This window comes from Euprymna scolopes, chromosome 22 (assembly GCF_053919585.1).
Source record: "Euprymna scolopes isolate OS-2025 chromosome 22, ASM5391958v1, whole genome shotgun sequence".
Taxonomy (NCBI): Eukaryota; Metazoa; Mollusca; class Cephalopoda; order Sepiida; family Sepiolidae; genus Euprymna; species Euprymna scolopes.
The window spans coordinates 110432230-110497069 of NC_136503.1; the positions used below are offsets into that span (position 1 = coordinate 110432230).

The 64840-nt window shown below is 34.9% G+C and overlaps 2 protein-coding genes and 1 pseudogene across 2 annotated transcripts; 1 reads left to right on the forward strand and 2 right to left on the reverse strand.

The window, feature by feature from the left end:
- Positions 1–2051: 2051 nt before the first annotated feature.
- On the forward strand, positions 2052–17395 carry LOC145243635 (transcription termination factor 3, mitochondrial-like). The gene is made up of 5 exons (XM_080106659.1): positions 2052–2952; positions 8511–8676; positions 11311–11378; positions 13859–13949; positions 17001–17395. The coding sequence occupies exons 1-5, from the start codon at positions 2101–2103 to the stop codon at positions 17276–17278; spliced, it is 1455 nt and encodes a 484-aa protein (XP_079962785.1). The 5' UTR covers positions 2052–2100; the 3' UTR covers positions 17279–17395.
- On the reverse strand, positions 11962–17966 carry LOC145243636 (histone-lysine N-methyltransferase SETMAR-like). The gene is made up of 2 exons (XM_080106660.1): positions 17870–17966; positions 11962–13270 (listed from the first exon to the last, which is right to left on the reverse strand). Exons 1-2 carry the CDS (start codon positions 17954–17956, stop codon positions 13046–13048), a joined length of 312 nt encoding a protein of 103 aa, XP_079962786.1. The 5' UTR covers positions 17957–17966; the 3' UTR covers positions 11962–13045.
- A 6232-nt stretch (positions 17967–24198) lies between these two features.
- On the reverse strand, positions 24199–24372 carry LOC145244103 (U2 spliceosomal RNA; annotated as a pseudogene).
- Between the last annotated feature and the right edge of the window lie 40468 nt (positions 24373–64840).

Here is a 64840-nt window from a genome sequence, read left to right on the forward strand (position 1 = left end):
ACAGTAGGCTTTTAATAAAAAGAAAACCCAACTTTAGACTAGCGAGTGTTTGGAGGTGTGTGTGTGTGTGGGTGGGGGGGGTGAATAAAGACAAAATGGAAAATAAAGAATAAGCGAAAGTAAAAAAAAAACGAACGTGTAAGCTAAAAAACTTCTTTAAAAAATCAGAAAAACAAAAAAAAGCAGTGAACCTGATGAAAAAAAAAAAAACGAACGTGTAAGCTAAAAAACTTCTTTAAAAAATCAGAAAAACAAAAAAAAGCAGTGAACCTGATGAAAAAAAAAAAAAACGAACGTGTAAGCGAACGATTTTAAAACTTCTTAAAAAAATCAGAAAAACAAAAACAAAAAAAACAGCGAACGTGATGAAAAAAAAAACCGAACATGTAAGCGAACGATTTTAAAACTTCTTAAAAAAATCAGAAAGACAAAAACAAAAAAAAAACCAGCTAACGTGATGGAAAAAAACACGAAAAAAATGATATAAATAACCCTGCTCCAATATTAAAATTTTAAAAATTAAAAAAAAAAAAAAAAAGATCTTACATCTCGGTTTGAACGTGTAATCTTAAAATAACGACGCTGCTCCTTAAGTGACTGAGCTATGAGCACGTCAGCAAAATTGGGTCGTTTTTTTAATAGTTAAAATAATTCAAGAAAGACCGTTTTTTGCACATGTGTATATGGCTAACTTGTCATGAAGGAACGATTTTTTGCTACCGCTCCCTGTGGAAATGTTCCCAGTTGAGAGTGAAGGAATTAATGTTTTTAGCCAATTTTTCGATATTTGTCGTTCGAAGGGTCGAGTTTCAAAATGATATGAATATCGTGAAAATCCGTCACCTGTGTCGAAAGTTTTTGTGAGACATACAAAAACACATACATTTTGCCTTTTATATATATACTAGCGAGGGGTACCCGGCGTTGCCCGGGTGTTTGCAGGTGTGTGTGAAAAAAACAGGTGCCCGTGAAAAAAAAAACAAAGCCTTGACAACGCGCAGTTGGAAAATAGTAAAATGTGAAAAAAAAAACAGGTGCGCGTTTTTGATTGACGTGACGGCGATAGGTATTCAGCAGTTAGCATTTTGTGCGGGACAGTTTTTAATGAGGTCAATAAATCGGTTTGTTTGTTTTTAAAAACTCGCTCCCCTGTCTGATATGACGAAGTCGACATTGACTGGAAAAAATAAAACGTGAAAGTCGGACAAATTGAATAGACAGGCGAACCCCATTCGTAACTCATATATGTTATCATTTAGATGTGATATAAAAAGTTTTAAGAAGGAATGAGCCGACCGAAAAGTCCAACGGAAAAAACCTTTTACAGACATACACAATAAGCGAACACACATACATACATACACACATTTTCGCTTTTATATATATAGATAATTTATTTTATATCTTCACTAGCGAGGGGTGGGGTACCCAGTGTTAAGAAAAAAAAAAGTTTTGGTAGGCAGTTAGGCTCGAACCCGAACCCTTGAGGTTAATAGGCTGATGGATTCCTACCACACTACGATGGCAGAGGATTAAGAATGTGTGAAATAAAATCATTAAAAAGTGATGTGCGTGTTTAATGAGGTCAAACGCACTTAATGTTTCCGCAGTAAATTTTAACTGCAAGGTAGTTGTTTTGGGTTTTTGTTTTTACCCAACTTTAAAACTAGCTCCCCCTTTATTAGGGGAGTATCCAAATGAAAGCAATTGTCTGATATGACGGTGAAAACTGACATTGACCAAACATTCCTAGTTTCACATCAGTTTCGATTTTATACGAAAAAGCCGAACCAACATGAGACGACCGAAATAGTGAGAATCGTGTAAAATTTCGATGTAAATAAATCTAGACGCGACGCGCGTTCGCAAATTGTAAATATTATTATCTAGGGTGTATATAAACACTTGTAAGTGATAGTGGACATACACAAAAAGTGCACACACACACACACACACACACAAGCACACACACACATTTTCGTTTTTATATATATAGATTTGTCTTAGCGTTTAATTCCCAAATTATTATATGAAATTCTTTATAAATTACTTACAAGTTTTCATGCTTATTTCATTTCTTATATTTCTAGGTCCGTCACAATGTCTTTGAGGTGTTTACTGGTTGTCCTTCGTCAAAAGCAAAGAACAGTGCTAACTGTTTACCAAAGCCTTTACAAATATGGTCTACGTCCCGTGTCTCTGTCGGCTTTTCAATGCCACAATAAAGAAGAATCCCCCTCTTTAGTAGAAGAAGCAGAAATTCCATCGGAGAATGAAAGCATTCTTCATAAAAGACGAGACCCTAAAGAACATTATGATTATTACAGGAAACTTGTCAGCACCATCAAACAATTTGATAAGACGACGGTGCCTGAATTAAAAACAGCTGAGCATGAAAATCGCTCCGATTTATTACCAGAGGCGATTAAAAGTGACAGCTGTACGACATTTCAAATAAAAGACCCCAGCCACAAAACAGAATATGCTGAGGCACAACCTGAAGCGTTCCAATCTAATGATGCTGAAACGTCTCATCGCAAGCTATCACTTAGTATTGATTCCAGCAGAGAACCAGCCAATTTCAAAGACACCCGAGAAATTTCCAGACCTTTTTTTGAAAGTGATAAAATATCTACCATTATTAGAGATTCAGAGGTCATGTCACCTTCGGAAGCTGAAGAAGCAACGATAGAATTGAATCGGAGCCGATATACCGACATGGCAACCTCCTCTAATCTAACCGTTTATGTTAGTGAATCCGAGACCCTCAAACAATTGATCAGCCTCGGTGTTGATTTGTCGCGCATCGAGAAGTTCAATGAAGCTGCTAATCTTATCCTCAAACTCGATTTTGAATCGGATGTCAAACCTTATTTGCTCTTCTTGAAGGACGTCGGAGTTCCGAGCGACCAGCTTGCTGTGGTCATCACAAAGAATCCTTTTATCTTTAAAGTATGTATGATTCTCATTAAATTCTTTTTGTTGTTTTTTGACTTTTTTTCACGCCAAAAAAGCCATATTGCTACTTGGACGTAAGTCGTTACTATTTAGGATTGTGTCTAATACAGGGTAACCAAAAAAAAAAACAAAAGCTGAATGGAGGCCATCTAGAACATATGCTGTAGAATGGAGAAAAAAAGGTCAAAGACCCTTAAGTTTTGATGTGATGTTTTGAATATAATAAACTAGTTAGAACTGGGGCCCTTTTTTTTTGGGGGGGGGGGGTCACCCCGTATATATATATTTATATAAGCAACAGTAGCAGCTGAATAACGCAATGGTTAGAAGCTCCGGCTTGTGTTTGGGCGGTTGGGTTTCGATCCTGGTTTGAGGTAGTTGCTTGTCAAGCCGCACTGATGAACTGTGAAACAGTGAAACAGTACTGAATGTGGGTTACTATAATGCTTCCTAACTTGGGTTGAGCATATTGGGAAGTGATATACAAATTATCATTAGCATATTAAGCGATGCTCTTTGTGTAATATATATATATATATATATATATATATATATATATAGGGTGACCCAAAAAATGCTCAATATTATAAGGATAGTTATATAAATTATATATTAAATCATATATAAATAATATATATATATATATGTATATATATATAGGGTGACCCAAAAAAAGAAAAGCTAAATGGAGGCCATCTAGAACATATGCTGTAGAATGGAGAAAAAAAGGCCAAAGACCCTAGTGTTTTGATGTGATGTTTTGAATATAATAAACTAGTTATGACCAAAGTTTCATTTCATGTGGACAAAACAATAAGAAACAGGGCCTAATTAGAGTTGGGCCCGTTTTTTGGGGGGGTCACCCTGTAGTAATTGGATCTAACAACAATGTCACGATGCATAAAGTATACGATGGAATTTTGTTTAAATGTTTTCAAGTCTAGATCCGTTAGGGTTTAAAGACCCCATCAGATATGCAAACCTATAGGAACAGCTTTGGGTCAACACTGGTTGACCTTGACCTTCACACGGCATTCTATAAACAAACATTAAAAAAAAACGAGTTGTTGGGAGGGGGGGGGGCAATGGTCCGGCAAGATTTTTTTTTTTATTAGGAAACATTATTTTTATTTAATCAACATTTTTTTAATAAAATTATTTTAACAACATTTTTTAATTAAACTATTTAAACAACATTTTGTAATAAAATTATTTAAATAAAAATTTATAATAAAATTATTAAAATAAAACTTTTTAATAAAATAATTTAAACAAAACTTTTTAATAAAATTTTTTAAACAAAACGTTTTGATAAAATTATTTGAACAAAACTTTTTAATAAAGCTATATTTATTTGAATGACTTACACCATTCGGTGTAGGTTGCAAAAGTTTAAAGATTCTGTTTACTCTTCATTAAAAACATTCAAATGACAGCACCACGGCACCAGCCAAGATGATAATGATGCTGAAAACTCTGTCTATTAAAATCAGCAACAAACCCAGAAAACCCAATGAAAGGCCCGTCAAGATGGATTGAAATTAAATCTTTAATTGAGAAGGATGTACCTAGTGGGAGTGAGGATGTTTCTAATTAGGAAACTGGTTGCCATGCCCAGAATATAACAGATGTTCCAGAAACTTCTCTCGTTGCAAACAAAGTTACGAGATTTGAAGAAATGTTATGGAAACTAAATATCTGAGAGTGAATGTCACCACGACCAAAGTTTGAGAGTGAATGTTACAAAGATTATTGTCTAAGAGTGAATATTAGAAAGACCAAGGTCTGAGAATGAATGCTTATATATATATATATATATATATATATATATATATATATATAAATTACAATAAGTTTACCAAGGTAATCAAAATGGTAAACTTAAAATATATTATAAATATTAAAGAGTTAATATTTACAAGTAAAGTAATCTCAACCAGATGTAAAAGCTCAATAAAACCGAAAAGGAAATAGAGCTTATAATATGAACAAATGATTAATAAAACATGTTAAAAAACATCTTGAAATACTCTCCTTCTCATCAGAGGGCAGGAATTAGCAAAATGCGGGATCGGATTTTGCATGTAAAAGTATTTAGTGAAACTACAGATAAGTCACAGATCTTACTTGGTTAAAAAAAGGGTGAGGTAAGGGGAGTAGGAGGTAAAAGAAAAATGATAAAAAGATTTCACATGAATGGATAGTCCTGTGAAGGGTAAAAAATCCAAGAATGGTAAAATCCAAACACGGTAGAATTAAAAATTTCCAATCCAACAGGTAAGTTCCAAAAGGGCCAAAATGATCCAAAAGGCAGAATTCCTTGGAAAAAATCACAAATGGAATGAGTATATAAATATATATATATATATAAATATATATATATATAAATATATATATATATATAAATATATGTATATATATGTATGTATGTATATATATATATATATAACTACTTCATTTACTCACATAAAATTAATATACGAAAGTATAGATTTATGCGTAAACTTTAAGTATTTACTTCAAAAGTGCTCAATACGTAGGTAGAGCTAGTTAGTAAGTTATAAAATGTATATGGCAATTAAGCTACACTGAATATTCCGCGTTTCATCCACTCTAGGACTCTTCAGGCTTATGCGCGAATTCTGTGGTTGTTTGTCGTTTTTATATGCGCATCTTCTATTGAGATTTTCGTTAGCCAATCAGCTTTCTAGTATCCTTATTATTATTGTTATTGTCAGTATTGTTTTGTTGTATCACAACTCATCAGTGCGGCTAGACATACACCTTTCCCCAGCCATGGATCGAACCTACAACTGTTGAGTTGACAGTCGGCTGTTCTAACTATCGGACCACAAATCAGTGCCGTAAGTATTTCTCCATGAGTGTGTATTAAATCCACACCCGCCCGTCGCTTACAGTGCTCAAACCATAAGTTTCTTTACAAACAAATTAATAGTGGACTTCGCTTAATTGCTTAAATACGCGTCGGGTGAAAATATATTTACAAAGTGCTCAACCCAAAGAGGGGGGGGGGCTTTAATTGTCATCCACATATAGTACTGTTTCGTTGTATCACAACTCATCAGGGCAGCTAAAACCACTTCTTGGAAAAGCAGAGTAACAAAATTTTCTCCCATCGTTTAATGCAGCTCTGGGGACCGTTTTGACATGACTTTGGAAATCAAGGTTGCATAATCTGGAAAACACTTTCCTTTCAAAAGCAACTTCATGGCTCGGAAAGCGTGAAATTTAGAGAGATGATTAGAGAGATGGGAAGGATTTCATAGCCAAACTAGTGCTGGGACGATTCTAATATTTTTCCCGGTTCCGATACAATTACCGATTCCGATTCTTTATAAATCTCAAAATATTTACAATAAAGGTGTTATTTTTATCCGATTACTGTAAAAACACATGTTCAGTGTGCAGATATTTTGCTCAAACGTGAAAATACACTTGTGAAGGGGGGGGGGTGATCTATAGATTTTAGTTTGACTGGTAATTTAGAATCAATAAATATTCATTATTTTATTATTACTACCAGCAGTGAAGATTTTGTTTCAAACAAAATCAAATAAAAAACAGAGATAATTAAAGGAATCGTTTTTGGCATCGGAAAATAAATACAAATTTTTCCGATTCTGATACTGATTCCAATATCGATTCCGATACCCCAAAAAGTTCGATTTTTCTGATTCCTGATTCTAATTCCGATTAATTGTCCCAACACTAATTGAAAGCCCAGTCAATGCAGTGAAAGTAGTTGGACTAACCACCTCCAAAGAACGCAAGAGTGCAGCCCTCCGCTGACAACGTCATGCCCACAGTTTTCTGGAACCAGGCTAAAGTAACTAACAAAATCAAGAAGCTGGGCAATATCAGCAAAGGTATCCTCCTCCTGCATGACAGCATTCCAATCCGCCAGATATATTGTATATTGTATTGTATCATATTGTATATATTGTATTAGGTTGTCCGGAAAATAATGGCCATTTCAGAAAGTCTGTTTTGAAATTGGATTTTATCATAGGATTTTTATTATATTTCAGGTAAACATCAACATGATTACTGATTTATATGTGCTCTTTAATAATTTCTTACTTTTTTCTTTCAGAAAACGTTTTATGAGCGAATGAGCCCATAATTTGGAATATGAGAAAAGAAGACTTACGATTACTTTTCCTGCATGAGTTTAAGCTTGGTAACAATGCTTCTCAAACAACTGCAAATATCAATTGGGCATGGGGAGAAGGCATCGCAAGTGATAGAACAGTACGAAGGTGGTTTCAGAAATTTCGTAGTGGTGATGAGAGCCTTAAAGATGGAGAAGGTAGAGGACGGCCATCTAATCTTGACAATGAAAATTTGAGAGCCATTGTTGAGCAAAACCCACGGCAGAGTGTCAGGGAAATGTCTCGGGAACTTGGTGTCAGCAGTTCAACAGTGTCGGACCATCTGAAGCAAATTGGCAAGGTGAAAAAGTTCGACAAATGGGTCCCACATGAGCTCAATGAAAATCAACAAGCTCGACGTTTTGAAGTGTGTTCGATGCTCTTTTTGCGAAACATTAATGATCAATTTCTTGACCGAATGGTCACCTGTGACGAAAAGTGGATCCTTTATGATAATTGGAAACGATCAGATCAATGGCTTGATTGTGATGAATCACCCAAACATTTTCCAAAGCCAAATTTTCACCAACAGAAGATTATGCTGACTGTTTGGTGGTGTGCAATTGGTGCTATTCATTACAGCTTTCTGGATGCTAATCAGAGCATCACGGCAGAGGTTTACTGCAATCAACTCGAAGAAATGCATCATCATTTACAAAAATTGAGATCTGCATTAGTGAATAGGCGTGGTTCAATCCTGCTCCACAATAATGCGTGGCCTAATGTTGCGAGAATGACACTGCAGAAACTCACAGACTTGGGATATGAAACTTTACCACATCCTCCTTATTCTCCAGATCTTTCGCCCACAGACTACCATTTTTTCAAGCATTTAGCCGCTTTTTTAAGCAACAAAACTTTCAGATCTAATGCAGAGGTTGAATCTTTTTTCAAAGATTTCTTAGCATCTAAGCCAAAGAATTTTTATCAACAAGGCATAAATGATCTAGTTGATAGATGGCAAAAATGCATGGCTGTTCAAGGATCATACTTTGACTAATTTCTATGTCTAGTGTCACCTATTTGATTAATAATTACTTTTTCTCTAAAATTGGTCATTATTTTCCGGACAACCTAATATCATATTGTATATTGTATTGTATCATATTGTATATTGTATTTAAGCATATTGTATTGCTTTAGCGATTTTAAGTCCTTCATCAAATACAGAGTGTCCTTAAACCCAACCATCTATTTTAATTTCTATTTATAAAACAATTCTCATAAAAACAGAGTAACAAAATTTGGCACTGTCTTTTCTCCCATCTATTTTGATTACTAGTTCAAAATAGGCGCTTAATTTTGGGACACTTTGTATGAATCAAAATGTTCCTAAGCGTTTTTCTTAATTTTGCTATTCTTTCCTTTCTTTAATGACAGGCTAATATTGAAGACTTAGAAGCCATTATTGAATATTTTAAATCCAAAAATTTCCCAAAGACGGACATCCCGCAAATTCTGATCCGAGCACCACGTTTATTGTCAATGTCTGTTCCAAATATTGATGAAAAACTCGGGTTTTATCAGAAACTCTTCAAACTCACAGGTAAATCATTTTTCTTTTGTGTTTGGGTTCGTAGAAAGAATGTTTATACAGGATGTTCTCAGCATCCGAGGGACATCAGACATTTTACAAAAATAATGAAAAATTACAAATATATCCCTATCTCTACTTATATATAAAGGCATTTTGCATGTGTGTTTGTGTGTGTCTTTGTGCATGTGTTTATGTGTGTATTTGTGTGCGTGTGTGTACACGTGTTAGTGTTTTTTTGTGTGTGTGCGTGTGTATGTTTGTGTGTGGGTGTGTATGTGTATGTACATGTGTATCAGGGTTGGCAGTTTGGTTTCTGTTGAAATTTCTTGGAAGGTATGAAGCTCTTTATAACAGGGGTCAACAACCTTTTAAATCCAGCCCTTGAGTGAATTTTGTTTGTTCTGCCATCTTACTCACGATGCATTTGAATTTCTTTTTTTTTGTTTCGATATTTTTTTTTTTTTTTTACATAGGCATCACCACTTATCAAGGCCGAGAGGCCACTCGAGGCTAAGGGTTAAAGAGTGTATAGTAGAAATTGGACAATATAGTAATCGTTAGTAATGGAAATTCGGTAAATTTGTTAACTTATATGGAACGGCTCATCAAGAACTTGTTTACGTTAGACTTGAAGACAGCCATATTGTAGTCAGCTGGAAAGCAGGAAAACGGAAGACAATTCCATAGACGTGCATTTCTAAGAAAGAAGCTTTGTTCATGGAATTTAGGTTTAGGCACAGATAAAGAGTGGGGGGAATTATTGATAGTATTTTCTGCTAGACAGGTGAAAGTTTGGCAAGGGGAGGCCATAGATTGGAGCTCAGTCAAGCACTTGCCATGAAAATAACGATAAAGCAGAGACAAACTCGCAACATCTCTTCTGTGAGAAAGAGGTTGCAGGGAAGAGAAAAGGACATCTCCTACAAGGCTATATTTCTATAGTAAAATAAATTATATCATTGTAATATAGGATATAATTGTATTTATTACTTGATTTCTTGAAATGCTCAAAAGATTTATTTACAATAAATGGATTTTTGGGATGTGGATTGATTATTTATATTATTTGGATTCTTTGGACTACTGTTCTCATCTTGAGCGTGATTTTCACAACATTTCAATCAATGTAACCTCCAACCTTCTTCAGGTGTATCTTATCGAACTTGGGAATGTTTCTGTCAAACTCAGGAATTTGGACGGAATTTCGAATGAGACCCTTTATTTATTTCATGGCGGTAGTATGCTCTCGTTTCATTAGCCCTGACTGCATAGAGGTCCTAAGTAATTCGCAATTGTATTTTTTGGTCGGCCACACTGAGGATCAAACCTTCAACCTTCTATCACATTTTACAATTGATTTTTTCCAAGTATTCTAACCGCTGCACGATGGACCTTGAAGAAGGTCAGAAGTTACATCGGCTGAAACGTTGTGAAAATGACAAATAGGAGTCTTAAGAATCTAAATAATTTAATAACATTGTTGTCCTCCATGACAATTTAGCCAAAGCTGTTTGGCCCTCCTCCTTTTAATCAGTATAACTTTTTAGACCTCACGCTCAAAAAGGTTGCAAACCTCTGCTCTATGCCAATGGTTAACCAATCATTTAATGTCAGATGCAGTAGAGGACAACGCATCCTTTTTAAACATGCAATGCAAGAGTATAACTAATATGAACAATCTGAGGTGTTCCCAGTTAGCCATTAAGTATTGATAGGCTGCGATAGAGAGGGACATTTTGTTTTGATTTTAATGCCGGTATTTGAGTGATTGGAAGATCCTATTGGAGACAGAATGGCAGATGAGCACAGTTGATTTTTTACAAAGGGGTCACCACTTATCAAGGCCTGGGGGCCACTTGAGGATAAGAGTTAATGAGTGTGGAAATTTGGTAAATTGGATTACATCAGGGGATGTTTCATCAAGAATTTTTTCACGTTGTACTTGAAGGCGACCATATTGTAGTCAGTTGGAAAGCAAAGAAACGGAAGAAAATTCCACAGGCGGGCAGTTCATGTTATCTCCCTTTGTTTCTTCACTTTTTTTTTAAAATGGCAGGTGAGACAGTCACTTCTCCGATATTCATAAAATTTGACTCTCTTATCTAAAAACAAAACTACTTGATCAATCTACATGACTTTAAGAACATGATGTTTTCGTTTCATCATGGGGATATACATTATGCAGATTTTGTTTTTTAATATAAGGGGGGGGGTCTGGACAAGTCCCCCCCCCCCAAAAAAAAATAAACATGAATCTATTTTTCCTGTCTATGTAATGCATAGTTGTAAAAAAATAGAAAGATTAAAAAGTGAAATAACAAATTAGAATATTTAGAGAGTTGGAGAAACGTACAAGATTATAAGTTATTAAGACCTTCCATAACTAAAAATTCCGATTTTAATTAAAAAAAAAAAATAAATAACAAGTATTTTTCGGGCTTTGAAAGATTTATAATTTATGTGGTCGAAAGCTGTAATTTAGACAATTAATTTTTTTTTTTTTTTTTTTTTTTTTGAGTGGGATAACAAATTAATTGTCCGTCAGGAGGATTTTTTTTTTTTTTTTTTTTTGAGGAGGGGGTAATTTATAAATGTATTCCTTACATTTTGTTTTGCTCATTTTTCCTGTTTCATTGATTTCAGGCAGCCAAGTACGTGAAGTTGTTTGTCATCTTCCGAAATTGGTCAGTTACAATGCAAAATCAATCAAGGTTAGTATATACTAGTGTTGCCCGGGATACAATGAATTAATTTTAATTTTATTTTTTTCCATATTTGTTACATCATATATCTATTATAATAAAGTTGTATCTTGTTTGTTCACGATTTGGTTAATATATACAAAAGGTACACTGTTTAACAGACTTGCACATACTTTTTTATTTCTGCATGATTTCTTTATATACTATTTATTCAAAAGGAATCACCATTCAAAAGGTTATCTAATTTGCATATTACATTAAATAAAATCTGTTTTAATAATTAGCTTTCAATTTTTATTACAAATTAGTAATAGAATTGTTTTAAGTATTCTATTTAGAAATATTATATAAAGCTGATTTATTTTATTGATTTATTTACTTTACATTTAATTTAATTTATTTTTAATTATTATGATCGACATCATCTGCATTTAAAAACAGAAGTTTTCATTTAACTTATGAGTTATTTCTATTTAAGCTATGCGATTTTATTTCTCAATTTGAAGGATGAAGATAGCTATGTTTTATGGCTTTATTAGGTTAGTGCAAAAATAATGTAGCTTTTTGACATTCATCTTCAAAAAATCATAACTCCTTTCATAATAAACTTTATTAATCGAAATAAGAACCATTAGAATCGACACATTTTTTTTGCCAAAGAGAAACAAGTTTATTTATCTCATTAGCATAGAAATCCGGAGTTCTGGAAGCGATGAAGTCATTAAAGGCCGATTCGGCATCATCTCGGCTTTTGAAACATTTTTTGCACAGGAAGTTGTCGAGATACTTCAAAAAGTGATAATCGGTGGGAGAAAGGACCGGTGAATATGGCGGACGAGGCAGAATCTCGGAGCCCAATTCGTTCAGCTTTTGCATGGTCAGTTGCGCAACATGTGAGCGAGCGTTGTCATGGAGGAGAATTGGTCCCTTCATATTGACCCATCTCGGGCACATACATTGGAACTTCTGATGGTTGGTTGGTTGTTTTTGTTTTACGGCATATCAATCCTTTTCAGGTTATTTAATGCCGAATCCAAAGATTTTGAAGAAAAGTTTTTTTAATAGAACATATTTGTTGTTTTCAAGTCTGTTTCTATTTAACCCATAGTTGGTACCCTGAGCGAGAGACCTGGTGAATATGCCGCATGAGCCCAATTAGTTCTGCAGGGTTAGTTGAGCAACATGCGGGTGAATGTTGTCATGGAGGAGAATTGGTCCCTTTATATTGACCAATCTCGGGCACATACATTCTGGCGCATTTTGTCAATTTGTCAGCAGTACTTCTTCACCATATTTTTTTCGCCTGGATTCAAGAAGCTGTGATGGATGAGACCAGCTGCAGACCACCAAACAGTCACCATAACCTTTTTGTGATGCAATTTCAGCTTCGGGAAGTGTTGTGAAGCTTTTCTGGCATCCAACCACTGTGCCAAATGTTGCCGGTTGTCATAGAGGATCCACTAAATAGGTCGTTTTTGTTGTACAGAAGGAGCATAGAAGACACCTCAAAACAATGATTTTTTTTTGATTATCGTTCAATTCATGCAGCACCCATTTATCCAACTTTTTTGACTTCCCAATTTGCTTTAAATAATGAACGACTGTTGAGTGGTCGAGCTTGAGTTCAACAGCAACTTCTCATGTGGTTTTGCGAGGATCGGCTTCAATTTAGGCTTTCAAATGTTATCAACTTCAGTCGGCTGGCTGTGACCGTTTTCAACTTCGAGGCTCTTGTCACCATTGCGAAATTTCTTGAACCACTGTTGTTCTACACGTTCATTAGTGGTTCCTGTGCCAAACACATCATTGATATCATGAACTGTCTTAGCAGTTTTTCGGCCTAGTTTGAACTGGAATAAGAAAACGTGTAGATTTAAATTTTGTCGATGCTGTTGAAAAGCCTGCAAAGAAAAAAAAAAGTAAAAAGATTGAGAATGGTAACGAATATCACAATTTGATAGAGCAAAAAACGCACTTCAAAATGATATTTTGGGGTATTTATTCGTTGTAAGCAAGGAATTTTTTTTAATTCAATATTTAAGAACTTGCCTTTATTAATTTGAAATTGTCCCAGAAAACTAATTGTTATTTTTCAAGAGATTTTTACAATGAATTTACCTTCAAAATTTAGTTTACTTGTTGGTTTCCGAATATCGCCATGAAAACATTTTTCATTATAAACTTTTTTTCACATGTAAAAATATTATTTCCTTTTAGGAATTAACTTTAGGCTTTAATCTTTCAAATACAATAAAAAAAGTAATCGAAAACCTAAAAAAAATATGATAAATCCACTTTCAAAATCGTTTCCCTCTATCAGTTTTCCCCATGGTGGGGCCATGTGATGTCACACGGGTCTGAAAAATAGTTATGCAGGGAGAGGCTACCAATAAAAAACTCCTCAAACTTTCTTTTAATGTTTCTTTGTCTTTTTTAATTCTTGTAAAAAAAAAAATCATCATTTTAATTTCCACCTTTTATTTTTTCAGGAGATCCACTTCCAGATGAAGGAGTTCCTTGGATTTACTAATTTTGATCTCCAAAAGATTTTCCTGATCACTCCACGGGTTTTTCTTTCCAGTTAGTATAAATCAGTATTTTATTTTGTGGGCGAAGAAGGAAGAAAAATATGTACTTCCCACTGCAGGGGTTTAAACTACAACCTTTAGTTAATCAAAGGAAATTAGCAACAACTCCCAAGATATCTTATTCTTAGGCAGAACTTCCCTTTGTGCGGATCTTTAGGGATGTGCCAGTTTTGGGAGTCACCAGTTTGGGGATCCCTACTTTGGGGAGTCATCACTTTTTCTGAGGGTTACATTTTGCAGTTTGGATTTGGGTGAAGTATTTTCGGTTTAGAGAAATGATTTTATTGAAAAAGTTTCACAAGGTTTATAATCAAATGTGAGAAAAACGGGAAACGTTATATGATAAAACAAAACAAAATAAATAAATATTTTATGTGTTTAAAAATAGAAGATCACAGCAATTGAATTATTACAGAATTATACAAATTATATTTAATAAGAGTCAATGTTCATTGTTTTTCATATTAGAAATATAGTTCAACGAGAAAGGTTGGGAATATTTCAAGATCAGCAGATGATAAAGAAGGTTTAAATATTGTGTATGTTTGTGTGTTCACTAATGTAGGTGTGAGTTGAGGCATAGCAGCATTCTCCAGGGCCCAACAGAGGTGGCGCCGGTTCAAGGGCTCTGGTCAACTTGTTCACTGAAGAAAAATCTGACTTTCTATATCCACCCGCTAGATTGAGTGAATTTTCATAATTTTTGGATATATTACTATTTTCGACATGACAATTAAGTAAGTAATATTGTTTTTGCTTAAAATGATATAGTTTGAAAAAAATTGATTTGTCAACTCTATCTTAACAAGCACCATATTATCTGTTATCTATAATTAACTAGCTAACTTTTCTCAATAACTACGCCTTGGAATTTTTTGAAATTTTGCACAAACATTAAACATGGTATGAGTAAAAAAGTAACAGAACGGATTTTCCAGGAAAACTCTGGTGCCTTTCGGGTTAAAATGGCTAAAATTGACACTTTTGTGCTTATTAAAAAAAAATTGATGCCTTGGATTTTTATAAAACTTTCTGAATAGTTGTAACTAACTGATTTCTATATAATTTTGTTTGTCTATACTTCGCGATAACTCTTTGGTGTGAAGAGGCGCCTGGCATTGCCATTGTCTATACTTCGCGATAACTCTTTGGGGAAGGGGCGCCTGGCATTGCCCGGTTGTAAAATATGGTTAAACAAATAAAAGAAAAACGAGACTTGGGTGCCATCTTATCATGTAATTAAAAGAAAAAAAATGTCATGTTGTGGACGCCCGTAAAAAAGCAGAGAATTTTAAATGATAGGAGAAGAAAAAATTGAAAAAAAAATGCTGCATGCTGGGCACGAACTTGCAAAACTTGCGTTCGTAAGCGAACACGTTATCGATCGGACCACGACGACCTAATCTAATCTAATGACATTGCAAGTTTAGCTTTTTAAAATGAAACAACAAATGAACTGTTTGCATATACAAATTAACATTTCTACATGGAATAAGTGATGATTTTTTATAATTTTTCGATATTATGTGTTCAAGAGATCGCTCTTTTTACGGAACCACGTTCATGCTGCTTCGATGCAGATGACAAGTTTTTTACGGACATACAAACATGCACATAAACACACACACAGACAGCTAAAATTTATATTATAGACTATCATGACTACCTGGCATTGCCCGAGTGGAGAGAAGTGGTATACTACGGCTATTAAGCAACCAACACCCAGAAAAAAAAATCAAAATAACTTTTGTTTCAATCAAAATTGTAACAAGTACCCATGCGAGCACAAAAAAAAAAATTAGCCGCAGTTGGCAGGCCCGAACATGTAACGTGAAAGAGGAAAAGGAGGTGAAAAAAAGCTGTCACAGTCACGGCCACGGTGACTTATGACGTCACGGGCTTTCAAAATAACATTTTATAGACCTACGCTGAGATTGGTAGGTGTATGATTTGCAAAAATGTCGACACAAAAAGTGACCCGTCCTTGCAAAAAATAGCCCAGTTGACCAGCACAGAATTGATCTTTTTGGCCAATTTATAGATATTTTTCATCCAAGAGATTGATCTTTCTAACGATACCAATTTTTATCATGGTCCGATGCGTCTGTCAAAAGTTTTTGGCAGACATACAAATACAACAACTATAGAAGGCAGTAATTGCCGAGAATGCAGTTGGAAGATTCGGAGTTCCTATCCCGTCGCAGATACCACCTGACGAAGGCCAGAGGAATAGTTGGTCGAAACGTTGTGAGACAACAACTAAAAAAAGATGAGGATAACGGTCCGTAATAAAATAAAATTAATAAGTAATACTCATCTCAATAACTCTTATCCCCGAGTGGCCCTTGGGCCTTGATAAGTGGTGAATTCCATGTAAAAAAAAAAAAAAAAAAAAAAACACAGACATACACAAACTAACATACATTTTCCTTTTTATATATTAGATGGTTCCCATATCATGTTAAATTCTGTACTAAGTCTACTAAATAATCGATTGTCACTCAGTATATATGTTGCCTCTTTGTTGAGTCATCTTTGTCTATAATTTTTTGGTTGGTTGGTTTTGTTTTACGACATATCAACCTTTTTCAGGTTATTTAATGCCGAATCTAGTTATTTTGAGGAACGATTTTTAATGGAGTATATTTTTTTTTTTAAGTCAGATTCTATTCAACCCATAGTTGGGACCCTAACAGGTACTACCACTCCGGGTCAGAGTGGACCTGGGAGCAATGGCAATTAAAGAGTAACTCCACACTCCCCAAGGCCCACAAGGTGGGGCTTCACCATCGGATATAGTTTCAGGTCATATCCAGGACCTATCATTTTTTGCTTTGTTTCATAACAATAGATGGTTTTATAACAATAGATGGTTTCATAACAATAGATGGTTTCCCTTTTCCTTCCATATATGGTCAGCCATACCTGACTTTTCAATCTGTCCACGTATTACGAAAAACAGTATCATTTGTTGTTTTCATTTTTATTTTTTCTGTTACCATGTTGAAACGCCATTTTTATGCATATTTTTATTCTTTTGCAGATAAATATAATTTGACGAACGTATTTGTCTACGTCCACAACGAGATGGGCCTGACTCATGCCCAGTTGATAAAGTGGCCGAAGATCTTCCGAACGCGACTGCATCGAATTAAAGAACGCCATGAATTCTTGAAGCACATGAAACGTGATCAGTACGATGCCACTAAGGAGAACTATGTATCACTTAAAGCTCTCGTCTCTCAGGATGATAAAACCTTTTGTTTTGATATTGCAAAATCTTCAACAGCAGAATTCAACCAATTTCTGAAAACCTTGTAATTTTTTTTTTTTTATATTTGAAAGAAAAAAAGTCTGTTTAATGACTTTTTATATTAATCTTTGTCTTAATTTTCTAAATAAACAAGAAAAAAATTAACCGTTGAGTCAGCCATTGAACTCTGATTAGATTGTTTGAATTTTTAAAGTGAGATTTTTCACCACTTATCAAGGTCTGAAGGCCACTCGAGGATAGAAGTTAATGAATGTCAGGTGGTAGTGTAGTAAACGTTAATGGTGTGAGGTTAGTACAATTTGATTATTTAAGCGGACAGTTTAAAAAGAACTTGTTTACATTGGACTTGAAGGTTTCAATATTGTAGTTGGTTGGGAAGCAAACCAGCAGAACAGTGTTCCACATGCGGGCAGTTCTAGGAAAGAAGCTTTGTTAACGGCTTATGCATTTAGATCTAGGCATAGATAGACAGTGGAGGAAATGGTTGCTAATGGTTGTAACTAGTCGAGTTATTTTTTGTGAAATTCCAGCTAGGAGGGACCATAGATTGAAGCTCAGACGAGCACTTGCCATGAAAATAATGATAGGCTTGCAACGTGGAAAACAGGTTGCAGGGAAGAGAAAAGAGCATCACTTACTAGGTTTTGAAGCTGGTTTTGAACTCTATTAAGGCAGGATAGAGTGCACCGAGCAGCTCCTACTGAGATGTGACAACAGTACTCCATTTGAGATATAGCGTTGTGGTCATTCTTTTCCTACTCCTATTGTGAACATGTAGGGTGAACCTGGGTAATTCCACCCCCAACTTTACAAAAATGGCTGCCAAAGACAAAATAATAGATTTTACTAAAAGAAAACTTAACACACACATATATAGGTCAAAACAGTTTAAGATGTAAAAAAAAATGAACTCATGTAACAGGGTCAGTGAAAAAAACATGTTTTAAATCAATTTCAATATTTACGAAAAAAGGGGGCAAAGCCACCCCCATCTTCTTTCCATTCCCTTTGCCTCCTTTGAGCATCAAAAGTAACAATATAACTTGCTTACAGTGTCTTTTTAAAGGCACCTAACATGATCAAAGCCAGCTTTTTTTTTTTTTACAAGGTGGTCACCACTTATCAAGGGTCCGGAAGCCACTCAGGGATAAGGGTTATTGTAAGTACAGTACGTTAGTGTGGATATTTAAAGTGTCTACTTAAGGGGGCGGTTCATCAGAAATTTGTTTACATTGGACTTGAACACATCCAAGTTGTAGTCAGGAGGGAAGCAGGCAGACGGAACAGAGTTCCACAGGCATGCAGTTCTAAGAAAGAAGCTTTGTTCATGGAATCTACGTTTTGATTTAGGCATAGATAAAGAGTGGGGAAAGATTTTGACAGTGAATTCAGCTAGACGGGTGTTTTTTGTAAAAGATTGGCGAGGGGGGACCAGAGATTGGAGTTCAGACGAGCACCTGCCATGGAAATAACGATAAAACAAAGATGTGGGAGAGAGGTTGCAGGGAAGAGAAAAGCCACAAAGTCTATTTTCATCTTCATCGTTGTTGCCAACTCGGGCTGACCGTTTTGGCTGCCAATCTTCATCACTTTCGGTGTCACAATTGAACTCCAGCTCGGACCCGTCATCAGCAGATATTTCCACTCTTGATTTCTTCCTTTTTCCCTTCCCTCTTCACTTTTTCTCCCTCTTTTTAGCTGGCCCGAGTTTTGCTCTTTTAGGCTGCCTTTCTTTCTCTTCTTGTGCCATCCTCTGAATAAATTCAGCAGATGTCAGACTCTCCCCATATAAACTGGCAACTGTTTTTACTAGCATAATCCTTCAGGGCTCCACAGAATGACTAGGACTCCACAAAATGCTAGGGGGTGGATTTCCACCAAGAGGCATAAATGATAAAACCCACCTGTTGACTGTACTAGGCCTGAAATAATAAAATCGAGAATTAAGAACAGTCCACTTAATTTGTGTTTCCATTTTTGAAAATTAGAATTTTTTTAACTCTTCTTAAAGTGTTTTTAACATGTTTTATTAATTATTTGTTCTTATTATAAGCTCTATGTCTTATTTGGTTCTATTGAGCTTTTACATCTGATTAGGATTAATTAAAGTCTTAATATTTATAATATACTTTAAGTTTGCTGTTTTGGATTATCTTTGTAAACTTAATTGTAATTCTTATTTCATTTATATTTATGTGTGTGTGTGTCTGTGTAGAATTCATACTAGAATTGTCCGCAAGTACCCGTGCTACGGAACATTTCAGTTGTAGAAATGATGTTCTTCTGTTCAATCCTCAGTGTGGCCGGCTGAAAAACACAATCTCGAATTATTTAGGAATTCTGTTCAGTCATGGCTGACGGAACGAGAGCATACTACCCCGTGAAGCATTAGAGGATTCCATTTGAAATTCAGTGCAGATTTCCGAGTTTAGCAAGATACACTTGAAGACCGAAACATTATGAAAATGGCACTCCAGATGAGACCAGTAGCACGAAGAATCCAAATAATATGAAAAGCTTTCTTCTAAACGAAGACGCCATAAAAGAATCTAAGTTCAATGTTATTTCTGAAATAAAATTTTTTTTAAAAGTCATCATCGTCGTCATCATGCAGTCCGTCAATCTTGACGATGACTAGTTGGGGCCTCGGTGTTGGCGTAGTCTCACTCCGTCACCAGAGGACTTTCCACCTTGGCTCCAAACTTGCTTGTGCAGTTTAGGTGCAGTATCTGTTGCGTATCAGATAGACACCCTCTGAACCTCTAATGTTCATATCCAGTGGAGTGGAGCGAACCCATGACAACTGGCAGCAGAGGAGGTGCGCAGCTTCTGGCCGAAAGTAATCTCAGTGAGGCAAACAGTCGCCCTATCGTGTCTGCTACTACGCCTTTTTTTCCTGAATGAGGTTCCATAGCCTTTTAAGGAAAACTGCAAGGCAGCAGTAGGATTTGAAGTCAGAGTTCCCATCTCTTGTCCTTTTGCTGTGATAAGGCCCACAAGGCAGTGGTGTTTGATTAAACAAAAAGAAATGGATGTTGCACAGATTTATTTACAAACGAAATGAAATAAAATAAAATAAAATGAATTTTAAAAAATATAAAACTTTACTTACAAAACTTTTTTTATAAATAAACAAACAAAAAACATTGCAGAGATCGTGTCCCTATCTACTTGCTCTCCACACACACACACTTATACAACCGATATATAATAAATTTATCAAAATTTGCTCCAATTTTGTACCTCATCTTATCTGACGGTTGCCTTATATGCCGAAATATACGGTGTTCATATTATTTAGATTCTGTGGATTATTGTTTTTATCTTGCATGTTATTTTCATAACGTTTTAGTTCACATGAAGAAGATCGTAGGTTACATCGATCAAAACGTTTTGAAAATAAAACTCAGGATGAGAACAGTAGTTCAAATAATCCGTATAATAAACCGTTTACGAATTAACATTAATATATTTCATGAATATTTTTAAGAGTGGTATGGGGGATATTAAGTCAGTCCTGGAAATGACAGAAACCGTTTACGAATTAACATTACTATATTTTAAAGAGTGGGGTGGGGGATATTAAGTCAGTCCCGGAAATATACAGTATTTCTGTATCAAAACAGCACGCAGAAAATACTTTTCTCAAAATTGTGCTTGACGTTTTGAATAGAAGTGAATATGAAGCATCTGTTTGATGCTACACTTCAACTTTCTTGTCCTCAGTCAGTGAAGGAGATATCCTTCTAGACTGAGGCAATTTAAATTTATGCCCCAATCCAGGCTGCCCCTTTTTAAAGAGCTGGATTTTCCCTACATTAAAAAACCCGAGTCAGGTGAACAGGTAGATTACGATAAAGTACGAATGAAGATTCCAAATCGTAAAGAAAAATAAATATGAAAAGTTGAAAAACAATTGGTTGGGAATTCAAAAGGGATTTTGTAGTGCCATTTTTTTTTTTTTTTTAATGTCAGTCAATGGACAATGCACAATGGGAATTTGGTAATCAGCCTGCTTTCTCACTGATGATGAGTGACCATCACTCATCAAGACACGCCAACAAAAAAATCTGCCTTCAACCCCCCCCCCCTCCATACACACACTACACACACCTTAGCTAACATGACAAAAAGATGAAGAAACAAAATAATTAAATCAACAAAAGTTTTATTTTACGTTTCAGGACAAGATTTTTTTTAATTTTTACAATTCACAATTTACACATTGTCAGGGACTTTTTACATTTTTTTTGTTAAGAAATAACATAGGATTAAATTAAAATTTTAATTTTACATTTTCAATAAAAATAGTGAAACAATATTTTTTACAAAGTGTTTATTTTAATAATTTGTTTGTTTTGTTTTAGTTTTTTTATATACGTATACTGAGCCATTAGACATTTAGAGAATGCAAAAAAAGAAACAATATAACCAGACAAACAATTTTATAAATTTCAAACAAGATGCAAACAAATTTCAAACAAAAAGATGGTTGAAAATGAGTGACTATCCTCTGCCGAATAAACATTTTAGCTAATAAAGACGATCACACAAACACACAATGTTGTATGAGAACAGTGTTGTGGAGTTAAAAGTTATAAGATCTGACTCAACCTCCCAATGTTCCAAAGTGTACAAACTCTAACATGCTAAAACGTACAAACTCAGACATGTTATTTTAAAGCCTTCCAATATTCAAATTGTCTGTTGGTTCTTTTGAGATTAAAAAATTTTGACTCTGACTCCTAATATTTTTATTAGTTTGCCTCAGACTCCTTCCAAAACCTTCAACCGTACAACCCTGATAAAAAAAGAAACTTTATTCCTTATAACTTTTGTTAAATGGTAAAAAATGAATAGCCTTTTGCTGTAAACACTTTGTCTAAAACAGAGATTAGCAACCTTTCAAGAAAGGGGACCAATTGGCTATGCAGTGTCTTGGTAAAGAACCATCATGGTATTGAATTAAATTTTCACAGACTCAAACTGATCCATCTAAAAAGTTTCCTTTTTAACGTTTAAAAAAAAAAAAAAATTAATCTGATTTTATTGAAATAATTTATCTTATGTTACGACAAAAATAATAGAAAAACAATTACTGATCTCCATCTGGCATCAATTGGGATGAATGGCTCTCGTCTTGGGGAGGCTCCATGTTTTGACAAACTTCTGGGCTTGACCTTTACTCCTGATATGAAATGGAACACATGCATCAAATCTGTTGCCAAGGTCGCTGGAAAAATGGTGGGATCCTTCTATCGATCCAGCCGATATCTACCTGCTGATGGAATTCTCTACCTATATAAGAGCCAGGTACGTCCAAGGATGGAGTATTGCTGTCACATCTGGGTAGGAGCTGCTAGGAAGGACTTATCCTTCCTGGACAGTTCTTCAGAATAGACTTTGTAGCCTCATAGGAGATGCCCTTTTCTCTTCCCTACAACCTCTTTCTCACAGAAGAGACGTTGCTAGCCTGTCTCTGCTTTATCATTTTCATGGAAATTAGTCTGAACTGGGAGATTTTTTTCTTTTAATGGAAATCGCTCCAGACAAGGCATGAAGCCACTTAATGTATGTGTTTAAAACAGAAACATTCATTTTGAACGTGTCCCTGTCATAGCAAAGAACCTACAGTTGATTTTATATGTCATGCCTTTCAGCTTGTGTGGTTATCAAACTTCTCAAATGCACTTGTGGTGTTAGGCTGTGTAAGGTGTTAACTTTGGTCAAAATCATCTGTGCCTTCTTTCATCGGATTATTTTGATTATCGATTTGTATCGAAGACATTCTGATACAAAACCTATGTAAGAACACTGCCAGGCACATAAAGTACTGGCCCAACTGCTTTCGAGTTCATAGAGAACGAAATCACACGCACACCAAGTTCCTTTTATATAATAGTAGAAACAGTTTTGTCGATATTAATAATATCAAAGTGATTTAATAAACAAAAACTATAAATTATTAAACATTTCTTAAAATATTTGCGGATTAATTTTTAGGGAACATAATTTTAAACTAAACGAGGAAAAGATACAAAGCATAAGAAAGATACTGAGTAATTCTTCTGTCTCTTTCCCCCTCTCTAAAAATTGTAATTAAAAACAAATGTGTACACACAATAACTCGGGCAAAATGATCTCCTTTCTTGGCAGTTAATTAAATTGTCATCAAAATTAATCGTGGTAGTCCAGATTTCCCCCATATTAAAAAAAACAAAAATACAGAAAAATCTTTGTGATGTATGTATCTGGGACAGAATTAGAGATCATATTCCGAAAACCACATAAATTGATCAAACAGTTTTATTTTTATATAGAAAATAATTGTTAAACAATTTTAAGCAATTAATGAGAACTCATAGGTATTACAAGGCTGATCTCGCAAATTTGAATTATAGTTGAATTAGCTAGCTTTGCTTCTTCAAGATGGTAACATGAGACAGTTTCTTCTTGCTTACTCATAAAAGTTGATTTTCTAAGTTAAAAAGAAAACTACTTAATCAATTTACATGGTTTTTGGAATTTGACATTTTTGTTCAGTCATGAGTATGTATATCATAGATTTTTCTTTATTTTTGTTTTTAATATAGGGTGAATTCTGGACAAGAAACTACCAAAATATTAATATTTATCTATATGAATATATGCAAAAGTTTTTTGTATTGTGTTTACAACTTATGAGTGATATGTTTGAGATTTAAAATTTTGGTTTGAAGTTTTTCACGTAGCACACTTTGAGAAGTAATAGCAAACTGGCAAAGCCAGCTAGTTAATTGTAAGTTAATTATAACAAGTTAATTATAATAAGTTATTATAATAAGTTAATTATAAAGACTAGCGAAACCTGTTTCATATGTAATACATTGCTCCTGAGCATTCTGAGGACATTCTGCATGAATGGAGACCCTGCGATAGCCCTTTTGTTAAAACTGTAAAAGTATTTATCTAAGTAATCTGGTTAATGTAGTGTCAGAATATATCTGGTTATCACAGATTATCTCCAATATCCTTATAGGAGTCTGTGATATATTCCATTGTATGGACACCCAGTGCAAAAAGAAACCCCATAATATCTTTATACCATATTTAGAAAGAACAGACACTACCCTTGATCTTAGCCAGAAGACCAAGAAGGTATATTTTAGATTCAAGTACAGTCCAAAAGCGACATCATTTTTTTTTTTTGCATTGCAAGTCATCTCAGCGTGTATTCAATTGAAAATTTCTAAATCCAAACAAGAGAGGATGTAGGTATAGCTAGATGACAATCCTATAGACCAAGTCATCTCAGCGTGTATTCAATTAACAATTTCTAAATCCAAACAAGAGGGGATGTAGGTATAGGTAGATGACAATCCTATAGACCAAGTCATCTCAGCGTGTATTCAATTGACAATTTCTAAGTCAAAACAAGATGGGACGAAGGTATAGGTAGATGAGAATCCTATAGACCAAGCCGTCTCAGATTGTATTCAATTGAAAAATTTCTAAGTCCAAACAAGAGGGGACGTACGCATAGGTAGATCAGAATCCTATAGACCAAGGCATCTCAGATTGTATTCAATTGAAAATTTCTAAGTCCAAACAAGAGGGGACGTAGGTATAGGTAAATGAGAATCCTATAGACCAAATCATCTCAGATTGTATTCAATTGAAAATTTCTAAGTCCAAACAAGAGGGGACGTAGGTATAGGTAGATGAGAATCCTTTAGACCAAGTCATCTCAGCGTTTATTCAATTGAAAATTTCAAAGTCCAAACAAGAGGGGACGAAGGTATAGGAAGATTAGAATCCTTTAGACCAAGTCATGTCAACGTGTATTCAATTGAAAATTTCTAACTCCAAACAAGAGGGGACGTAGGTATAGGTAAATGAGAATCCTATAGACCAAGTCATCTCAGATTGTATTCAATTGAAAATTTCTAAGTCCAAACAAGAGGGGACGTACGTATAGGTAAATGAGAATTCTATAGACCAAGTCAACGTGTATTCAATTGAAAATTTCTAAGTCCAAACAAGAGGGGACGTACGTATAGGTAGATAAGAATCCTATAGATCAAGTCATCTCAGCGTGTATTCAATTGAAAATTTCTAAGTCCAAACAAGAGGGTACGTACGTATAGGTAAATGAGAATTCTATAGACCAAGTCAACGTGTATTCAATTGAAAATTTCTAAGTCCAAACAAGAGGGGACGTACGTATAGGTAGATAAGAATCCTATAGATCAAGTCATCTCAGTGTGTATTCAATTGAAAATTTCTAAGTCCAAACAAGAGGGGACGTAGATATAGGTAGATGAGAATCCTATAGATCAAGTCATCTCAGATTGTATTCAATTGAAAATTTCTAAGTCCAAACAAGAGGTGACCTAGGTATAGGTAAATGAGAATCCTATAGACCAAGTCAAGTCAACGTGTATTCAATTGAAAATTTCTAAGTCCAAACAAGAGGGGACGTAGGTATAGGTAGATGAGAATCCTGTAGACCAAGTCATCTCAGATTGTATTCAATTGAAAATTTCTAAGTCCAAACAAGAGGGGACGTACGTATAGGTAAATGAGAATTCTATAGACCAAGTCAACGTGTATTCAATTGAAAATTTCTAAGTCCAAACAAGAGGGGACGTACGTATAGGTAGATGAGAATCCTATAGATCAAGTCATCTCAGCGTGTATTCAATTGAAAATTTCTAAGTCCAAACAAGAGGGGACGTAGATATAGGTAGATGAGATTCCTATAGACCAAGTCATCTCAGATTGTATTCAATTGAAAATTTCTAAGTCCAAACAAGAGGGGTCGTACCTATAGGTAAATGAGAATCCTATAGACCAAGTCAAGTCAACGTGTATTTAATTGAACATTTCTAAGTCCAAACAAGAGGGGACGTAGGTATAGGTAGATGAGAATCCTATAGACCAAGCATCTCAGATTGTATTCAATTGAAAATTTCTAAGTCCAAACAAGAGGGGACGTACGTATAGGAAGATTAGAATCCTATAGACCAAGTCATTTCAACATTTATTCAATTGAAAATTTCTAAGTCCAAACAAGAGGGGACGTAGGTATAGGTAGATGAGAATCCTATAGACCAAGTCATTTCAACGTTTATTCAATTGAAAATTTCTAAGTCCAAACAAGAGGGGACGTAGATATAGGTAGATGAGAATCCTTTAGACCAAATCATCTCAGCGTTTATTCAATTGAAAATTTCAAAGCCCAAACAAGAGGGGATGTAGGTATAGGTAGATGAGATTCCTATAGACCAAGTCATCTCAGATTGTATTTAAGTGAAAATTTCTAAGTCCAAACAAGAGGGGACGTACGTATAGGTAAATGAGAATCCTATAGACCAAATCATCTCAGATTGTATTCAATTGAAAATTTCTAAGTTTAAACAAGAGGGGACGTAGGTATAGGTAAATGAGAATCCTATAGACCAAATCATCTCAGATTGTATTCAATTGAAAATCTCTAAGTCCAAACAAGAGGGGACGTAGGTATAGGTAGATGAGAATCCTTTAGACCAAGTCATCTCAGCGTTTATTCAATTGAAAATTTCAAAGTCCAAACAAGAGGGGACGTACGTATAGGTAAATGAGAATCCTATAGACCAAGTCAAGTCAACGTGTATTCAATTGAATATTTCTAAGTCCAAACAAGAGGGGACATAGGTATAGGTAGATGAGAATCCTATAGACCAAGCATCTCAGATTGTATTCAATTGAAAATTTCTAAGTCCAAACAAGAGGGGATGTAGGTATAGGTAAATGAGAATCCTATAGATCAAGTCATCTCAGCGTGTATTCAATTGAAAATTTCTAAGTCCAAACAAGAGGGGACGTAGATATAGGTAGATGAGAATCCTATAGATCAAGTTATCTCAGCGTGTATTCAATTGAAAATTTCTAAGTCCAAACAAGAGGGGTCGTACGTATAGGAAGATTAATCCTAAAGACCAAGTAATTTCAACGTTTATTCAATTGAAAATTTCTAAGTCCAAACAAGAGGGGACCTAGGTATAGGTAGATAAGATTCCTATAGACCAAGTCATCTCAGATTGTATTCAATTGAAAATTTCTAAGTCCAAACAAGAGGGGACGTAGATATAGGTAGATGAGAATCCTATAGATCAAGTTATCTCAGCGTGTATTCAATTGAAAATTTCTAAGTCCAAACAAGAGGGGTCGTACGTATAGGAAGATTAATCCTAAAGACCAAGTAATTTCAACGTTTATTCAATTGAAAATTTCTAAGTCCAAACAAGAGGGGACCTAGGTATAGGTAGATAAGATTCCTATAGACCAAGTCATCTCAGATTGTATTCAATTGAAAATTTCTAAGTCCAAACAAGAGGGGACGTACGTATAGGTAAATGAGAATCCTATAGACCAAGTCAAGTCAACGTGTATTCAATTGAATATTTCTAAGTCCAAACAAGAGGGGACATAGGTATAGGTAGATGAGAATCCTATAGACCAAGCATCTCAGATTGTATTCAATTGAAAATTTCTAAGTCCAAACAAGAGGGGACGTAGGTATAGGTAAATGAGAATCCTATAGACCAAGTCATCTCAGATTGTATTCAATTGAAAATTTCTAAGTCCAAACAAGAGGGGACCTAGGTATAGGTAAATGAGAATCCTATAGACCAAGTCAAGTCAACGTGTATTCAATTGAAAATTTCTAAGTCCAAACAAGAGGGGACGTACGTATAGGTAGATGAGAATCCTATAGACCAAGTCATCTCAGATTGTATTCAATTGAAAATTTCTAAGTCCAAACAAGAGGGGACGTACGTATAGGTAAATGAGAATTCTATAGACCAAGTCAACGTGTATTCAATTGAAAATTTCTAAGTCCAAACAAGAGGGGACGTACGTATAGGTAGATAAGAATCCTATAGATCAAGTCATCTCAGCGTGTATTCAATTGAAAATTTCTAAGTCCAAACAAGAGGGGACGTAGATATAGGTAGATGAGAATCCTATAGATCAAGTCATCTCAGCGTGTATTCAATTGAAAATTTCCAAGTCCAAACAAGAGGGGACGTAGGTATAGGTAAATGAGAATCCTATAGACCAAGTCATCTCAGATTGTATTCAATTGAAAATTTCTAAGTCCAAACAAGAGGGGACCTAGGTATAGGTAAATGAGAATCCTATAGACCAATTCAAGTCAACGTGTATTCAATTGAAAATTTCTAAGTCCAAACAAGAGGGGACGTAGGTATAGGTAGATGAGAATCCTGTAGACCAAGTCATCTCAGATTGTATTCAATTGAAAATTTCTAAGTCCAAACAAGAGGGGACGTACGTATAGGTAAATGAGAATTCTATAGACCAAGTCAACGTGTATTCAATTGAAAATTTCTAAGTCCAAACAAGAGGGGACGTACGTATAGGTAGATGAGAATCCTATAGATCAAGTCATCTCAGCGTGTATTCAATTGAAAATTTCTAAGTCCAAACAAGAGGGGGCGTAGATATAGGTAGATGAGATTCCTATAGACCAAGTCATCTCAGATTGTATTTAAGTGAAAATTTCTAAGTCCAAACAAGAGGGGTCGTACCTATAGGTAAATGAGAATCCTATAGACCAAGTCAAGTCAACGTGTATTTAATTGAACATTTCTAAGTCCAAACAAGAGGGGACGTAGGTATAGGTAGATGAGAATCCTATAGACCAAGCATCTCAGATTGTATTCAATTGAAAATTTCTAAGTCCAAACAAGAGGGGACGTACGTATAGGAAGATTAGAATCCTATAGACCAAGTCATTTCAACATTTATTCAATTGAAAATTTCTAAGTCCAAACAAGAGGGGACGTAGGTATAGGTAGATAAGAATCCTATAGACCAAGTCATTTCAACGTTTATTCAATTGAAAATTTCTAAGTCCAAACAAGAGGGGACGTAGATATAGGTAGATGAGAATCCTTTAGACCAAGTCATCTCAGCGTTTATTCAATTGAAAATTTCAAAGCCCAAACAAGAGGGGATGTAGGTATAGGTAGATGAGATTCCTATAGACCAAGTCATCTCAGATTGTATTTAAGTGAAAATTTCTAAGTCCAACCGAGGGGACGTAGGTATAGGTAGATGAGACCAACACATGTCAACGTGTATTCAATTGAAATTTCTAAGTTCAAAACACTGTTAGTAAGTGTCTGGAAGTGCCTGATCGACGCCTACTGCCAGCTTGGGTGCATGTAGGCGTAGCAAAATGCCTTTTAATCTGCTAGGCACATCGGGACTTAGTTTTTTTTCTGTTCTTTCTCTGCACCGTGTAGGTTGGCGTCTGGATGTGCCTCATCGATGCCTACTGTTACCTTGACATATCAACGTGTATTCAAGTTAAAACTTCTAACTTCAAAACGGGAGTTTGGTACCGGTAAATGAGAAGCTTATCAATCTAGACATGCTGAAATTTATCAGTTAGCACATAGGGGATGGCGTGAGGGGGAATAGGGATAAAGAATAAGAAAAGAGAGATAGACAGATCTAGAGAAATACAGAGGTATAAAGAGAGAGAGGCAGGCAAGGGAGATAAATTTCATGATTCAACTTATATGCTAATAAGAAATAGTTGGTGTATCAGGAACACAAGCATTGTTTTTACTGGTTAATTTTACATCAGAATACACTTTTAGATTTTATGTAGATTTTTTTCTATAGGGAACATGCAAATAGCACACATAACATCTAGACATATAAATATATACATAAAACAATTATAGTTATATCTGAACTAATCCAAAAAGACAATAATAATGAATATCATCACTTACCTTGGAAAAATATCCAGGCTGTATGCCTACTCACATTCCATCAAACACCAGAAAATCATGATCCATTGCTTGGTTGATTTTTTTAATTTTTATTTTTTCATACACATTTGTAATTGTGTTTTGCTTTATCAAGTATGTTTGTAGTTAATCTGTGGTGTTGGGAGAGGTGTTAACATGAATCAATTTTGCTTAACATTTTTTATATATATTTTCAGTTTACAGAGTCATTGCAGTACCAAGTCTGACACTGTAATTGCTTGAAATGTATTGCATTGGGAAGGATTCTTTTTTTTTTTTGAGGTGTGTGGGAATTTCAGTAGGGGAAGTTTCTACTGATTTCAGATTCCAAGACAGCAAAGTTGTATTTTATTGTTTGTGCATTCTTTTATCAAGTTCTTACAGATGTTTTTGTGTTATGAAAGTGAAAATGAATGACTTGCAAAGACATTTACATTTTTGCATTCTTTTTTAATTCTTCACCTTTTTTGTTTTAATGTCCCAAGAGTGAACCACCAAGACAGATGAGTCTTATTCAGCAGAGTGGAAAAAAAACAGGTTACCTTTGGTTGTCCTCAATGGATTTGTCCAGAGTATAATGTGTCCAAGTTATTGCCCTAATAAAGTGAGAACCATACCCCAAAACTAATGCAGAACTCTTATGTTATTGCACAGCTACAAGAGTTAACTTGTCTAGGATAAGTGCCATATAAATTTGCAGAAGTCACTATATAGCTCTATTTATTAACTGATATGAACTTAAATTGCTGAACATGTCTCAAAAATTTTCTACAGAGCTCTACTTAGAAATGAGCACTCTAAAAGACAATTTGTCTAACATAATTTTGAAATATGTTCTTTAAAGTTACCATAGAGCTCTCAAATATATTAGGCACTCAAATAGGAAACTTGTTTCAAATACTTGTCATATATATATACATATATATATATCAAAAACTTACAGTATATCTATACTTATGTATTGACATTTAGGTTTTCAAAACATACTGCAGAGCTCTTCATGTTTTCTGAATTTTATGCTTTCGTCTACTAATGTATTGAGCACTCTCAAAGTATATTCGTGTAGCTGAATTACCATACAGGTTTTTGAACGTCTATATTTAGCTCTACTAATGTATTGAACTCTGTCAAAATAAATTTATGCAGTTGAAATGCCATATCTGTTTCTCAAATGTTTTATTTAGCTCTACTAATATATTGAGCACTCTGGAAGTAGATTTGTCTAAAATAATTGGCAAAATGTTTCCAAATCTTACTACAAAGCTCTATAAATGCATTGAGCACTCTTAAAGTAAAATCGTCTTGCATAATTAAACAACACAATTGTTAAATTTACTACACAGCTATATTAAACTATGGAGCATATGCAAGCATCATTGGCATATATATATATATATATATATATATATATATATTGTTTAAACGTACGAAAGAGCTTTACCCAGAGGTATAGAAGAGTGCTCAATGAGACACAGAGCAATAAAGACATTTTATTTAGATTTTTAGTTAATAATTACACTCTAAACAAGTGCTCAACACTAGACAGAGCTGATATTATAAAACGTTTATTTTATTACAAGAGATATAAATATTAAGATTTATCAGAGTTAATTAAGAGTGCTCAATGAGACATAGAGCAATAAAGACATTTATTAAGATTTTTACTTAATAATTATACTTTAAATAGTACTCAAGACAGAGCTGATATTATAAAACGTTTATTTTATTACAGGCTAAATAAACATTAAGATTTAACCAGACTTATATAAGAGTGCCCAAAAAACATAGAGCAATAAAGACATTTTATGTAGAATTTTACTTAATAATTACACTTTAAATAAGTGCTCAACACTAGACAGAGCTGACATTATAAAACGTTTATTTTATTGAAAGAAAATTATATGTCAATGCTTTATCATACATAGAGTAATATTGACATTTTAGATTTTTCATTGAGAACCATAACATTTAGAATAAAATTATTACAATTTATATTACATTATGTCATATTCACACAAGAATACCAAAAAAAGTGGTTATCTAAATTGACGTATGCATTTTTCTAACTTATTACCTTGCTCTACTGATGTATTGAGCACTCTACATATAAGTCCTGGCATTTGAATTTCTATGTATATATTTTAAATCTTAACAGTTAGCTCTAAGTCTTGCCATCAAATTGCCATACATATTTCCAAAAATTTAACAACTATCTCTACTAATTCATTGTATATATTTATCTTTCTGTCTCTCATTATATATCTATCTATCTATCTATCTATAGAAGTTAAAATATCTGTCTGTGTGTACATTTCTCTTAGCAATAACTCTGTCAACTTTAGTCTACAGATTCAAAATTTTGATGTACAGAGTACTGAGATTTTGGAAAATCTATGCAATTGGTATTTGGACAGAAATTTGGCGATTAAGAGGTAAAAGTTCAATGATTTGGCCTTTGAGAACTCTAAAATCTGCTCCGACAATTAGATTGAGATTTAGATATAGTTTCCTTGGACATGGATCTAAATTAATATCTTTGAGCCCAAAAAAAAAAAATTTTAAGGGTTAATAATAGGGGTCAAATTTTAAAAAATTAACCGTTTTTTTGCTTTTTTTTTTAGTTGGGGAGGGGGGCAGCATACATCGCCAACCACCGGGACTACGCCAGGAACATATGCTAGTATAATTATATATATATATATATTTATTTCAATTAAAAAATTACTTCTAATAATTATGTGATCTTTATACAAATTGCCTCCCTTGAATATATATATATATATATATATATATATATATATATATATATATATATATATTCAAGGGAGGCAATTTGTATAAAGATCACATAATTATATATATATATATATATTCAAGGGAAACAATTTTTATATAGATCACATAATTATTAGAACTTTTATTTTAATAGAAATAAATATAATAATATATATATATTCAAGGGAGACAATTTGTATATAGATCACATAATTATTAGAAGTAATTTTTTTAAATGAAATAAATATATATACATATATATATATATATATATACATATATATATATATGTGTGTGTGTGTGTATTCGAGGGACACAATTTGTATAAAGATCACATAATTATTAGAAGTTATTTTTTTAATATATATAGATATTCAAGGGAGACAATTTGTATAGAGATCATATAATTATTAGAAGTTATTTTTTAATTGAAATAAATATATATATAATAAATATATATATTCAAGGGAGACAATTTGTATATAGATCACATAATTATAAGAAGTTATTTTTTAATTGAAATAAATATATATATTTATATATATATATATTTATTTCAATAAAAAAAAAATAACTTCTAATAATTATATGATCTCTATACAAATTGTCTCCCTTGAATATATATATATATTAAAAAAAATAACTTCGAATAATTATGTGATCTTTATACAAATTGTGTCCCTCGAATACACACACACACATATATATATATATATATATATATATGTGTGTGTATATATATATATATATATATATATATATATATGTGTGTGTGTGTATTCGAGGGACACAATTTGTATAAAGATCACATAATTATTAGAAGTTATTTTTTTAATATATATATATATTCAAGGGAGACAATTTGTATAGAGGTCATATAATTATTAGAATTTATTTTTTAATTGAAATAAATATATATATAATAAATATATATATTCAAGGGAGACAATTTGCATATAGATCACATAATTATTAGCAGTTATTTTTTTAAATAAAATAAATATATATACATATATATATATATATTTATATATATATGCAAGGGATACAATTTGAAATAAATATATATATATATATTTATTTCAATAAAAAAAATAACTTCTAATAATTATGTGATCTATATACGAATTTTCTCCCTTGAATATATATATATATATGTATATATATATATATATATATATATATATATATATATTCAAGGGACACCATTTGTATATAGATCACATAATTATTAGAAGTTATTTTTTTAATATATATATATATATATATTCAAGGGAGACAATTTGTATATAGATCACATAATTATTAGAAGTTATTTTTTTAAATGAAATAAATATATATACATATATATATATATATATATATATATATAATATATTTATATATATATTCAAGGGAGACAATTTGTATATAGATCAGATAATTATTAGAAGTTATTTTTTTAATTGAAATAAATATATATATATATATATATATATTTATTTATTTCAATTAAAAAAATAACTTCTAATAATTATGTGATCTATATACAAATTTTCTCCCTTGAATATATATATATATATATATATATATATATATATATATATATATATATATATATGTATATATATATATATATATATATATATATTCAAGGGACACCATTTGTATATAGATCACATAATTATTAGAAGTTATTTTTTTTAATATATATATATATTCAAGGGAGACAATTTGTATATAGATCATATAATTATTAGAAGTTATCTTTTTAATTGAAATAAATATATATATAATATATATATATATATTCAAGAGAGAAAATTTGTATATAAATCACATAATTATTAGAAGTTATTTTTTTAAATGAAATAAATATATATACATATATATATATATATATATATATATTTATATATATATTCAAGGGAGACAATTTGTATATAGATCACATAATTATTAGAAGTTATTTTTTTAAATGAAATAAATATATATACATATATATATATTTATTTATATATATATTCAAGGGAGACAATTTGTATATAGATCAGATAATTATTAGAAGTTATTTTTTTAATTGAAATAAATATATATATATATATATTTATTTCAATTAAAAAAATAACTTCTAATAATTTTCTGATCTCTTCTAATAATTATTTGATCTATATACAAATTTTCTCCCTTGAATATATATATATATATATATATATATATATATTCAAGGGACACAATTTGTATATAGATCACATTATTATTAGAAGTTATTTTTTTAATTGAAATAAATATATATTTATATATATATATATATATATTTATTTCAATAAAAAAAATAACTTCTAATAATTATGTGATCTATATACAAATTTTCTCCCTTGAATATATATATATATATATATATATATATATATATATATATATATATATATATGCATATATATATTCAAGGGACACCATTTGTATATAGATCACATAATTATTAGAAGTTATTTTTTTTAATATATATATTCAAGGGAGACAATTTGTATATAGATCATATAATTATTAGAAGTTATTTTTTAATTGAAATAAATATATATATAATATATATATATATATTCAAGAGAGACAATTTGTATATAGATCACATAATTATTAGAAGTTATTTTTTTAAATGAAATAAATATATATACATATATATATATATATATATATATTCAAGGGAGACAATTTGTATATAGATCACATAATTATTAGAAGTTATTTTTTAAATGAAATAAATATATATACATATATATATATATATTTATTTCAATTAAAAAAATAACTTCTAATAATTATCTGATCTCTTCTAATAATTATGTGATCTATATACAAATTTTCTCCCTTGAATATATATATATATATATATATATATATATATATATATATATATATATATTCAAGGGACACAATTTGTATATAGATCACATAATTATTAGAAGTTATTTTTTTAATATACATATATATTCAAGGGAGACAATTTGTATAAAGATCACATAATTATTAGAAGTTATGTTTTTAATGCTTAATTGAACTTTAATGCTTCGTTTTTCCATCAATTGTTTGACTTAGGTTATTTTTTTTAATTGATACATGAAAAAAATCTATGTGCTATTCGAGACAAGAAATAAAAGAAATACAGAAAATTCTTACCTGTTACTTCCCAGGTGTTATCTCCACTTTTTCTCTTTTCTGCTTCTTGCTGAAACTCATGGCAATTTCATGTTTGTTTGTGTTCTTTGTTACATATATATAATTTTTACTGTGATGATTTTTTTTCTTTTGATTATTTAAAAACTTTTTTTTTTATTTATATAATAAAGAGAGACAACATAACTAATGGATTTTTTTAAAATGATATATTTAACTTTCTGGCTATGATCAAACACCCATGTACTACTTTTTTTTGTAGTTGCATAAGTTAGCTGATGAGAAGAAATACAAGCAGAACTGAATTCATTTAAATAAAGCTAATAGTTTAGAATTTGATTTTACCCAGATGTGCATGTACACAAAGAAAGAAACACTTACTTGAGGACTTCTGTAACTACAGGAAACATGTGGCAGCTAGGATAGCTGATGCTGCTGGATTCAGTTGTTTTTTCTAATCCACATAATTCTCACAATAGCTGATAGTAGAATTCCATCATGATCAAGAGGAGTACCTGAAATTACAAAAATATACACACAGAAGGAAAGAAAAAGAATACTTACTCTATTTCTATGACAATGATGGCTGCCAACACTTCGAGATGCTAATGTTGGAAGAAACAGATAGACATACATCATACACAGTTTGATTGTACCCAGATGTGCTTGAACGCAAAGAAAGAAAAACTTGATTCAAAGTGCACAAGACATGTTGCAGACAGGAACGGTGATGCTGCTAGGTTTCATTGCTTGTTCCAATCTATAAAAAAGAGATGATATTTATAGTGTTGATAATCTACTGCTGTGTGAAAGCTGGAACAATGGAAACAGTTAAATTAAATTTTCAAATCACAAAGACTGAAATCGAAATAGAAAGAAGAAAGGGTGATACTATACTCATCTTCCTGTCGGTGCAGACCACTTGCTGGTGACTGTTCGTTCGCTATTAAACTGGAAAGTAAAACAAAAAAACAAAGAAAAAAAACAGGTTCCGCCGGGGAAAGCTCTTGTCTGGGCAGCGAGGTGATGAACTCCCGAAAGGAGGGGCACTATATAAAAACAAGCTTTGCTGCGAACATCTACTAAAAAGCGGTTTCTACTCAGAATAACAGGCGGAGCAGAAAACAGAGGTGTTCTCTCTACCCAACAGGATTCGTAAAGATACCACTAGTTTGTGTTCATAAGACGGCGATGATCGCTCACAAAACTGGCATTCCTACTATCATATCGGAGGACCGTCATATATAATTGCACTACCATTTCGTATTGGAGGACGGTCATATATAATTGCACTACCATACCGTTTCGGAGTTCGTAGACAGTAGGAATAATAAAAGCGGCCTTAAAGCGGCTTGTGAGCACACAATCTAGTCGAACTCTAGTCGTCCTTAGTCGAGTCGAGGCAAGCATGCATTACATAGTAACACGAGCACGTGTCGCCTGCTTAGAGGGTAGCCCCCTTCGGGAGATTCGAAAGCGCACCTCACAGCGGAAGAGCTTCGGAACCAATCGGACCGTACCCAGACTTGCAGCTATTTGTTAACTTGGAAGTGGAGTCAACACCCCGACACTGAGAAAAGAGCTTTCCAAAAGCTCAAAACCAGTTGCATGCAAAGTCGGGGAAACTGGGAGCAGGCTGGGGAGAACACAGGGCCTTGGAGGGAGGCCCATTTTTCTCTTTCGTTCGGTTTACATCTTTCGGGTATTGTTCTCCTTTCAGCCTGCCCTGCCCCCTTCACGCCTTTTTGCTCGCCACATGCAAGCATATAAAAAGACGACCAGATGACGGACGCAACAAACTCATGCCGACATTTTCTGGATTTTTTTTTTTTTTTTTGCCAGAGCCCATTTAGCCGTGTAGCTGTTAAACTACAACGTTACACCCCCCTACCACGGTGAGGATAGGGTTGGACTTTAGGAGGGAAAATACACATCCAGAATTTTATACAAGGAAAGCACGGTCTATAAACTGCACAATTGTCACGGTAATTATACAGTTTATCGACCGCCCTTAAATAATATTATATATATATACTTTCATCTAACAAATTAAATTAAAAGACGTTAATTTAGATTTAAATTAAAAATATTTTATCCAAGAACACCACGGTTTATAAACTGCACAATTGTCACGGTAATTCTAAAGTTTATCGACCGCCCTTAAATAATATTATATATATATACTTTCATCTAACAAATTAAATTAAAAGACGTTATTTAGATTTAAATTAAAAATATTTTATCCAAGAACACCACGGTTTATAAACTGCACAATTGTCACGGTAATTATACAGTTTATCGACCGCCCTTAAATAATATTATATATATACTTTCATCTAACAAATTAAATTAAAAGACGTTAATTTAGATTTAAATTAAAAATATTTTATCCAAGAACACCACGGTTTATAAACTGCACAATTGTCACGGTAATTATACAGTTAATCGACCGCCCTTAAATAATATTATATATATACTTTCATCTAACAAATTAAATTAAAAGACGTTATTTAGATTTAAATTAAAAATATTTTATCCAAGAACACCACGGTTTATAAACTGCACAATTGTCACGGTAATTCTAAAGTTTATCGACCGCCCTTAAATAATATTATATATATACTTTCATCTAACAAATTAAATTAAAAGACGTTAATTTAGATTTAAATTAAAAATATTTTATCCAAGAACACCACGGTTTATAAACTGCACAATTGTCACGGTAATTCTAAAGTTAATCGACCGCCCTTAAATAATATTATATATATACTTTCATTTAACAAATTAAATTAAAAGACGTTAATTTAGATTTAAATTAAAAATATTTTATCCAAGAACACCACGGTTTATAAACTGCACAATTGTCACGGTAATTCTAAAGTTTATCGACCGCCCTTAAATAATATTATATATATACTTTCATCTAACAAATTAAATTAAAAGACGTTAATTTAGATTTAAATTAAAAATATTTTATCCAAGAACACCACGGTGTGTAAACTGCACAATTGTCACGGTAATTCTAAAGTTTATCGACCACCCTTAAATAATATTATATATATATTTTCATCTAACAAATTATATTAAAAGACGTTAATTTAGATTTAAATTAAAAATATTTTATCCAAGAACACCACGGTTTATAAACTGCACAATTATCACGGTAATATCGATTAGCTAGGTTTCTAACAGTATTTTGTATAATAAAATATAAATACCTTTAAATTTGTTTGACATCAGAGAAGTAGGCAGAAATAAAAGCAGCGGCAGGGCGGCGGCTTAGCTGGGTCTTCTGGCTGGTCATCTATTCTCCTCGAACTCTTCTCGCTGCCACGGTCAAACTGAATTTACAGCCCGTTTTGGGGCTCTTTTATATTTCACCATCGGCGGGGAAATTCAAACATTTCCCAGTCGACGTTACAAACTTTTTACCTTTTATGGAGTTTGTGGTACGTAGCTGCCTTTTCATTGGTTGATTTAAACTTGTTTAGTTTGAAGAGTGCATGTAGACGTGTGTGTGTCTGTGTATGTGTGTGTTAATGCAAGTGTGTGTGTATGTGGGTGTGTGTGTCGTTGGCGTGCAAGCATGGTGGCGGGGAGCGTAGACACATTCTCTGTCTCTTTCGGTCTCTCCCCCCTTTTCCCTCTCTCTCTGTTTATATATAAGGACACGGAAAAGCGCGCGTGCTCGAGAGCGAGCATTCGAGCGAGAGAGAGAGAGAGATAGATAGAGAGAGAGAGAGAGAGAGAGAGGGGGGGTAGCACCCGAAACTTTGAAATGTTATAAAAAATTATAAAATAATTATATAATATATATATATATATATATATATATATATATATATATATATATATATATATATATATATATATATATATATATATATATATATATATACATGTATTTATTTATCATAAGACGAAATTTAGTGGGAATCTACAGCCACGTGGAAAGAAATATTTCTATCCATACATTTTGGACAAAATCAAACTGTAGTATCTGTTTTTTTTTTCTTTAATTAAAACTTAAAATATCACTTAACTAAACCACTCTATAGATTAATGTGATATTTGGAATATGCTGTAACATTGATACAGACAAAGTAAGGAACAGTTACGTCATAGACACAAGAAAATATACGTATGATTATAATAGGAAAAAACGAAAACGTTAAAAAGTATATGCATCCTATGCAGTTATGCTACCATGCCGAAATAAAAACGGTATTATTTAGAAATCTATTCTTTGAATTATTTGCTAATAATTAAAAAAAAATATTTTCGTTAACAGATACTATACATTGATCGTTTTTTTTATTTGATTTGATGTTTTTTATTTTTATTTTTATTTATTTTTTATTTATCTTATTTTTATTTATTTTTATTTAACATTTGATGTTTTTTATTAAATTGTTAGGTGAAAGTACGGAATAGTTACAAAACGCCCTCCTCTCCCCATTTTAAGAACGACTTCCGGAATACCCCCTCCAATCTCTCCATGTTAAGAACGGCTTTCTTGGGGGTGTTTTTTTTTTCAGAAAGCCGTTCGTATCATGGAGAGATTGGAGGTGTTAATACTACGCTGGGGCAGCTTGTAAAATAAGAAATATCAAAGAAAACTTCTGCGACATTTTTGGGTAAAATTTTCAAGTTAAATTCAATTTTATCCTATCTTTTGCTTATTAAATTATTGGATGAAAGTCCAGAATAGTTAACATGCCCCTCTCTACATTAAGAATGGCTTTCTTAACTTTTAAGGTAATGATTTCTTAAAAAATTACAATTTAATAACGAAAAAAAAAACCGGTTATTTTTACGACATACCCCAGCGTAGCAAGCATAAACACCCCAACCCGAAAAGTCTTAGTAAAGTGAGAGGCAAGTGGTGGTGGTGGGGGGGGGAAGGGCAGAAGAATTGGCACGTGTCAAACGAAGTTGAAATAAATCCATTTCGTTAACAAACTTTCAAATTCGATTTACACTTATGACCCCCACCTCTCCCACCTCATGACAGCTTTTAACGGAAAGTTGATTTGCGTTGGTGTGTTTGAGTATTTGTGTGTACGTGCGTGTTCGTGTATGTGTGTGTTTATGCGAGTGTTTGTATGTGCGTTTATGAAAGTGCGTATGTATGTGTGTGTTTTCTGTATGTGTGTGTTTGTGCGAGTGTGTTAGAGTGTGTGCTTCTGTCTCTGCTTATGCTCCTGCCCCTCTTTGATGTGGAAGCACATATTCTCTCTCTCTCTCTCTCTCTCTCTCTCTCTCTCTCTCTAGATATATACTTCCACATATATGTAAACATATATATATAAGTATATATATATATACAAACACACACACACACACACACACACACACACACACATATATATATATATATATATATATATATATATAACTTAGTGGCAGTGGCACGGAGAAGCCAGAGAGAGAGAGAGAGACAGAGACAGAGACAGACAGACAGACAGACAGACAGTCAGACCAACAGACAGACAGACAGAGACACAGAGAGAGAGACAAAGAGACAGAGAGAGAGAGAGAGAGGTTAGCAGCCGAAACTTTGAAAAGTTATAAAAAATAAAAAAATAATTATAAATCTATATTTTTATAAAGTAATAGGGTTCGTGTGTTTCGGTCTGTGTGTACAGCTCTCCATCATCAACGAAATATAAAGGAGGTAAGAGGGTAGATCTCTCCGGGTAGAGAAACATTAGAACCCATTTTAGGATGTTTCTGTTATAGGAGATATAAGAATCTTTGCCTAATTTCTTTATATACTAGTCTACAAACCACCCCCGTATCGAATGACTTATGCTCATTTGCATATCACATTATATTAAATCTCTTTAACTAATTACCTCGACCTTATTACATATTGGAAATATTCTAATCATTTCAACTGTACTATTTACAAAATCTATTTAACATTTAATTATTTAATATATTTTCATTTAATTTTATATTCGATTTATTTCACTTTACGTATATTATCAAAACAATTCATTTGCGAGGAAAGCTTTATGTTTTGGGATTGTATTGAAAATGTAATGGAAATTTCAATTTCGTTCCGTTTTAATCTTTTATATTTTACTTGCCAATATTATTGAAAGAATACAATTCAACTATCGTAATTTTATATAAATAAACAAAAACAAATATTTTAAAATAAAACTTTATTAAAAAAGAAATAATTTTATTTTTAAATGAAAAAAATCAATTTAGTAAAATAATTGTATTAAACACCCCCAGCCTTGTCAGCAAACCTGTAAACCTATAAAAGTTAACATTTCGAATGTAAACAGTGATTTTTCGATTTTGTTAGCGCTTGCCGCAATTAAACACAATTAAAACGGAACTAACTTTATTTCCATTCTATTTTTTAAACAACCCCCAAAACATAACGCTCTCTTCCAGTTATAGCCAATTTTTTTTTAATTAAATAAAACAGGTCAAAATAAACAGATAAGCGCATTTTCTTTTACATTTTTCTTACAACCAACGTTGTCATTTTAACCAACTGCAGGATACCGTTACTTTTGTGGGGTTGTTTTGAAAATGGCACGGAGATTATAATTTCGTTCCAATTTAATCTTTCTGGTCGAGCCTATTTCGAAAGCCTGTCTTATCATAGATTTGAACTACAAATAATTTATTACATTTTGATTATTACTATCTTAAGACTTAAAGCTTATATTTATTTCATTTTTCTATTTATATATTGAATTAGTTATTTCCAGTCTTATTTAAACTTAGTGCTTTCTTGTCGGAATTTATCCTGCTTCCAGATAAATTCGACGCTAATGTAACTAGGCTGAAAAAAAAGCATGAAACAAAAGGGGGGGGTAAGGAATAAAATATAAATGTCTTGTTTTAAAACGAAGAAGAAACTTTATTTACAATAAGTTGCAAATTTTTCCCTTTGCGGGCATTAAACTTAAAACGCCAAAATAACGAAGACAAAACACGCTCGCAATATTACAGTAACAAAACAAAAAATGCTGGTTCTTCTATATAAAACAATGTTTTAACGGAAGGGTCGTTTGTTAACCCGACTACCACAGAATATATTAAAAGTAAAAGTACTTCCGAAATAAAGCCTTGAATAAAGGAACGTACTCACAAAAATAATGTTCAAAGTTCTTTTAGAATTTTCCTTTCCTGCGTGAAAACCGTAGACACACAGGTATTACAGGAGCAAGACCTCGTCGCTTGTCCTGATAGGAAATTCCATAATACCTTGTCACGTAAAAGGTATTTTCTTTAAATTTCACTCCTTGTAAAATAATAATAAAATAAATACGTGCAGGACCGCAGCCACGTAGTTAATCTCCAGAAGCCTGTCTCGTCACAGCCGGGTTTACTTCTTTCAAGGAGGGCTCTTCAAAATTCATCTTCAGCGCCGGGCAAAGAACGCGTTCTCTCTCCTCGACAGCAGAATTTCAAAAGAGGGCGAAATACGCGCTGAGCTCATGACGTCATCACAGAGCTAACATTTCTCTTTTCTCCAAATTGAAGGGAGTTTCGTACAAAAAAGGGACACGGAACCCAAATCCAATAAAACAATATATAAATATAAATCATGAACCAGCATAAAAAATATAAGTATATACACAGGGGGGGGAGTATACAATTGTTGGTGTAAAAACAGAAAAAATTCCAACATTCTCCCCCAACAGGAAATGGCAGTCAACCTACAGTTGGATGACACCTGTAAAATTTACAATACAAAAAGTTTTTCTTTATATATACATACATATACTACACAATGCATGGTCAGGAGCCCTCCAGGAAACACATTCGAACAAAAAAGCAGAAAAATTCAAATAGGCTTATTCTACAAAAATTCACATGAAAACATTCATGTTTAAGGTTAGAACAGAGAATATTCTGTCAGGTAATCAACCATTAGCATATAAGAGTAAAGGCTTGAGAAGTTCACTTACCATCCACCCTCCTCATCCTTATATTATCTCTGGCGTACACCAAAATATCTCAGCTCCCTCGTAACCACAAGAGCCCAGTGAGATCAACACCGGTGCTACAAGAGGGACGAATCCAATCAACCCTACGCTTGGACGAGTTCTTCAACTCGGTGAAATAAAATAAAACTGCAACCCAAATTTTGCACAAATTATTCAAGGCAATTGCAGTTTTAAACGCTTTCATAGCTATATACATATAGCTAAACAAACAAAGTTGAGTATAGGTGTTAGAAACACCTAGGTAGCTTGAGATGTAATATTTATGGAAGACTCCTATCAAGGAGAGATCCAATCTTGTGTTCAGCACTGAAACAAACATCTCAGCATTAGAAAAATCATTTCTAACTAAGTATAGGATGGTTCTGAGCGCCTCAGAAACACCCCTGGACAAATCAAGCTTGACTCCGATAGCTCTTTCAATACTGCAGTAAGCTACGTCAAGGCAGATCTCCACAAAATATTCAAAAACAAAAACACCTGCATGTGACTCCCAAGCAGGAACCGTCCTACTTAAAGGAGCAACTTCACAGAATGAAGGTTCTGCAAGTGATTTCTGCACAACATATCCTACACTCCCGTAGGAACTCGGAGAAGCTGAACTACACACCATGTAGTCAGCAAATTCAACAGGATCCCTCATGGGATTCTTTATCGAGTTACACTCAACCTGAATCTGGACGCCCCAGTCCAACTTGAGTTCACGTAACTCTTCAAAAACCATTCTCCTCTTGGTTTTTACACCTTCACAGGTGGATATAGTGCTTTCTGCCCTATACCCTTGATGGAGAATTTCTCTCCCAGTGATAACAGCACTTAAAGAAGTGCACAAAGCTTGCACTTCCACACAGGATAGACTCCTGTCCTTCAACCACTGACCATTGTCAGAACCACATGACCGGAGTAATATCCCACCGTCATGATTAAGTTCCTCGGTATTCTGACAAGGTTGTGGAAGATAACCACTTATGCGAGTTTTCGAACTCACATGGTTAGAGGGCAAAACAATTCCAACATCCCATGGAAATCCCTCCATGAATTTCACAATATTCATGCCCACGCTTAATAAGTTGTGGACATGAGTGGTATCATTCATGATACCTGGGAATCTCACTCCCAATACCTTCTTTAAAATACTACAGGCAAACTGCCCGCCAGAAAAATCAAACTTCAGCGCCTGACTACGCAGATCCTCTGAAGTGGCACTTGCAACACTGCTTTCAGACTGTGATACAACATCTTCCAAGCCAAACTTGCCAGAACTCAGCGAACAGTTTTCAGAGTCTTGACATTCGGGCTTAGTAGTCGGAAACTCGCCAAGCATCTCCCTAGGGGTTTCAAATATCTCAGGGTTGCACAAAGAATCACACTCCACACCATCTGCCAACCTCGAAAGAATGAATCGAACCTGGGACGAGAACACTACAACATTAACAGCATCCCCTTCTACTAGCGAACAGTCCACGTCCTCACGTAAGGAACGATCACCCAACAACTCTGTAATATCATCTACCGATGACAACCATTCATCGACATCGGCCTTCATCGTCATAAAATAAGGCTGGGGTAATTCCCTCTGCAACCGCAACAAATCCAAGACGGCGATAACTTTCCCCAAATAAAACTTTCGTTTCTTTACAAGGAATCCGGAAGAACGAGTGACCAACATCGTGCAGCGTTTTTCTTTTTCTTTCAAAAATATGGAATAAATCCAAACAAATACAAAAAATAGGCGTTCGAGAATTATACACAAAAAAATGCACACACAAAGGTTACAAAGATATTTGCATAAAATTCCTTCCTCATATCACAAACAAAACAAGACCAATACAGCATATTTAGCCGTGAAAATATCAAGGGATACAATCCCCAGTTACAAATTAAAAGAGTCACTATGACTTAAATTAAAATTAAGTGAATTTAAAATTCAAACTTCTACATGGAAGTTAATTCACTGGAAATGAATAATAGCGTTAACACGCTTACAGCAATATCCTCACTGAATACGACCTAGGAAAAAAGTGGAAAGAGTTTAAATATACAACTACGCCGGGGGGAGGGTACATGCCACTATGTCGCATGTGTATCTTCAAAGGAATTCAAATAACCAAATGCAAATACGGGCTAAGAAAGAAAAGGGGGCTTGTCTTTTCACAAACTCTTAGAATAACAGTCTGCAAAGCAAATGGGTATAAATTCGCTATAGAAAATAATAAATATCTTCAACGTATAAAATATTTCTAATAATGTTGTCCGGTTAATTCACAACCCGGAACATTTAACACATGTGAGAGAACGCACGTGTTCATTAAATCAAAGTGGGGTATATACTTATTTCTTTTTTTTCTAATATATTGAGGAAAAATACCAACATATAACTAACACCGGTTTGGGACACAGCGTCTCTATTTACTAGGCTCCCCACGAGGGTATAATTAGATAAAAGTCGTTTCTTAAAGTGGGGAAAATCCAGCTTCCGAAAAATATCGAACACGTTGAATAAGGACGAAAAATAAAATTACCTCAGTCTAGTAGTATTTCTTATTCGCTGACTAGGGACAGAAAGTGCTATAGTTTCTCCCACCCTAACTCGCAATACCCGTGGAAATTCAACTAAAGCGGGTAAAATATAAATTATATTCCGAAGGAGGTTTACGAAATTTACAACTTCAATTCTAAGGAATAGAGAAAAAGAAAGTGTATACTTATCGCTTAATCTTTATTAAGAAAAATATTTATGAAAAGTTGTGCGTAAAATATTACTCAGATATAAAGACACCAGCCGTACATGAATGCTAAATTCGGGAATTTTCATTAAGCGAAAGACGAATGTTGGAAACACTAAATTACATTACGTTTCGCAAATTCCGGACATAGCAGTCGTCGAATATTTCAGGGAGAGCGTTAACAGACGCGCTAAATTACAAGTGGGAAGGGAAGGTGTCAATAAGGCGTGTTGTGGACGAGGAAGTGATAGAAACGCGTCTCGAAATAGGAAGTGGCATATGCGTCGTATCATAAAAGGCTTAGTAACTAGGTTCGCTAAATTATTTGAGATAACTGACCACTTAGTTTGAAAAGTATTCTGAAATAAAGGAATACGAGTCTGTAAAATGCCTTCAAATAACGGAAGCAATTTACAGTGGTCGAACGAATATAAGTGACGCTGATAGCGTCAAGTAGCGAAGTTAACAGAAATTTCAATCCTAACTCGAAAGAAAGTGAATTAAAGCGTATCTCTATTAGAAAAGGGTACACGATAACGGACAAAAAAATGGCTAAATGTACTTAATATAAAGTTTGCAAAATGCATTTACCGAAAGAGACTAGCATCTCGATAAAAAAGGAAATATACTTAATTTTCAAAGGGTTCCAAGAAAGGGAATAATAAATTTGCCTAATGCATTTAATATGGGAAAAAATTGGCCCAATGCTTTCAAATAAAAGAAATTTCCCAACTACTCTTAAGAAAAATTTGCAAATTGTCGGGAAACAATTTGCAAAGTGCCCACAAATAAAGGCAGAAATTTTCTAAACTACCTTTAAATAAACGAAAGAAAATTTGCAAAATGCCTACAAATAAAAGCAGACTTTTTCAAACAACTTTTAAATAAAAGAAAGAAAATTTGCAAAATGTCGGAAAACAATTTGCAAAATGCCTACAAATAAAAGCAGACTTTTTCAAACAACTTTTAAATAAAAGAAAGAAAAATTTGCAAAATGTCGGAATTTATCCTGCTTCCAGATAAATTCGACGCTAATGTAACTAGGCTGAAAAAAAAGCATGAAACAAAAGGGGGGGGGTAAGGAATAAAATATAAATGTCTTGTTTTAAAACGAAGAAGAAACTTTATTTACAATAAGTTGCAAATTTTTCCCTTTGCGGGCATTAAACTTAAAACGCCAAAATAACGAAGACAAAACACGCTCGCAATATTACAGTAACAAAACAAAAAATGCTGGTTCTTCTATATAAAACAATGTTTTAACGGAAGGGTCGTTTGTTAACCCGACTACCACAGAATATATTAAAAGTAAAAGTACTTCCGAAATAAAGCCTTGAATAAAGGAACGTACTCACAAAAATAATGTTCAAAGTTCTTTTAGAATTTTCCTTTCCTGCGTGAAAACCGTAGACACACAGGTATTACAGGAGCAAGACCTCGTCGCTTGTCCTGATAGGAAATTCCATAATACCTTGTCACGTAAAAGGTATTTTCTTTAAATTTCACTCCTTGTAAAATAATAATAAAATAAATACGTGCAGGACCGCAGCCACGTAGTTAATCTCCAGAAGCCTGTCTCGTCACAGCCGGGTTTACTTCTTTCAAGGAGGGCTCTTCAAAATTCATCTTCAGCGCCGGGCAAAGAACGCGTTCTCTCTCCTCGACAGCAGAATTTCAAAAGAGGGCGAAATACGCGCTGAGCTCATGACGTCATCACAGAGCTAACATTTCTCTTTTCTCCAAATTGAAGGGAGTTTCGTACAAAAAAGGGACACGGAACCCAAATCCAATAAAACAATATATAAATATAAATCATGAACCAGCATAAAAAATATAAGTATATACACAGGGGGGGGAGTATACAATTGTTGGTGTAAAAACAGAAAAAATTCCAACATTCTTTAAACCGGATGAACCTTTTATAAAAATATGAGTTTAACTTAAAGAACACGAACAAGGTTTTATTCAACTGAATTTCTTCCAGTTTACTAACAAAATATATAAATTTAAAAGAGATATAAATAATAAAATAAAAAGGTTATGTAATTTAAAAGAAATACACGTACTCACAAAAGCAGAACTTTTTTACACATTTTTTTCTTTAAAACCATAACAATGAGACTAACAATTACCTAGATCTTAGTAATTATTTGTTTTAATAGAACTGTTTTAATTGTACTGTTTACTTAGTTAACCTAAGTTGGTATTACATTTATTTTACATTTACTTTTTTTTTTTAATTATTACTTTTAGACTGTGACGTTTACACCCGGAAGTAATGAGTCACACGTGGGTCGCTTTTATTCATTCCTTTTGGTCAAGATCAAAGTGTAGTATCTGTTCTTCAGATGCTGCACTTCATTTTCTTGTTCTCTTTCGGTGGAGGAGAAATCCTTCACGACTGAGACAATTTTTATTTTTGTACCTTTTCTCCACGTTAAAAAACGACCCTGGTGTCTAACTCTGTCCCGTGGGGAGGCATAGTAAATAGGTACAATATAATTGTTTATAATTGTACTATTCAGAAATATTATTTATAGTTCGTCCATTTCAGTTAGTATACATTTCCTTTACGCTTAATTAATTTACAATCATTAATATCGTTAAACAATTCCGTTTAAAACCGAAATTATGCCACCCAAACGAAGTAGAAACGAAAGTGAGGAAGAAAGAATGGAAAGATTGGAAGCTAATAGACTAAGAGTTGCTGCAGTTCGCTCCAATGAAAACAATCCAGATCGAGAAAGACGTCTAGAACTTAACAGGATACGTCAAAGAGAAAGGAGAGCAAGACTGTCAGATTTGGAAAGAGAAACCCAACGTGAAGCTGACAGAACTAGACATGCTGTAAGGCGGTTAAATTCATCACAAGATGAAATTCAAGAAAGGCAAAGATATGCACTGGAAAGAGAAGCAATATTACGATCGAATGAATTATATGAGGTAAGTAGACGTACACAAGGTCAGTTGAGAGTGGCTCAACGACATCAGAATGAATCGGAAACCCAATGAAGCTTTCGCCTATACCAAGGGCAACAACGAGAGGCTGCATGGAGAGAGAGTATGACTTTGCCCCAGCAATTGACAGAAAACGAGGCAGCTAGACAACGAATGACTGCTTTGAGACACCATGAAATAGAACACTGCAATAGAAAAGGATTGCTCTACAACAAAAATGACTCTCTCACTACAGCTGATATAGGAAAAATGGACAAAGTATGTCAACATTGCTCAGCTGTAAAATTTAAAGGAGAACCCCCTGGTTGTTGTTGTTCTTCTGGCAAAGTTGTGCTTGATAGCTTTCCACCACTGCCTCAGTTGCTTCAAGATTTGCTCTCCGGCAATGGTCCCATCTCTAAAGATTTTCTGCAAAATCTACGCAGTTATAACAATTGTTTTGCAATGACATCATTTGGTCACAAAATTGTGGCAGTACATGGGTGGAATCCTTCTTTTAGAATTCGAGGCCAGGTTTGCCACCAGATTGGGAGTCTTTTACCACCTGAAGATGAAACAGCAAAGTTTATTCAAGTCTACTTCTTGGATAGTCTAGAAGAGGAACTACATAATCGGGGACGTGACAGTAGACTCAATAGAGACATTCTCCAAAGTCTGACTGAATTTTTACATGAGAACAACAGCTTCATTTGTCAGCTGAAAACAACAAAGGAGAGGATTGAAGAAGAACACTTGGTAGAACATAAAGTTGTCATAAGGGAAGACCGAAGGCCGCAAGAAGAGCATCCACGGCGATTCAATGCTCCAACAACAACGTATGAGATTGGAATATTAATGGAGAATGAACCAACAGCTAACCGGGATATTGTCTTGCGTTTTAGAAATGATACATTAAAATGGATCTCCGAACTACATCCCCTCTACGATACTTTAATGTACCCGTTAATGTACCCCTATGGTTCTCCATCTTACAACATCTACATGAAGGCATCCAATGGGCGAAAAGTTACCCAACAGCAATTTTATTCGTACCATTTAATGACTCGGCCTGGAAACTATTTTCTCTGGTACCGAAGGCTATTTCAACAATGGCTGGTGGATGTGTACTGCAAGATTGAAACAGAACGTTTACAGTTCCTGAGGCGTGAGCAACAGACCCTGAGAGCTGACAATTATAGCAACTTGAGAGATTCAATTCTTAGGGAGGATGGGAATCCAGAACAGTTTGGTCAACGAGTTGTTCTTCCGGCAACTTATACAGGAGGCCCTCGATACATGTTTGAGCGTCAAAGTGATGCCATGGCATATGTTCGGCGAATGGGCCGAGCCGACCTCTTCATCACGTTCACAACAAATCCAAAGTGGACAGAAATTACAGAAAATTGTCTTCAAGGGCAAGACCCTCAGGATCGTCCAGATATTGTTGCCAGGGTTTTCAGGCAGAAGCTAAAAAAGTTACTTGAATTTATTAAAAAGGGAGGATTTGGCAGGTTGAGGGCTTTCCTGTACAGTATTGAATATCAAAAAAGAGGACTGCCGCATGCACACATCCTCACCTGGCAGGCCCCAGAGGACAAACTTCTACCAGAAAAAATGGATCTCTGCATATCTGCAGAGATCCCTGACAAAGAGGAAGATCCTGATCTTCATGCTAAAGTGATGGCACATATGGTGCATGGACCTTGTGGACCATTTAATCCAAAGTGTCCATGTACGATTGACAACAAATGTTCCAAAAAATACCCAAAAGAATTTCTTCAGTGTACCGAGCAAGGCCAAGACCAAGTACAGGCGAAGAAAACCAGAAGATGGAGGCCAGACTGGTACAATAAGGATGAAGAGAAATGGTCGGTATGTTAATCAAGAAATAACAAACCAGTGGATTGTTCCGTACAACAAGGTCCTCCTTCAGCAGTTCAACGCTCACATTAACGTAGAAATTTGCAGCTCGATCCAAAGCATCAAATATGTCCTCAAATACGTGAATAAAGGATGTGATCAAGCAGTGTTTGAACTACAAAGAACTGATGGAGCAGCTAACCAACAAGGCCAAGTACAAAGTCACATTGTGGATGAGATCCAGCAGTTCCAGAATGCAAGGTATGTCGGCAGTTCAGAGGCGGCCTGGAGGATATTGGAACATCCCATCCATGAACATTTCCCCCCAATTGTACAACTTTCTGTTCATCTTGAAAATGGGCAGCATGTCATGTTCTCAGCTGATACTGCTCTGGAACGAGCCCAAGGTCCACCGCCTGCCACAACTTTGACAGCATTTTTTCAACTCTGCCATGAGGATGACTTTGCAAGGGGTCTCAAATACGTAGAAGTCCCTGAGTTTTACACTTGGAACAAATCGACAAAGAAATGGATGAGAAGAATGCGTGAGGTACAAGTTGAAGGTACTGAAAATGATGATGTATGGAAGGCACCATGCATTGGGAGAATCTACACGATTAGTCCAAAAGCAGGGGAGTGTTATTTCTTACGCCTGTTGCTCAATGAGGTTGCTGGTCCAACTTCATTTCAAAATTTGCGAGCATACAATGGTCAGGTGTTTGAAACATACAGAGCAGCGTGCCTTGCTCGAGGCCTTCTAGAAAATGACCATCACTTGCATCAAGCAGTAGGAGAGGCAAGTGCCACTCAATCACCTTCAAATTTGCGAAGCCTATTTGTGATAATTTTAACAGCCTGTGAGCCAAGAAATCCTCTTGAGATCTGGATGGCTTTTCGTGATGTAATATCTGAAGACATTCTTCACAGATACAGGCAAGAAGTTAACAATCCAGAAGCAGATTTTAATGAGGACATCTACAATAAAACTCTTTGTCTAATTGAAGAAAAAGTTCTCCTTATGTGCGGTCAACCATTGGCAAGCTATGGATTACCTGCACCAACGCAAGGGAGAGATGAAAGACTCGCGAGAGAGTATCAACGTGAAGTTACTTATAATCTTGAAGAACTTTCCCTACAAGCAAAAAATATGCAAGAAAAACTGACCGATTCTCAAAGAGAAGTTTACAATTCATTCATGGCAATGTTGGAAGCACAAGGTGAAATGAACAAAAACATGATGTTTCTTGATGCTCCAGGTGGTACGGGCAAGACTTTTGTAATCAATTTGATCCTTGCAAAGATTAGATCCATGAGAAAGATTGTGCTTGCAACAGCATCCAGTGGCATTGTTTCTACTCTACTACAAGGTGGCCGCACTCTTCACAGCACTTTTAAAGTACCCTTGGATACTCATCGAATGGATCAGCCAGTTTGCAAAATTACTGGTAACTCAGCCTTGGCAAATGTAATTAGAGACACCTCTGCAATCATTGTAGACGAAGCCCCAATGACGCACAAGAGTGCTTATGAAGCAATTGACCGAACACTGCAAGACATCACAGGAAACAAGAATCCCATGGGTGGCATTCCAACCTTATTTTGCGGTGATTTCCGTCAAATCCTCCCAGTGGTTAAAAATGCCACAAGGGCTAACATTGTCAATGCAAGTTTGAAACAATCCTATCTCTGGAGGCACGTTATAGTGAAGAGACTGACTACTAATATGAGAGCCTATATCTCTGATAACACAGCTACAGCAGACTTCTCAAAATTGCTTCTCCAAATCGGTAATGGTCAGTTTCCTATCACTTCTTCACCTGACACAATTAAGATTCCAACTGCGCTTGGTAAATGTGTCGGTAATCAGAAGCAACTGAAAGACAAAGTGTACCCAGACCTGCAAAACAATGGAAAATCACCGGATTGGCTTGCTGAGAGGGCTATTATTTCGCCATTAAACAGCAATGTGAATCATTTGAACAATTCAATAATGAATGAATTTCCAGGAGACACAAAGCAATACAAGTCAGTTGATTCGGCTACTAATGAATATGAAGCTGTTCACTACCCTGTGGAGTTTTTAAACTCTTTGGAGATATCTGGAATGCCTCCACACATTTTAAATCTCAAAATTGGATCGCCAATTATGATTCTTCGATCCTTGGAACCGCCAAAAACAACAAACGGAACCAGATGTGTTATCACCAGATTGCACACCAATGTACTTGAGGCCACCATTTCCTGTGGTCCCTACAAAGGCGAAACCGTTCTACTGCCAAGGATCCCCTTAGTTCCATCGGACTCAGAACTTCCATTTAAATTCCAGAGACTCCAATTTCCTGTGAAGGTGTGTTTTGCAATGAGCATAAACAAAAGTCAAGGTCAGACATTTAACACCATTGGCGTAGACTTGACATCAGACTGCTTCAGTCACGGTATGTTCTACGTCTCCATCAGCCGGACAGGAAGTTCAGAAAAACTCTACATTCTGGCTCCAAATCAAAGCAGCAGAAATGTAGTTTACCCTGAGGCTCTTCAGTGAAAAGTTCGAGAAATGGATATGAGGAAAAACTGACATGATCTGATTGTGGTAAGTTTTTAGTATTGAATGTGCAAGATAAAATTTAAGCAAGAGTTGAAAATTACTTCAATGAAAAATTTACTATGTAACATCAAGTAACCTTCCTTTTTGATGAAAATGTTTTGTGAAGTTCCTGATTGAATTTCAGTCACTACAAGAGGTAGTTAAAATGTTAATCACCTTATGCAATCGTTGCTCTTACAACATCAACTTACTGGAAAGGTGCCCACAGATTTTGGTACCCGAGTGCGCAACAAAGCTCCGTGCGAAGCACGGGTATCTTTGCTAGTATATATATATTTCGTTAACAAACTTTCAAATTCGCTTGACACTTATGACACCCACCCGTCCCCACCCCATTACAGCTTCTAACGGAAAGTTGATTTGTGTTGGTGTGTATTTGTGTCTACGTGTGGGTTTGTGTATATGTGTGTGTTTTTGCGAGTGTGTGTGTTTATGAAAGTGTGTGCATGAGTGTGTTTATGCATTTACATTTCAAAATACGCGCATTAATATAACTAGCTCCAAAACTATTTGTCTCTGCTAATTTTCCTTGCGATATTCGTTTTCAGCATACCTGAACAAACTGAGGTTTGGCCACTTTCATATGCCGCCTGTTCAAACTGTTCAAACATGGTCGCCAGTGATTTACATTTCAAAATACACGCATTAATAAAACTAGCTCCAAAACTATTTGTCTCTGCTAATTTTCCTTGCGATATTCGTTTTCAGCATACCTGAACAAACTGAACAGTACGAGTTTTCCGGAGACGAGTTTTCCCGGGACAAGTTTTCCGGGCACTGGTATAAATGCTATAGATTCATCAGAGCACATCCCATTAAAGTACTTGTAAACAGGGATACAACACTGATGCGATGGGACAGACTTTGGAGATTGACCTATAGCACGGGGCCTATTAGATTAGATACTCTTTTTTTGTTGTTGTTTTTGTGCTCAACGATAAAAACCGACTTCTTCATTTGTGTTTGCTTCTCATTTTCGCTTTTTCTCTGATAAGTGTTTCGCTAATGTGAAAAGAAAACATGTTCGAACGTTTGCTGACATTTATTGGATGTGTTGCTACCAGTATTTTGCTTAATTTTCGAGTTTGGAGCGATTATCGAGTCTCACAAGATGTCTGTAAAATGTCAGACACTTATTTATTGTTCTAACTTAAAACTGTGCGCTACTTTTGTTTGTGTTAAATAAACGTTTTAAAATAAATTAAAACAACAAAAATGTGATCTAGGTAGGTAGAAGGGTAACTTATCTTGCCTTTGGTAACATTCATTTTTTTTATATATTTATTTGTTCACTACTTTTTCGTTTTGTTCTTATTGAATGCGAAATATTCGCCGTGGAATTTCCACGGGTCACGATTATTTCGTTTTATTAATCTTAAGTTTCATAGAATAAAAAGTTCAGACACAACTTTGTGGAGCCATTTTTAATCGATTTCATTTAACTTCTGTTTGACCCCGGCACGTGCAGTGCAGAGAACACGATCCTTTCTCTTCTTCCCCCCACTTTCTCTCTTCTTTAGCTTGCTGACAAGAAGCGATGCTTATGTGTGCGTGTGTGCGTGCGTATGTGTGTTGTCGGTTTCAACAAAATTTTAAAAAATAAAAACTTTTTTACCGACCGGCCGGATGAGGGTTGTGAGGTGTGGTTAGAGTTTATGAAAATAAATGTTAGCAATAAAAACTTTTTACAATCAAGTTAGAAAAAAGAAAACAATTTACTTCCCCACCAAATTATCGTATTATTGGAGCCCCCGATTCTTCTTTTTTTTAGGCGATGTAATAAACCATATTTTGGAGTAGGGTTGCCTCCTCTCTTTATTTTGGTTTGTATATTTTTCATGTTGCAAAAATGCTCCCGGGAGATCTTTTTAGGATTCTAAAGGTTTGCTTTTTTTTTTTACACTTTTTAAATGTAAAAAACTGTAAACAGGCAGTTTACGATTTGAAAGGCATCGTTAAAATGGTATTTTTCGCTAGTTCTTTCAACTTTATATTTTTATTTCGTCGTCTTCAAGTCCAATGTACATAAGTTCCTGATGAGCCGTTCCTCTTAAGTAATCCAATTTACCAAATTGACACTTCTAATGATTACTATGATATTGTCCAATTGACAACTGTACACACTTTAACCCTTATCCTCGAGTGGCCTCTGGGGCTTGATAAGTAGTGATTCCTATATAAAATAAAAAATATTTCAATACTATGATGGTGAATCTATAGTACGTCTGTGCTGATTTTCCTTGCGATATTCGTTTTCAGCATACCTGAACAAACTGAGGGTTGGCCACTTTCATATGCCGCCTGTTCAAACATGGTCGCCAGTGATTTACATTTCAAAATACACGCATTACTATCTCGAAAACTATTCGTCTGTCTGTGCTAATTTTCCTTGCCATATTCGTTTTCAGCATACCTGAACAAACTGAGGGTTGGCCCCTTTCATATGCCCCCTATTCAAACATGGTCGCCAGGGATTTACATTTCACAATACACGCATTAATAAAACTAGCTCCAAAACTAGTAGTTTGTCTGTCTGTCTCTGCTAATCTTCCTTGCGATATTCGTTTTCAGCATACCTGAACAAACTGAGGGTTGGCCCCGTTCATATGCCGCATGTTTAAACATGGTCGCCAGTGATTTGCATTTCAAAATACACGCATTAATAAAACTATCTCCAAAACTATTTGTCTCTGCTAATTTTCCTTGCGATATTCGTTTTCAGCATACCTGAACAAACTTAGGGTTGGCCACTTTCATATGCCGCCTGTTCAAACTGTTCAAACATGGTCGCCAGTGATTTACATTTCAAAATACACGCATTAATAAAACTAGCTCCAAAACTATTTGTCTCTGCTAATTTTCCTTGCGATATTCGTTTTCAGCGCATACCTGAATAAACTGAGGGTTGGCCCCTTTCATATGCTGCCTCTTCAAACATGGTCGCCAGTGATTTACATTTCAAAATACACGCATTAGTATCTCGAAAACTATTTGTCTGTGCTAATTTTCCTTGCGATATTCGTTTTCAGCATACCCGAACGATTTTAAAATGGACAGTCTGAATGTTAACGAAGCAAACACACACACACACACACAAAAAGACACACACACACACACGTAAACTCAGTGAAAGTGTCTACTGTCGATAAGCTAGTTGTAAATTAGATTAATGACTCTTATGAGTTTTAGTCTACCCACCCTTTACAACTGTGATACAGTAGAACAGTCCGTCTCTGGACAATTAGCAGTGTATCGCATAACTCAATGACAGTGTCGAATGTTGACTAGCTAGTTGTAAGTTAGGTTACTGGCTCTGATGAGTTACACTCTAACCACCCTTAATAACTGTGATACAGCGGAACAGTCCGTTTTTGGACAAGTAGCGATGATCGCATAACTCATTGAAAGTGCCGAATGTCTATTAGCTTGTTGAAACTTAGATTACTCGCTTTGATGAGTTTCAGTCTAACCACACTTAATAACTTTGATACAGCGGAACAGTCCGTCTGTTTCGCATAACTCATTGACAGTGTCGAGTGTCCATTAGCTAGTTGTAACTTCGTAGCCAGCCGAAAAGTCCCTTTAAGAAGAGACTTGAAGATAATAATTATTGTTGTTATTTGTATTGTTATTCTTATCGTCAAGCCATGCACGTGCAGAAATCCATTTCCAACTCAACTGTGTTAAAAAAACTTACTTCTTCAACGAGACAAGAACGCCGACACTCGACTTCGCACCGATACGCGAATGACGATTCATAGAAATTAAAGCTGTTGATTTTATTGAATGTTACAACTTTGCCCCCACTCACACACACAGACACAGCGACGAACGATCTTGGCGACGCTTTCGATTGTTCGAGCGTTGTCGGCGGCGACAACCGGAAATGGCAAACCCTGTGTCAGTCAGATTTGTTTATTTCACGCCAATTTGAACTGCAAAATAATTCGTTTTAACTAATGAGACCTGTGGAAATTCTAAGGTTAATCCTTCGGAGTTAAGACAACAAAGCGTAAAAGTTGAAAAAAACAAAATACAAATCAAATGTATATGTAAATGTTACCAAAGGCAAGATAAGTTACTCTTCTACCTACCTGAACAAGTGTTTTAAGTTCTGCTGCGATATTCGTTTTCAGCATACCTGAGCCAAACTGAGGGTTGGCCCCTTTCATACGCCGCCTGTTCAAACCGTTCAAACATGGTCGCCAGTGATTTACATTTCCAAATACACGCATTAATAAAACTAGCTCCAAAACTAGTAGTCTGTCTGTCACTGCTATTTTTCCTTTCGATATTCGTTTTCAACATACCTGATCAAACTGAGGGTTGGCCCCTTTCATATGCCGCCTGTTCAAACATGGTCGCCAGTGATTTACATTTCAAAATACACGCATTAATAAAACTAGCTCCAAAACTAGTAGTCTGTCTGTCTCTGCTAATTTTCCTTGCAATATTCGTTTTAAGCATACCTGAACAAACTTAGGGTTGGCCCCTTTCATATGCCGCCTGTTCAAACATGGTCGCCAGTGATTTACATTTCAAAATACACGCATTAATAAAACTAGCTCCAAAACTAGTAGTCTGTCTGTCTCTGCTAATTTTCCTTGCAATACTCGTTTTAAGCATACCTGAACAAACTTAGGGTTGGCCCCTTTCATATGCCGCCTGTTCAAACATGGTTGCCAGTGATTTACATTTCAAAATACACGCATTAATAAAACTAGCTCCATAACTAGTAGTCTGTCTGTCTTTGCTAATTTTCCTTGCAATATTCGTTTTAAGCATACCTGAACAAACTTAGGGTTGGCCCCTTTCATATGCCGCCTGTTCAAACATGGTCGCCAGTGATTTACATTTCAAAATACACGCATTAATAAAACTAGCTCCTAGTCCAATACCGGCTTCCATCTTATCTCGAAATTACTTATAACGGCACCAACTTACTTTCGGAAGAACCCCCCCCATCAGCCTTTTCTTTTATATCGTAAGCTTCTTAAAACGTTACTAGCTTAAGTTCAGAATAAAATCACGATTTTCTATTAACGGCTAATTTAAAAAAAAACAATGTTTTGAACGCTACTAACTGAATTTCTTTCAACACAGTTTGCAATTTGGAGACGGAATTGTTTTTGTTGAGATAAGTGATTTCAATCATGCTTTTTATTTTAGATTTAAAATATTAACAACTCCATTTTATTTCAGTATTTAATTTGTGTATTTCTGTTTTATTAAATGCTAGCTTTTTTTTTTTTTTTTTTTTTTCCTCGTACATATGTTCATTTATCTGCCGAGTTGATAGCAAAAATTACGAATTATACTCATTTTTAGTTCGTGTGAGGGGAATCTATCACCATACTTTCCCTTAAACACGTCTGTTGGACTTTTATTAAGTACAATACTTAATAGTTTTTTTTTTTTTTTTTTTTTTAATGGAGAGTAGAAAACGCATTGTGGATGCGTTATCGGCAGCTCCTGTTACTCTCGCTTCTTCTTATTTGTCCCTCAGTCCTCATTTTTTTAAATGAGTGATTTTTCGGACAAAGGGAGAAGAAAAAGCTGTTTTCTAGGTTGGCAGTATTTTTGCGAACAGTTGGCTGAGATGGCGGAAATTTTCTGTTTCTATGTCTATCCTTGTAGCCATGTCACTAGTAAGGGTGCTGGAGGTAAACGTTTTGTCTGGGCTGACGTTATCCGCCTGATAGTCAGGGACCCGAACCTTGGATTAACCACTAAGGAGGCTGTCCTATCAGCAGGTGCAAAGTACTGGGGCTGCTGCATTGCCATTTGGTGAATGGATTCTGGACCATGCAGTAGCTTCTGGTGGGGCCTCTCGATGCCATACTAGTGGGTAATTGTTACGGCTTTACCTTATCATTAACTACAAATAAAAAATAAAAAAAAATTCTTCGTTTCTTTTTCTCTCTTAATTTCCCCTCTCTGTCCTGCTCTAAGTAAATCTGTCGACCTAGTCCACAAATTCCAAAATTTCATCATGACAAGTTTCAAGAAAAAATACACGATTAAACCCGGTTCTCCAACTTCCAACGTAGACCCCTACTACCATGTCTCCTTCTCCAACATCAGGGGTCTTCGTTCTAACCTTCCAGAGGTTGAAACCCAATTACAGGAGACTAAACCAGACCTTTTATTTTTAAGTGAAACTGGCATTGGACAGGCTATTTCCCTAGATGAGTTTGCAATTTCAGGATACTCTAACTTAACTTCTAAATCTGACCCCCAAGATCGTCATGGGCATGGAATATGTGCCTATATTAAAGATAGCTTTCCATGTGGGAGGGACATCTCCAGGGAAGATCCTAACTTACCCTATATGTGCTTCCGGGTTGCTTTAGCTCACACTACTGCATTTATATTTACTCTCTATCGCCCCCACAACAGTGGAGTTACTATCTTTCAAAGCATATCTGAGAAAATTGACCAAGTCCTTTCTACTTATCCTTCAGCTAACATTCACGTATGTGGAGACTTCAATGTTCACAACGTCGAATGGTTGACCCACTCAAACAAGACCGATGATGAGGGGAGGTTCTGTCATGATTTCTCCATTGCCTATGACCTCACTCAGATTGTTCAGGAACCTACCCGTGTGCCCGATAATGACGGCCAGTATGCGAGCCTACTAGACCTTTTTCTCACAACTTGCCCTGAACTATGTTCAGTTTCTGTTCTGTCGCCTCTTGGATCTTCCGACCACTCTGTTGTATCAATTAAGATAAAAATGAAATATAATAAGTCCCCAGACGTACCTCTTCATCGTACAGTATATCGATACACTAAGGCTGACTGGGATAGCTTCCGTACATTTATATCTGATATACCTCTGCATTCCATGTTTAAAAAGGATGTGTCCTCTATAGTATTAGACCTAACTGAATGGTTAATTGTAGGTATTGACCATTTCATACCCTCTAAAAAGTTTCAGAAAAAACCTAACAGCCAGCCATGGTTCTCTCCAGAATGTGCTGCTGCCATTGCGCACAGAAATCACTTTTTCCACTGCTTCAAACGTAATAGATGTATGGAAACTAAAGCCGTTTTCAGGAGTGCCAGCAACCATTGTAAGAAAGTAATAAGGAACGCAAGAGTGTTGTATGCTCAATCTGTTAAGTCCAAAGTAGCTGAGCAGCGGCTTGGTTCCCACCAGTTTTGGCAAATAGCAAACAGAATCCTGAACAGAAGCGTGTGCTCCATCCCAACTATTATCAATGGACCTGAGGTAATCTCGTCAGCATCAGACAAAGCCAAACTCTTTGTCAAGAACTTTGCAACAAATTCTACCCTCTGCGACCAAGACCGCCAACCCCAATATTTCCTCCTGTATCAGAAAACACGCTATGTGATATACGTATATCTGTACGTGATGTTGCGAAGCTAATCAAAAACCTTGATTCGAGTAAAGCAACTGGCCCTGATGGTATTCCAATTTTAGTACTCAAAAAACTTCAACCTGAATTAGCGCCCATACTTACAAAACTGTTTAAACGTTGTCTTAAGGAGAATAGTTTCCCATCTCCCTGGAAAATCTCATCAGTATGCCCTGTATTTAAGAATTCAGGTGATCGCTCATCCCCCTCTCAGTACAGGCCAATAAGTCTCCTGTGCGTCATGAGTAAGTTGCTAGAATCTGTGTTAAATACAGAAGTAATCAAACATCTCAACAAAAATAACCTTCTTAGTGACACTCAATATGGTTTCCGTTCTGCTAGATCTACAGCAGATGTCCTTACAGTTATATCGCATAGGATTAGCAAATCTCTCGACGGTGGCAATCTTTCTAGAGCAATTGCTCTTGACATATCTAAAGCCTTTGATAGGGTATGGCATAAAGGTTTACTTCATAAGATCGCTAGCTATGGTATAGCTGGAAAAGTCTTCTCAATTATTAAATCATTTCTTTCTGATAGGTTCATAAGAGTAGTAGTTGAGGGGCAAAAATCAGAAGCTCACAGTATTAATGCCGGTGTCCCTCAGGGATCCATCCTGGGCCCAACTCTTTTCCTGATCTACATTAATGATCTTCCAAATCATATCCTTACATCATTTGTAGACATTTATGCTGACGACACTACCATTTATGGTACCACATCTAAGACAGTAAACGACCAAGTTCTCTCCAATTCTCTCTCCTCTGATCTTGAGCACGTAGTACAATGGGGAAAGGAGTGGCTGGTTACTTTTAATGCATCTAAAACCAAGCTTCTCTCTTTACATCATCAACATTCTAATCCACATTTGTCATCAATTGAAATGAATGGCTCTCGTCTTCAGGAGGCCTCAAGTTTTGACAAGCTTCTGGGCTTGACCATTACTCCTGATCTTAAATGGAACACGTATATCAAATCTGTTGCCAAGGCCGCTGGAAAAATGGTGGGATCTTTCTATCGATCCAGTAGATATCTCACTGCTGATGCTATTCTCTACCTATATAAGAGCCAGGTACGTCCAAGGATGGAATACTGTTGCCACATCTGGGCAGGAGCTGCTAGAAAGGACTTGTCCTGCCTTGATAGAGTTCAAAATAGACTTCGTAGCCTCGTAGGAGATGTCCTTTTCTCCTCCTTGCAACCTCTATCTCACAGAAGAGATGTTGCGAGTTTGTCTCTGATGTATCGTTATTTTCATGGAAAGTGTTCAACTGAGCTTCAATCTTTGGTCCCCCCTCGCCAAACTTTCACAAGAAACACTCGTCTAGCTGAAAACACTATCAATAATTTCCCCCACTCTTTATCTGTGCCTAAACCTAAACGTAGATTCCATGAACAAACCTTCTTTCTTAGAACTGCACGCCTGTGGAATTGTCTTCCGTTTTCCTGCTTTCCGGCTGACTACAATATGGTTGTGTTCAAGTCTAAAGTAAATAAGTTCTTGATGAGCCGTTCCATATAAGTTATTAAATTTACCAAATTTTCATTACTAATGATTACTATATTGACCAATTTCTACTGTACACTCTTTAACCCTTATCCTTGAGTGGCCTCTGGGCCTTGATAATGTGGTGATGCCTTTGTAAAAAAAAAAAAAAAAAAAAAAAAACTAGTAGTCTGTCTGTCTCTGCTAATTTTCCTTGCAATACTCGTTTTAAGCATACCTGAACAAACTTAGGGTTGGCCCCTTTCATATGCCGCCTGTTCAAACATGGTCGCCAGTGATTTACATTTCAAAATACACGCATTAATAAAACTAGCTCCAAAACTAGTAGTCTGTCTGTCTTTGCTAATTTTCCTTGCAATATTCGTTTTAAGCATACCTGAACAAACTTAGGGTTGGCCCCTTTCATATGCCGCCTGTTCAAACATGGTCGCCAGTGATTTACATTTCAAAATACACGCATTAATAAAACTAGCTCCAAAACTAGTAGTCTGTCTGTCTCTGCTAATTTTCCTTGCAATATTCGTTTTAAGCATACCTGAACAAACTTAGGGTTGGCCCCTTTCATATGCCGCCTGTTCAAACATGGTCGCCAGTGATTTACATTTCAAAATACACGCATTAATAAAACTAGTAGTCTGTCTGTCTCTGCTAATTTTCCTTGCAATATTCGTTTTAAGCATACCTGAACAAACTTAGGGTTGGCCCCTTTCATATGCCGCCTGTTCAAACATGGTCGCCAGTGATTTACATTTAAAAATACACGCATTAATAAAACTAGCTCCAAAACTAGTAGTCTGTCTGTCTCTGCTAATTTTCCTTGCAATATTCGTTTTCAACATACCTGAACAGACTTAGGGTTGGCCCCTTTCATATGCCGCCTGTTCAAACATGGTCGCCAGTGATTTACATTTCAAAATACACGCATTAATAAAACTAGTAGTCTGTCTGTCTCTGCTAATTTTCCTTGCGATATTCGTTTTCAACATACCTGAACAGACTTAGGGTTGCCCCCGTTCATATACCGCCTGTTCAAACCTGGTCGCCAGTGATTTACATTTCAAAATACACGCATTAATAAAACTAGCTCCATAACTAGTAGTCTGTCTGTCTCTGCTAATTTTCCTTGCGATATTCGTTTTCAACATACCTGAACAGACTAAGGGTTGCCCCCGTTCATATGCCGCCTGTTCAAACCTGGTCGCCAGTGATTTACATTTCAAAATACACGCATTAATAAAACTAGCTCCAAAACTAGTAGTCTGTCTGTCTCTACTAATTTTCCTTGCGATATTCGTTTTCAACATACCTGAACAGACTAAGGATTGGCCCCTTTCATATGCCGCCTGTTCAAACATGGTAACAACTAATGTACATTTCAAAATACGCACATTAATAAAACTAGCTCCATAACTAGTAGTCTGTCTGTCTCTGCTAATTTTCCTTGCGATATTCGTTTTCAACATACCTGAACAGACTAAGGGTTGCCCCCGTTCATATGCCGCCTGTTCAAACCTGGTCGCCAGTGATTTACATTTCAAAATACACGCATTAATAAAACTAGCTCCAAAACTAGTAGTCTGTCTGTCTCTGCTAATTTTCCTTGCGATATTCGTTTTCAACATACCTGAACAGACTAAGGGTTGCCCCCGTTCATATGCCGCCTGTTCAAACCTGGTCGCCAGTGATTTACATTTCAAAATACACGCATTAATAAAACTAGCTCCAAAACTAGTAGTCTGTCTGTCTCTGCTAATTTTCCTTGCGATATTCGTTTTCAACATACCTGAACAGACTAAGGGTTGGCCCCTTTCATATGCCGCCTGTTCAAACCTGGTCGCCAGTGATTTACATTTCAAAATACACGCATTAATAA

Coding starts and splice junctions, on each gene's coding strand:
- LOC145243635 (XM_080106659.1), top strand. CDS start 2,101: ATGTCTTTGAGGTGTTTACTGGTTGTCCTTCGTCAAAAGCAAAGAACA. Junction 2,953..8,510: donor AGAATCCTTTTATCTTTAAA/GTATGTATGATT, acceptor CTTTAATGACAG/GCTAATATTGAAGACTTAGA. Junction 13,950..17,000: donor TCCACGGGTTTTTCTTTCCA/GTTAGTATAAAT, acceptor ATTCTTTTGCAG/ATAAATATAATTTGACGAAC.
- LOC145243636 (XM_080106660.1), bottom strand. CDS start 17,956: ATGGAGTACTGTTGTCACATCTCAGTAGGAGCTGCTCGGTGCACTCTA. Junction 13,271..17,869: donor AAAACCAGCTTCAAAACCTA/GTAAGTGATGCT, acceptor TTTTCTTTGCAG/GCTTTTCAACAGCATCGACA.